The following is a 72,089-nucleotide window of genomic DNA, read 5'->3' as shown; positions in this document are numbered from 1 at the left end:
GGAGTACCTACACCAATGGACGAAGCCCTCTCGTCAGCACAGGTAGTGTCTTCCCAGAATCACGACGGCAGTGCAGCTGCAGCATTTTAAGTGTAGACAAGCCCGTAGTGAGGCCACTGAACAAAAGGTTGGGCTGTGACATTAATTTGCCACAGAAGTATGTCCACACTGCATTTACTCCTCAGCCATTTTCCAGGGACGCACCTAGCTTTGGAATTCCAAACCTCTAGCTAGAATTCGTTGCCTGCCTTCATCCCCTCTCCCCGCCTGCCTCACTAGGACTCATTGGCAGGGTCCATGACTGCCTAGAGCAGGGGTGGCCAACCTGTGGCTCCAGAGCCACGTGCGGCTCTTCAGAAGTTAATATGCGGCTCCTCGTATAGGCACCGACTCTGGGGCTGGAGCTACAGGCGCCAACTTTCCAATGTGCCGGGGGGTGCTCACTGCTCAACGCCTGGCTCTGCCACAGCCCCCACTCCACCCTTTCCCGCCCCCTCCCCTGAGCCTGCAGTGCCCTCGCTCTTCCCCCGCAGAGCCTCCTGCACACCGTGGAACAGCTGATCTGGAGGTGCAGGGAGAGAGGGAGAGGAGGTGCTGATCAGTGGGGCTGCTGGTGGGTGGGAAACGCTGGGAGTGAGTGGGAGAAGCGGATGGGGGGGCTGCTGACGTATGACTGGCTCTTTGGCAATGTAAATCGGTAAATTCTGGCTCCTTCTCAGGCTCAGGTTGGTCACCCCTGGCCTAGAGCATGCGCAAACACATAGCTGTGTGATAAACTGTAAGAAATCCAGAGACTGTAAGTCCGTAACCTAGGTGCCAACCCTTCTTTCCCCAAGTGATAGCGTTAGATGGTACAGCTGCTGTGTTGATATTGATGTTTTATTGCAACTTACTATTGCTCTCTGCATAAGCCTTCATAACATGTGTAAACACCTACTGTTTGACAGACATGCAGAGGTGAAGGCCTGAAATTCTAACTTCTCTCCACCTCTTAAAATGTTCTGTTCGCCATTTGGTTTTCTCCGTCTTCTTTATTGGCCAACAGAAACATGCACCCCTCTGTTATATTCAGCAAATGTTCTTCTCTGTTTTTACTGGAACTAAATATTTTTCTGTATTCTTTCTCTTTTACAGTATTGGCCCTTTCCCCAAATTCCAGGAGCAAGTACTTTATTTTCTATGGTTTTCTGCAGCTCAGCATGGTTATTTAATGTTCTTTCTTAAGCGACTCCTCAAGCTGAAAGAGAGCCCAGGGCTCTTTTTCCAAGACGTTTTTCCATGTCTCTCCTCTCCTCTGCTTTCAGAGATTCAGTTTTATTCTTTCTTCCTCTAGATTCTTCTAGTGGTTCTAATAACTTTTTACATCTGTGTCTATTTTAGTGGCCAGTTTTAGATTCTGGATTTGCACTACTGTTACCTGCTTCATTCATTTTAAAAATGTGTTGATTAGGCTCATTGTCAGTGCTGCTAGCTCTTGCAATTTTACTGGGTGTCTCGTGATATTTACTGTATGTCTTGCAGCCCCAGCTCCAGGAGGCTTCCGAGTAGGTGAGAAATTCAGCTTCCATTTAAAATATAAGTACAAGTCGAGCCCTCGGGGTTGTAGAGGAAAAACTTGAAAATGTGAACTGACTAACCCTCTGAGGCTCAAAACCCAGAAAGCCGATAAGATACTGTCCTCCACCCGCTTTTTGTAAATCTCATGATTTTAAAACTAATCTAATTGTTTCAGGGAGACCAGACTGATGATTTTTAAACTCTTGTGGCAGGAAATACGGGTGTCGATCACTGTATAGCCATGGCCTCATGGCCCTATGGCCATGATGACCTTCTGTAGCCAACCTTAATGGGGGTGCTACTCCTGAGTCCTGCTCCCCTTGTGTGCCAGTTCAAGAACTGCTCCACAGCTCCATGGGCAGGAGGAAGTGTCCTATTTGGTCTAGTGGCAGTTCTTCCTCCCCATGCAGCATATCAGAGCGGAGAGGGACATGGCTGACAGAGGGGCTGCTAAGGCAGCAGAGGAGAGAAGGGAGATGGACAATGGGGGAAGGAAGGAAGGAAGGAAATAGGAATGGGGAAGGACAGGAGAGGAGGAAGGAACACGACATTTCCCAGGGATACCCAGGGTTGTGAGGCCCTTTGCTGTCACCTGCCCTTCACATGAGGGAGCCTTGTCTGTGCCCACTGCGGGTCAGCTTCCCTGACTCCACCAGCTTAACAATAGGCACATTCCAACCCCGAGCATCCCCCCTGGAGTGCCCAGCCCCAGTTCCACGGGAGACTCCCAGTGTTTACCCCTACGCTGTTCCCAAAGCAGCAGGGCTCCCCAGCTACGCCTCAGGACCGCCGCTGTGCCTAACTCAGAGCACTTAGTGAACATAAGTATGAATTTATTTAACAAAGAACAGAGATTTGACTAATAGCCAGTGGTCAGATGTATTAAAAACAATTGGTTGCTTCTAATATAAAATCATAAAATGCCTTCTAGAGCGTAGGCTTAACTAACAAGACACTCCCTTGCGTAGGAGCTGGAGCACCCACCGGGAAAAAAATAGCGAGTGCTCAGTACCCACTGACAGCTCCGCAGAGATCAGCTCCTCCCTCTCACTCCCCCCCCCGAGCCTCCCGCCCACCACAATCAGCTGTTTAGTGGCATGCAGGAGGCTCTGGGAGGGGGAGGAGCTGGGGCAGGAAGAGGCAGGGGAGGGGGTGGAACAGGGGCAGGAAGAGGTAGGGTTGCCAGGCATCTAGTTTTCGACCAGAATGCCTGGTCAAAAAGGGACCCTGGCGGCTCCGGTCACCACTGTTCACTGGGCTGTTAAAAGTCTGGTCGTAGATGCAGCGGGGCTATGGTAGGCTCTCTGCCTGCCCTTGCTCCACGCAGCTCCTGGAAGTAGCCAACATGTCCCTGCGGCCCTTAGGTGCAGGGGCAATCAGGAGGCTCCGCGCATTGCCCCTGCCCCCAGCACTGGCTCCGCAGCTCCCATTGGCTGGGAACCACCAAGGGCTCTCAATAGAGACCTCTCACATGCCACCCTTTGACTAACTATTATGTAGACATCGGTTCCACGGGATCCCTGTAAATCCTAATGCATCCATTCTGCCCTCTATCAGTTGGCATCAGAGGTCCCTGGGTCACAGGGAGTAGGTAGAAGAAATAGACAATGTACGGTTTTGGGGTGGGGGGAAGGAGAGAAAAACAAATAATTCAACAGGAAGAAAACTATAGACGGCAGAGAGAATGGGAGACTTCTTCAGCTGCTCTGCGTTCACACTTGGTGCAGGTCTATGCCACTTTTCTACTTCCCTGATCCTGGAGCAAGAACAGTCCTGGTGCCATTTAGAGCAGCCCAAGAATCAGGTGGAGTCCATGCATTCTGTCCCTCCCTGCCCCGACACTCACATAGAGCTGGCTGACTGAGTGCAGATATTCACTACCTAGGCAGGGCTGCTCTTCCCTGTCCTGGATGGACTTCTCCAGGGTCCTAGAAATGAGGTTATTAGTTTATGGGAAGTAGCGTGGTCCAGGGGATAGGACTCTAGACTAAGGAATTGTCTGCTCTACACAATTAAGTCGACTTTATCTAATTCGACCTCAAGCCTCCGAATTAATGAAGTCTATTGTGCCTGGCTCCTTGGGGAGAATGCTCATTGTCTCGATGGAGTGTGTTCTCACTAGCAGCGCCTGCATCAATAAACAAAGCAGTGCATTGTGGGTAGCTATCCGAAAGTGCAACTTGCTGCAGTTTGCTTTGGGAAGTTTGTGCAATGCCTCATAGGATCAAAACATTGTCGCAGGGGAGAATGGGAACATTGTGTCGGCATCCCTCTCTCATATCAACAGCAAACAACCTAGTGGTTTTTGTGCCTTAAAACTGCTGTACATAGGCATAAACCCAGAAGCATGGAGCCTGCTCAGCTGTGCACTCTTGCAGTGAGCATCTCCAACACCTCGCGCCTTCTCCTGCAGTATTTCCAGAGCTGAAGTAGGGCCTGCCGCACGATTTCCTGCAAGCAGTGCTGCTGCAAGCCAGTGGAAAAAAAACAATTCACAGTTGCTGATGGCAGTCACAGAGCAGCTGCAATCTGTGGAGCACTGCTTCTGGTCCTGTGAAACAAGCACTGACTGGTGGGACCACATCATTTTGCAGGTATGAGGTGACTAACAGTGGCTGCAGAACTTTCAGATGCCGAAGGCCACCTTCCAGGAACTATGTGCAGAGCTTTCTCCTGCCCTGCAGTTCAGCAACACAAAAATGAGAGCTTCTCTGACAGTGGAGAAGTGAGTGGTGATCGCTATTTGGAAGCTTGCAATGCCAGACAGTTACCAGTCAGTGGGGAATCAACCGTGGGAGCTGCTGTGCTCCAAGTGTGCAGGGCCATTAATCGACTTCTGCTACGAAGGATAGTGTGTCTGGGAAATGTGCAGGACACAGTGGATGGTTCTGCCATGATGGGGTTCCCTAATTGCGGTGGGGCAATAGATGGCATGCACATCCCCGTCTTGGCACCAGACCACCTTGCCAAAGAGTACATAAACTGAAAGGGATACTTTTCAAAGGTGTTGGAAACACTGGTGGATCACAGGGGGTGTTTCATCGACATCAACGTAGGATGGTCGGGAAAGGTTCATGACGCGCACATCTTTAGGAACTCGGGTCTGTTTCTAACAAAGCTGCAATCCGGGACTTTCTTTCCAGACCACAAAATTAACATTGATGACGTTGAGATGCCTATAGTTATCCTGGGGGACCCAGCCTACCCCTTGCTCCCATGGCTCATGAAGCCATACACCAGCCATCTAGACAGCAGTAAGGAACAGTTCAACTATAGGCTCAGCAAGTGCAGAATGGTGGTTGAATGTGCCTTTGGTTGTTTGAAAGGGTGCTGGAGAAGTTTACTAACAAGGTTGGACCTTTAGTGAGGAGAACATCCCCATGGTTATAGCTGCATGCTGTGTGCTCCATAATATCTGTGGCAGGAAAAAGTGGGGGAGGATTTTCTGCAGGGGTGGGCAGTCGAGACAGATCGCATGACAGCCATTTTTGAGCAGCCAGACACTAGGGCAATAAGAAGAGCACAGCAAGGGGTGCTGTGTATCTGTGAGGCTTTGAAAAGCTGTTTCAGTAATGAGTCACAGTAATGTGAGCTGCTTGTCTACATTGTGCTTTCCCAAACCTTCACCTGGCTTGTATCACTGTCCCTGTAAAGCCAACCCCCCACCCAAGCCCACTGCTTCTATTCAATAAAGAACATTTATTTCTTGAATCCATTTACTTTATTTAACAAACATAAGGAAAGAGGGAGAACAGAAAGAAAACGTCCTTTGGGGAAAAGGGATTGTAAAGTTGGAATAGGAGAAACATTTTCAGCTGTGTAACATAACACCACATTCCAGACCATCAGAGCTCTGTGAACGGGCACCTTCTGTTCCTTATACCCTCCTACCCCCTCGAAGTAAAGTGAAAGAGATAATGGACTTTTCACCCATGTCTCATGGAACACTTAGGGGAGGGTGATGCTGCGTCAGGCGATGCTGGCGGGCTGTCCACCAGGGTCTGCAGAGGGACTCTACCCTCCTGTTTCTGTTCCTGCAATTCAACCAGACGCCTCAACATGTCTGCTTGGTCCCTCATAATCCAAAGCATCTCATCCTGCGCCAAACACTCTTGCTCATTGGAAGCTTTCCTGCTCTCCATGTCTAACTTCTCGGACAGTGAAATCCTCCATGCTCTCAGCTCTGTGTCAGCTGTCCCGGAGGTGTTCATTATCTCAGTCCTCCTGCGTTCTGTTTCTCCTTCTAATCAGCGAAAGTCTGCTTTCAGGTGTGGCTGACATGTCGAAGGACACATTTCCAGCTGTCAGTCAGGGGAAAAAATAAAAAGAGCCATTGTACATGAATAAAATGTTTCCTTAGGAAGGCCATTTTCATTTAAAAAAAAAAACAAAAAAAAACCCCTTATTCCACTAGGTGCAAGCCATAACATAATCAGAATCCGTAACCATTCACTGTGCCATTTTGCTGCTCCAGCCCTGGTGAGCGTGTCCCTCCGGGTCATGGGTGACTCTTAGTGAAGTTTATGGCAGGCTCATGGCAGAAGCACAGGTAGCTAGTTGAACAATAGCCCTTCCCCATATCACCACAGGAAGCTGTTTAGGAAGGGGGTGGGGGTGAGGGTAAGTTTTCACTCCCAAATTGCGGAATCTCTCATGTGGGGCCCCAGTCCCCTATCAGCCACTTTAAACCACTTGCCGGCTCATGCTGAGCACAGTAGAGGCACATTAATGGCCGCATGGTCTGGCAATCCGGAATGTGGGGTTGGGGTGGGTCTACATGCCCTCTTTCGTGTAAGAGCACTTTTAATGAGAACTTCCCCCGTGCCCCCTAGGCAACCCTATGTGATATCAGTCTCCTAAGGGTAGCAGAGGCGGAAAGGAAGGAGATGCTGCAAGCATTTGGGTATAGACCTGGTCCTTATGCTGTTATGCTGTGTACACAATGATGCCAGCAGAATTAATTCAGGAGTTGCGTGGGAAAGTGTCCTACCATGGTGAAAGATATAAGACTGCCCTGCCCAGAAACCTTCTGTAAAGGATTGCAGAGTGTCTCCATGAAAGGTTCCTAGAGATATCCATGGAGGATTCCTGGGCTATCCCAGGCCACATAAACAGTCTTTTCCGGAGGCCACCCTCTGCATAGCTGGAGCGGCCTCTTGTAAGCAGAAAACCACAGTACCTCACTTTTTCTTCACAGTAAACATGCAATACCACCAAATGTGTGGGCCCACTAAAGTTTAACTGGACTTTCATTGTAACTGCATACTCACCAGAGGTGCCTTCCCCGGTATCACGGTCAGCCACCATGATGCCCTGTGACCCACAGGGGAGAATGGTTCCACCACTCACCTGTCTCCCATTCTCCTCCCCCTCCTCTTCCTCATCCACCATATCATCCACCTCTGAGGTGTCCACATTGCTTGTGGGGGTGCTGGTAGCATCACCCCCGAGAATCGCATGCAGCTCGTTGTAGAACCGGCATGTGTGGGGTTCAGCACCAGAACGACCGTTTGCCTCCCTTGCCTTCTGGTATGCTTGGTGAAGTTCTTTTATTTTCACACAGCACTGTTGTGTGTCCCTCATGTACCCCTTCTCCCCCATTCCACGAGCGATCTGCATAGATGTCAGCATTTCTTCTGCTGGATCGGAGCTCTGCCTGCACAGACTGTTCTCCCCACACAGCGATGAGATCCACCACCTCCTGTGCAGACCACGCTGAAGTAGGAAAACTGAAAACAAAAGCCAGCAGGGAAGAAGTCATATGCCCTTTGGCATTAAAGTGCTTCCCCATTGCATCTCATTTTCTACTGTCTTTCCCACCCCAACGCCCCTCCCCCAACACACACACATTTCAGCTAGGGCTGTCAAGTGATTAAAAAAATAAATCGTGATTAATTGCGTGATTAAAAAATTAATTGTGATTAATTGTGTGATTAAGTGCACTGTTAAACAATAATAGAATACCATTTATTTAAATATTTTTGGATGTTTTCTACGTTTTCAAATATACTGATTTCAGTTACAACACAGAATACAAAGTGCACAGTGCTCACTTTATATTTATTTTTATAATAAATATTTGCACTGTAAAAAAAAATAGTATTTTTCAGTTCACCTCATATAAGTACTGTAGTGTAATCTCTTTATCATGAAAGTTGATCTTATAAATGTAGAATTATGTACAAAAAATAATTGCATTCAAAAATAAAACAATGTAAAGCTTTAGAGCCTAAAAGTCCATTCAGTCCTATTTCTTGTTCAGTCAATCGCTCAGACAAACAAGTTTGTTTACATTGGCAGGAGATAAGGCTGCCCGCTTCTTGTTTACAATGCCACCTGAAAGCGAGAATAGCGTTCACATGGCACTGTTGTATCCGGCGTTGCAAGATATTTACATGCCAGATACGCTAAAGATTCATATGTTCCTTCATGCTTCAACCACCATTCCAGAGGACATGCTTCCATGCTGATGACGGGTTCTGCTCGATAACAATCCAAAGCAGTGCAGATCGACGCATGTTAATTTTCATCATTCTAGTCAGATGCCACCAGCAGAAGGTTGATTTTCTTTTTTGATGGTATGTGTTCTGTACTTTCCGCATCAGAGTGTTGCTCTTTTGACTTCTGAAAGCATGCACCACACCTTGTCCCTTTCAGATTTTGGCAGGCACTTTAGATTCTTAAACCTTGGGTTGAGTGCTGTAGCTATCTTTTAGAAATTTTACATTGGTACCTTCTTTGCGTTTTGTGAAATCTGCAGTGAAAGTGTTCTTAAAACAAGCAACATGTACTGAGTCATCATCCGAGACTGCTATAATATGAAATATATGGCAGAATGCGGGTAAAACAGGAGGAGCCATACTATTCTCCCCCAAGGAGTTCAGTCAAAATTTAATTAACAAATTATTTTTTAATGAGTGTCATCAACATGGATGCGTATCCTCTGGAATGGTGTCCGAAGCATGAAGGGGTATATGAAAGTTTAGCATATCTGGCACGTAAATACCTTGCAACGCCGGCTACAAAAGTGCTATGTGAATGCCCGTTCTCACTTTCAGGTGACATTGTTTCCCTTTACAGGAGATAATGCTGCCGGTGTCTTATTTACAAACTTGTTTCTCTTACCAGTTGGCTGAATAAGAAGTAGAACTGAGTGGAATTGTAGGCTCTAACATTTTTATTTTTTAGTTTTAGAGTGCAGTTATATAACAAAAAATCTACATTTGTAAATTGCACTTTCACGATAAAGAGATGGCATTATGGTACTTGTGTGAGGTGAATTGAAAAATACTATTTCTTTTGTTTGCCATTTTTACAGTGCAAATATTTGTAATAAAAAATAAAATGAGTACTGTACACTTTATATTCTGTGTTGTAATTTAAATCAATATATTTGAAAATGTAGAAAAACAACCAAAAATAGGTAATAAATTTCAGTGGCTATTTTATTGTTTAACAGTTGCGATTAATCGCAATTAATTTTTTTGAGTTAATTGCGTGAGTTAACTGCGATTAACTGACAGTCCTAATTTCAGCACAGCCAGCTTTCCTTGGCACTCCCCGCTTCCCCCATTTCATACAGAACCAGTTGCAATGTCAGCGCTTATTTAGAGCTCCCAGGCATGGCTTTGTCAATGGGGCCCCCCACAGAAGTCCAAGTTCCCCCTCTCCATAGACTCCTTTTTAAAGTATTTCAAAAGGTGGGCCTGGCACAAGTACCCATCCAAAATCACCGCTGCCAAGAGGTTAAGGGGGGGTCTTTGCAAAGGGCTTAATAACCCCCTGGTTGCTCTGGTTGGCAGCTTCAGGCATCCCTCTGACATTCTTTAGTTCAGCTTTCCTTAGCAATGAAAGGGCTTTTAGTGCTCTCTAATAATGGGGTCTTTTCCTGCAGCCCTCAGAAAGCTTTCAGCCTGCTCCAGCTGCTGTCTCTGCTGCCTCTCTTTATCCATCAGAAACAAAGTACAACAGCCATGCTCTGCATTTCTTGTGCCTCTAATACAGTGGCTATTTCACCCTAAAAAGGGGGGCTGGCTTTGCAAGTGCCTACTTTCCTACAGCTCCTTTGCAAGAAACGTGTTGTTCAAGATGGGCTTTTCTGCCTTGCCTGTCAACTGCCTACATTTGCAAGCCTATAACCACTGCATTGTGGACATCTAGGTGCCCAAGGGGAAGCACATTCCTTGAGACCCTGATTCAGGGAAGCATCTAAACATGTACTGAAGTCCTATTGATTTAAGCACATGCTTCACTCCTCTACTGAATAAAGAAGCTTGCCTAAATCAGGATCTAAGAATCCCACAAACCTTACTCTCTTTCCCTCCCTCCCCATCCCTTTCCATACATAGTGACATGAATAATGTTCCTGGACTCCATTCAATAAGTGTTAGTAGCACATCCATGGCACTGTTGTTTCAGCATTTAAATTCTACCAACGGCACTCAGAAGGGATTGTTCTCCCTTATTGCTTTTGGGGTTGATTAAGGGCACACACACAAGTCTCTGTTTGAAAATGTGGGGCCTGATTTCCAGCCTCCTTTCCCCTCCACCCCCTCAGTTCCTCAGGCATAAATCTAAGGTCCTTAGCACGCCTGAGTGAGCAGAGCAAGAACTCTGCAAATTGTGAAAGATGGAGACTCTAGAAATGGAGCTGAAACGTTGAAAAACCAAACACACACACAATTACACACACACAAGTTGTGCAGCACTGAAGCGAAGAGTAACTTGCAGCAATAAAGGGAAAACTCCCCTTCAAGATATACACAGTGTGTCGAATTCTGCTCTTGTTAACACTGATGTAAATCCACTAGCTTCAGTAGAGTTACTCCAGATTGACCCTGGTTAACTGAGAGCAGAATTTGACCCTATATGGAGTATATATAGCTGGAGGTCAGCTTTTGTGTCATTTCACACTGCTCTCTAGCAGTGATAGACCAGTTTCCTTCAATGGGCAATGATAACTGAGCATTGCCGGTCATTTAGGAACAACTCATTTCTGATTACATGTTTTAAAAAGCAAGTCAATGCAGTTACAATTACTGTCATTGCAACTTTCCAAAATGATTGAAAGGTCAGGCCCACTGATAGCCAGTCACCCTTGTTTTCAACAGGAAGTGAGAAAAGTGCTCTGGAGAGAACAACGTTTCTTTCCCACTCACCCTCAGGATTTAGGGAGGTCTCTTCTCCCCGAACACTGCTTTGAACTCAGTCATGTTGAATTCAAGCAGTTCCAGTCGTAATCTCTCAGGGCTCTGGCAGGAGTTGCTTGGTGTTGAAGTGAGGGGATGGGGTCATGACAGTCTGATAAGTAATCTGGAGAAAAGCAGGCTCAACAGAACTACCATTAAGTGGATACATAATCGGTTAAACAACCGCAAACAAAGAGTAATTGTTAATGGAATGATGTCGGATTAGAGGGCGGTCTCAAGTGGGGTTCCACAGGGATCTGTTTTGGGTCCAGTGTTGTTTAACATCTTTATTAATGACCGGGATGTAGGAATAGAGAGCACGCTGATCAAGCTTGCAGATGACACAGAGCTAGGTGGGGCTGCCAATACTTTGGGGGATAGAGCTAAAATTCTGAGGGATCTTGATAAATTGGAGAACTGGGCTATAGATAACAAAATGAAATTCAACAAAGACAAATGTAAGGTGCTACACTTAAAGAAGAAAAATCAAATACACAAATACAAAATGGGGGAAAACTGGCTTGGCAGCTGCACTGCTGAGAAGGATCTGGGAGTTGTGGTGGATTATACCCTCAGCATGAGTCAGGAATGCAGTACTGTTGCAAAAAAAGACAAATGCAATGTCAGGTTGCATTAAGAGAGGCATAGCATGCAAGTCATGGGAGGTGATAGTACTGCTCTGCTAGGTGCTGGTTAGACCTCAGCTGGAGCACTGTGTCCAATTTTGGTCACCAATGTATAGAAAGGATGTAGAGAAACTGGAAAGGATCCAGAGACAAAGATGATCAAAGGGATGGAATAAAAGCCATATGAGCAAAGGCTGAAGGAACTGGGTATGTTTAGTTTGGAAAAAGAGGAGATTAAGGCGGGGGGAGGGGGGGAATGATAGCAGACTTCAGATACTTGAAAGGCTGCCATAAAAAAGATGGAGAAAAGTTGTTCTCTCTTGCCACAGAGGGCAGGACAAGAAGCCATGGGTTCAAACTACAGCACAGCAGATTTGGATCAAATCTCAGGACAAACTTTCTAACTCTAAGAACAGTAGGACAATGGAACAGATGCCTTGGGAGGTTGTGGAAACTTTTTCACTGGAGGTTTTCAAAAGGAGACTGGAGAGTCATCTGTCTTGGACGGTTTAGATACAACAAATCCTGCATCTTGGCAGGGGATTAGACTAGATGACCCCTGTGGTCCCTTCTAACCCTAACATTCTATGGCTTTGCCTCCACTTCAGAACTTCATGCCCCCTTGGGGTGTTGGCATCCCAGGGTGCACGAGCAGAGGGCAGTATCTATGCTTACCAGAGCCTGCAACCATTCCTGGCTACAGTAGAGGGTGGGAGAGGTATGATAGTGGGGAATGCTCCTTTTATCCTTGTATACCCATGTCGGTACCAATCTAAAATTTGGCCCCAATCTAGGCCATACAGTGAAATCCTTAACCAAATAGCATTTACCTGAAATAACAATATGCAATGGTGTGTAATTTAGTCCAGTGGTTCTCAGCCAGGGGTATGCATATTCCTGGGGTACTCAGAGGTCTTCCAGGGGCTACATCAACTCATCTAAGTATTTGCCTAGTTTTATAACAGGCTACCTAAAAAAGCACTAGCAAAGTCAGTACTAACCATAATTTAACAGACAATGACTTGTTTATACTGCTCTATATACTAGACACTGAAATATAAGTACAATATTTATATTCCAATCGATTGATTTTATAATTATATGGAAAAATGAGAAATAAGTAATTTTTCAGTAATGGTGTGCTGTGACATGTCTGTATTTTTATGTCTGATTTTGTAAGCAAGTAGTTTTTAAGTAAGGTGAAACTTAAGGTACATAAGACAAATCAGACTCCTGAAAGGGGTTCTGTAGTCTGGAAAGGTTGCAAACCAGTGCTCTAGTCTGTGTTGTTTCCCTCCTCCCCATCCAGATCTACATACTGGTCATGGGCGGTGGGTACCATACACTGTGCTTCCCCAAATAGCCAGGCGTGGCCCAGCCCACATTCCACCTCCAGTCCCCACTCCTACTTCCCATTCTGCATGTGGCTCCAGTCCCACAGTGTTCACCCCGCCTAGGGCTGGGGCCGGGGCCACACCGCCTGCCCTCCCAGCGCTCCTGGGAGCTGGTGGCTGCAGTGCGGGGGGGTTCTGGGTTCTAAGTCACTTAGGCCTATTTGAATATATTACCCATTGACTTCAACAGCAGCAGGACTGGGCCCATAATCCTGACTGCTATAGCTGTGTGAAGAACGAATAGTGTTTAGTTCATCTTCTTCCCCTTATCACATCAACTGGGGTCAGGTCTTTGTCCAAATGCATCCGCCTTCATTTGTCCAAGGCAGCACTAAGGTCCACCTGCTTACCACCTTCTTTGCAATTCATCCCTCACTTCCTCAGCGTTCCTTAGGGTCTCTTCCCTACTACTCTCTCTTGCCATGCTGCCCTCACCAGGTGCCCTTGGTTTATCCTCTGCGTGTGTCCAAACCTGCCAAGTCGCACTCCCGGGAGTTTGTCAGCAAGTTTACATGGTTTGAAAATGAAAGTGGCAGTTTGTTTACTATGACCTAAACATTGCAGTGGAAAGCGAGGCAGAGTGACATTAGCGCCCATGTGACATTTTGTTGTAATTATCTATTGCCTTCCAATGGTTCATCGGTTTCTTTGACATTGTGCTGCATTCATGTTACACCTGGCTTGCGTGTCAGTGTTTTGACTTTCCCCCATATTTAGCTCTGTTCCTGTGCCAAGGGAAGGCAATGAACAATTGTTTGCCCTTCTTCATCCATGCAAACAGATTTTTGTATCTCCCATTAAAGTGATTCATCCTGCATATAACTTTCATTCCTTAGAAGACAATAAACCGTAAAAACACACACTGGCATTGGGGCAAAGTTTGTCGTGTTTGGACAGAGACTAAGGACAGCAGTTGAGTCTTTATAGTGCTGAGCCACTTTATAAGCCTATACCCGAATGGAGCCAAGGTACCTGTGTTTGCACAAAGAGAGTTACTCCTTAGTACAGAGGGAACCCTGGGCAAGGAAATAAAGGAAGAATCACTTTCTGTACCTCTGCCAAGTGCTGGTGTGTGCCTACCTCTCTGTCTAAGGCAGGGATCAAGGATCTATCTGAAGTGGAGGTATGTGGGATCTTGCTCATTGAGCCAATTATCCATCCCTGCTGCAATAAAGGCTGCTTACCAATCCCTTCTTCACAAATTGATGACACTGGCAGTGAGTCTGCCAAAACAAGGTCAATCATCGGTGATATGCATAGCTTGACTAAGATAAGCAGAAAAAGCCCCCAAGGCAACCCTTACCCCTACACACATGACGTACAAGCTGCCAAAGCTCCATGTCATACATATAGCAATGCATCATAGCACATAATTGCAGCTGGGAAGTGGAACAAAACACACACGGACATGATTAGATGCCTGCATAACCCCAGAGTCCAGCTGTCTCTGTGATCTTCTGTCTAGTGGTCACATTGCTGGACCGATGTCTGGCAAGGGAGAAAGAGAAGTTGGCATGTGTCATTTGCTGATCTTCCACTGTTCCTCCTGCATTGGCTAGTGGCTTCCTACAGCTGAGAGCTGGCCACCTTCTCAAGATGCCTGCATGGCCATTTGATCCACCCGCTCTCAATCCCTCACATGCCCACTGTCTCTTCCACCCCTGGAGCTGGCCACAAGTGCAAGAGGGAGTACTTAAGGGAGTACTACACAGGCCATCATGTGATGTAGGATGGGCTTTGTTCTACAGAATAAGCCTGCAGGTACTACATGTGTGGGTTGCTCCTAGGGATGCACAGTACACACGCCTGCTTTACCACGTACCAGAGTCAGGGATAAAATATGTAAGAATAAATATTGTATTTGCTACTTACATCTACTAAGTCAGTGGTTTTCAACCTTTTTTCATTTGTGGACTCCTAAAAAATTTCCAATAGAGGTGCAGACCCTTTGGAATCTTAGATGTAGTCAGTGGACCCCCAGGGTGTTCACGGATCACAGGTTAAAAAACACTATTCTATGGTAACAACAAACTTCCGCGGACCCTTGGGTTGACCACAAATTGAAAACCATTGTACTAAGTCAACACTAAATAGTTTTAAAACAGTTCATACTATTGTTCTCCATAAGGTGGCTTTTTACTGAATGTTCTATTCATTTTATGCAAATCAGGCTGATACTACACTTTTCCAAGTTATATTTAGCTTGGGTATTAATTTGGATGCCTAGAGCCAGCTCCTTAGCTAGTGTAATTCAACATAACTCTACTGACTGTAATAGAGTGTAACTGACATATGCCAGCTCAGGGTCTGCTTGTTTTTCCTTCTATGATAATGGCCCTCTTCTGTATTTGCTAAAGTGAGTCTAAGTAAAAAAACAAGAATATCAGATGAAGTACAACCTCTAGGAAACTAAATGCAATAGTAACATCCCACCACTGGGAGTGCACATTATCAAACACTCATACAACCGAAGAAGAAATCGACACTCTCCACTTTTGACACACACGCGAGCTCTTCATTCAAACTATTAAAACTCAAATGGTTCCAGCATCATTTGAAGTTGTTCCTCTGTATCTTTCTCTCTCCTCCCCTCTCCATCCAGAGCTTGAAGATGTCCTGCCATGCAGCTTAAGAGAGCTAACTACATTGCCTTTAAGACCAGTTTGTTTTGAAAAGACTAAGCCCGGCACTCGATACCCACCACATGCTGGATACCGCATACCCAGCATTATTGAGAGACTCACATCTCCTATCTCTTACTGTGGTATGTTTCCCTGTTCGGGGGAGACTATACCTCCTGCTTGTTCCTCTTCCTTCCTTCTTCCCTCTGTCCCCTTTCCTTGCCCCCCAAAGAACACTCCTTGAAGACCCCACAGAGGAGGACTCTGTTCCTCGCACTGGCTTTTCTACACAGGGGAACAGTCTTGTCTACTTTGCTTTTCAGTACTCTCCTAAAGCCTGATTCTCATTTACCCTAAGGCCCCTTTGCACCATTCTGGCAGTGTAAAAGGAAATTTAAGCTGCTTTGTGACTGTAATCTACACCCACCTCAAGTCCCCTTTACTGTGCCAATGAGAATCACACCCTTAGAGTTTTTATTGTGTCATTTTCTCCCTGGTAAAACTGCCTGGCTTTTGGGAATAAAGTTAAATATTCACCCTAGATCAACCAGCCCTGTCTGTCAAGTTTATATTTAGTTGGAGTTTGGGCAATCAAGTGATATTTGCAAAGCTACTGTGTGCTTTTGCCATCTGACAATGTGCAGGTGCATACGTGTGTTTAATCAGAATTTTTTCCACTGCGTGTGAGAACATAAAAAGACTGAAAAGAAGGTGGATCGACGTGGACAGGATTACACTGGAGGGTCTTTTTAATTGTTAGTAGTAATTCTTTATGTAATAGGACATTAGCAATATTCCTGGGACCTCATATTAGCAGGGGTTACAGGTCCTTGTTTTCATATAACTTGGAACCACCCTTATTCAAAGAGCCCAGATCACTGTGTGGGGGAGGATATACTCTGCATAGAGTTTACAATGGGACCGGCACTGCAAGGGCTCTGGAAAAATGATTGCAGAGAGGTCCCTTTTGCAACAGTCCCCATTCTATCTAGGGAGATGCCCTTGGTAGGAACAATTCATGGTAGGAAACCATCCAAGTAGTTTGGCACCCTAGGCATAATATTGTCTTTTTGCCCAGGTATAGTCTGCACCTCAAGGAAATGCTCTGTGTCTTCCACAGATCTCGCTAGGTCACTATGCTATGGCTTGGCTGGAGAGTTCAATTTGGAGATAACCCCTTTTTGCATGGTCTGTGGATATTCTCCTCAGAAGAGTGTCACCCTATGGGAGGGCCCTTTCAGGACACTGTTCTCAACCATTCAAACTGTCTTTCAAAAAAAAAAAATTGGAAAGGGGTCAACCTTCCAATAACTTCAGATTCCTAAAGGAATACTGGGGAATGCTGACAGCAAGCTCACGACACAGACAGGCTTGTTCATAATAGAGGATCAGATCCGTAGCTGTGCCTCGGCAGTGCAGAGGGGCCAGAAAGAAGCCAGATCTACACACAGCTGCCAGTGTAGGAAAACTCCCAAATGGCACAATGGCATGGCTGTAGCACTCCTCTCCCCAAGTATGTACAGCTGGCATAAAGCACCTTAGGGAGTTAGACAACCAGCATAGATCAGAGCAGACCCAAGACTGCTCTAACCTATACCAGGGCGGGACAGATCTACCCTGAGAATCAGGGAGTCTGAAACAGCTGCCCGACAGCGCCCCCGTCGCTGAAGTTCAGCATAGCAGAGAATCTCAGGCATCTTTCTTTCAATCTCTGAATTGATCACATCAGAAATAGAATGAGAATGGAAAGGATTTTGATGCAGATCCTTTCCACTCTGCTTTTAATGGACTCCCCTGTCCAGCCATGCTCTAACAGAGCTTAGCAAAGTGCCAGTTTTTGTATCAACAAATTAAAATATGGGAAAATCTAAGTGATTGTGGGGAAATCACTCATGTATCTGTTCACTTTACTGATCTACAGCCAACTCCTGAGAGTTGAGGGTACACCCACTTAGTACCATGCAGGTGTGGATCTATAAACAAGATCTTCCTTTGCCCTCACTGCATGCCTAGGGCTGCATTTGGGAATTGTTATAGGTTGAATTTCCCCCCCAGTTTCTCTTATGCATATAGTCTTGACTACATACAAAACTTGCATTGACTTCTGGAATTGATTTTCAGTATGTTTGGACTCCACATATATAGTGATACTATATATCAATATACTTACACAACTGAACACACACAAGAAAGGAGCATATACCTGATTTATCTATATGTATTCTAGTTCTGATGGGAACGCTTCATCAAAAAGATGCATATTTACAGCCTGCTTTAAAAATGATCCGACGTTGGCTTAGTCTGGTTTCCTCTGGCAGTTTGTTCCACAGTCAAGCTCCCTCACCTAAGACCATTTTATCTGACGCAATATTTCATGCTGAGTTTTGTAAGTTGCATCATCATAGAGAAGACCAACTATCTGGGAGGAGGATCATGATAAAGCATTCCCACCATAACTGGCGTTATAAGAAGCCTCCAAGAAGAACTTTTTAGAATCTAGGGACTTAGAGCAACTGAAGGCTCCATGAAGTCCTCTGTGGCCTTGAAATGTGAATCTTATTTACTTGGTCACATCTTAGATACTACACTAACAGGGTCTATAGAAAACCTTAAAATAAATTACCTCTTTGGGCTATATACATGTGAGAAGGTGACTCCATCACTTCAATATGTCAACACTAATAACAATAGTACTCTGTTCCCTGATACCATTCCTCTTAGGCTCTCAAAGCACATTCCAGACATTAGTTTAACCTTACACCCACCATGTGAAGAAGGGAAGCACAGTGCTACTACTTCCATTTTAAAGATGAAAGGTTGAGAGAGAGTGAGAGATTCTCCCAAGGGTACTCAGGACAGCCATAGATGAGTTGGAAATTAAACCCAGGTCTCTATACCCACATTCCTCTACCTTAACCACAGAACCCTCCTTCTCTAAAACGTGGCAAGTCAGAATGACAATAGAAGCTTGTCTATCACTGTAGCACAATGGCCCTGCTACCAATTTCTCCTCACTTCAGGCCCGTTGACCTCACAGTCCATAAGTAATTACAGCAGCCCCCTCAAGGGCCCAAGGCCAGTTCAATCACTCCCTCAGCCCCCAGCCCTTCTTCCCAGAGCTAAGTCCCAATGCAAGGTGTCTCACAGCTTTACCCAGCTGAAGGTTGGCCCTCTGGTTCTGGCTTTCAGGGTCAAACCCTTCTCTCAGTCAGGGTCTCTAACAATAGCCTCCTGCTTACTGCAGCTCCTCTCTATCACAGCTCCCTTAATGACAGGGTCTTCCCTACCAAAGTCTTTCACACTCCCTGCAGTCTTTCAACCATTTCCTGAGTGACCTCAGCTTCTTGGCAGGCCTCCTGTCTCTAACAGCCTCAACTACTCTCTGCAGCTTCCTCCTGACTTCTATATTAGAATCACCCGAGTCCTCTTAGGTGCGTGTAGCTCAAGGCAAGCCACCCTGGGTATGTCTACACAGGGATAAAAGACCTGTGGCATGGCTGTGGCTGGCCTGGGTCAGCGGACTCAGGCTCATGGGGTCTGGGCTGTGAGGCTAAAAATTGCTGTGTAGACATTCAGGCTCAGGCTGGAGCCCAAGCTCAGAGACCCTCCACCTTCACATGGCCCCAGAGCTTGGGCTCCAGCCCGAGAACTGAACATCTACACAGCAATTTTTTCAGCCTGGAGCCCAAGTCAGCTGACCCAGGCCAGCCACGGGGTTTTTAATCACTGTGTAGATGTACCACCTGTTACATTCACCCTAAGAACTGATGTAATTTGTTTAGAACACATCTGTGGGATCCATTCCATTGGATTTCCATTTCAAATGAGACATTTGTCTGGCATAGAAAGGATATATAAAGCATGTAAGTCATAGAATGGATAACAGCCAGTATTTTCAAAAGTGACTAGTTATTTTAGCAAAAAGAAAAGGAGTACTTGTGGCACCTTAGAGACTAACAAATTTATTTGAGCATAAGCTTTCGTGAGCTACAGCTCACTTCATCAGATGCATTCAGTGGAAAATACAGTGGGGAGATTTATATACATAGAGAACATGAAACAATGGGTGTTACCATACACACTGTAACCAGAGTGATCACTTAAGGTGAGCTATTACCAGCGGGGGGGAACCTTTTTGTGAATACAGACTAACACGGCTGCTACTCTGAAACTAGTTATTTTAGGTGCTTCAGTCCTTGGGTGCCCAACTTGAAACATCTTAAAGGGGCCTAATATTCACATAGCAAGTGCTCAGCACTTTATAAAAATCAGCTGTCTTGGGTCTAGTTGTTTTTGCAAATTTTAGCCAATATATACAATTTTTGCCTTGTCATATATCTTGCCCACAGACCTCCAAGTATATTTTAACTGATAATATTTAATAACGCAACAATTGCTTTCTTTCTAAAAATTAGGTGTCTATTTTTGCTAAACCACAGTGATTTGCCCAGGGTCACACAGGAAGTCTGTGGCACTGCAGGGAATTGCAGCTGGGTTTCCTAACACCTAAGGTAGCACCCAGTCCACTGAACCATCCTTCCTTTCTTTGTCTTTGTATGGTAAGACAACTCCTAGAACAATGGGGCCCTGATCCTGAGTAGGCTCCCTGAGTGATGTTGCAATACAAATAAAAATACTGCAGCAGAACCATTGTTCTAGACACGTTCACCATCATTTTTGTAAAGTCCAGTATAGGAGAACAAACTAAATCGTGGGAAGGATAAACAAATTGTCCTTGATTCACAGGAAAAGATATGCATGCTCAACTTCATTTCCATGAGTTTTAATTTCCATTGGCTGGAGCACTTCTTTCCATCTGTTTCAATGGTCCTTTGGAGCCATTTTCAGTCCGCACAGTGAGGTTAGTGTTGGTAGCCTGGATGGAGATTGTAAATCTGCCTGCTTTGTACTGTTCTACTCCAAGCAGGCTGCCAGCAGTAGGAAATGTCATGCCCATTCGCTGTTGCCTGGAGCCTGGGCCCACAATGATGATGGTTATTGGTTTCTGTCACTGTGTATGTTAAGGTAGAGTTTAGACTAGCATCCCCAGACAGGAGGCGGGTTTCACTGGGCTAATGTGCTGTACAAACACAATCAAACCTGAGCCCTGTCGCTGTCTAGACCCACAGGGGAAGAAGCCTGCCCGGTGCAATGGGCTGTGAGCGGCAGGCTGGCTCTGTGGCGTGATGCGCTGCTGGGAGCATCTCTCCCGGCGGCTGCCTGACCCTTTATGGGAAGAACCGGGAGGCCAAGGGGCGGAGGAGGGCGCTGGCCCTAAATAAACCTCAGCCGGGATTGCGACCCGCCCCCCCCCTTTGGCCCAGTTCCCCCCGGACAACTGGCCCGCCCCCGAGCGCCGCGATTCCCCGCCGGCTTCGAGCCGCTGTGACAGCCCCAGCAGCCGGGGGGGGCAGCGCCGGGGGGAGGGGGCCCCCCGTGCTCTGGGGGGCGGCGGCGGGGGCCGGCGCGAGGGGCAGGGCCAGCCTTGCATCATCCCCGCCGGGCTGCCGCGGCGGCGCGGGCGCCTTGCTTAGCCGGGGCTGCAGCAGCAGCAGCAGCGGCATCGGGCGGCCCGGCCGGCGGCATGGAGAGGCCGAGCGAGAGCTGGAACGGCCACGTGCGGAGCGGCGCGCTGGCCGGGCAGGAGGCGACGGCGGGCCGGGCGCTGCCCGCGGAGCCGGCCCGGCGGCGGGGCGGGGGCTGCGGCCGCTGCCTGAGGAAGCACTGCCTGGTCATCCTGACCGTGGCCGGCGTGCTGCTCGGGGTGGCCCTGGGCGCGGCCGTCCGCGGCGCCCGCCTGAGCCGGGCGCAGGTGGCCGCCCTGGCCTTCCCCGGGGAGCTGCTGCTCCGCATGCTGCGGATGGTCATCCTGCCGCTGGTGGTCTGCAGCCTGGTCTCCGGGGCCGCCAGCCTGGACACCCGGGCCCTGGGCAAGCTGGGGGGCATCGCCGTCGCCTACTTCATGGGCACCACCCTGGTGGCCTCCGCGCTGGCCGTAGCCTTGGCCTTCATCGTCCGACCCGGGGCCGGGGCCCAGGCGCTGAACACCAACGCCCTGGGGCTGGCCGACGCCCTGCCCACCAGCAAAGAGACGGTGGACTCCTTCCTGGACCTCGCCAGGTACCTGCCTGCCCCCTGTACCCGTGCTAAGGCGGGAGCGGGCCCCCCACCTGGGGGGGGGTGTCTGCTGCTGGAGCCGAGGAACCACCTGTTACGGGATCAGCCCCAGCTAGACCCTGGCGCTGACCGTGGCTAGCACTAGACGCTTCAGAGGAAGGATGTGCAGTAACCTGCCCCCAGGGAAAGTTTTCTCCTAAGCCCCTTAATTAGAGGTTGGTTTTATGCCCTGAAGCGGGAGGGTTTCTAGACTTTTTTTTTTTTACTATTATAATACCACCCAGAGAAGTGTCTGATCCCACTTTGAATCCTGCTCAGCTCTTGGCCTCAGTCATATCTTGTAGTAGTGAGTTCCATTGGTTAGTTATGTGTTGTGTGAGAAAGTTATTTCCTTTGAATTTGGCTCCTTTTGGTTTCATTGAAAGCCCCGGGGGTTCTTGGATGAATACAAGGTGTGTAGACCATTCATTATTCTGCATGCTTTTATCATGTCCCCTCTCATTCATAGATCTAAGGTCAGAAGGGGTCATTGTGATCATCTGTCTGGTCTCCTGCATAGCACAGGCAACAATGGGACTTCCCCAAAATAATTCCTAGAGCATATCTTTTAGAAAAACATCCAGTGTTGATTTAAAAATTGTCAGTGAGGGAGAATCTACCAGGTAAATTGTTCCAATGATTACTTACTTTCACCATTAAAAATGTACGCCTTATTTCCAGTCTGAGTTTGTCCTGCTTCCACTTCCAGCCACTGGATCATGCTATATCTTTCTCTGCTAGATTGAACAGCCCATTATTAAATATTTGTTCCCCGTGTAGGTACTTATAGACTGTAATTAAGTGACCCTTTTACCTTTGTTAAATTAACTAGATTAAGCTCTTGGAGTCTGTCACTATAAGGCATGTTTTTTAATTCTTTAATCATTCTTGTGGTTCTTCTTTGAACCATCTCCAATATACCAACATCCTTCTTGAATTGTGGGTGTCAGAACTGGACACAGTATTCCAGCAGCTGTCGCATCAGTGCCAAACACAGAATTAAAATAGTCTCTCTACTCCTACTCAAGATTTCCCTGTCAAAGGCATCCCCTGGTGAAGGCAAATAATCCCAGTCTTTTCAATCTCTCTTCATATGAAAGTTTTTCCTGCTCCCAAATCATTCTTGCTGCATATCTCTGAACTCCCTCTAATTCTGCAGTATTCTTTTTGAGATGGGGTGATGAAAACTGGTCGCAGTATTCCAGTTAAGGCTATCCCATTGACTTATACGGTGGCATGATTGTATTTAATATGTTTTGTATTATCCTCCACCCCACTCCTTTTTCATCCTGACATTTGGTAGGTTCCTTCCACCTATTGCAGAGAAAGGGAGCCAGCTGAAAAAATTACAGCCCCATGAGAACTTCCTTCAAAGGGAAGGCTCCCATTTCTAATTACGTAGCAGTTATTCTTATTTTGTCTTATTGCGTAGTTGGTGTTGTTATTTAATTTTAAATAGGTGCTGGGGCGGGGGTCAGGGTCTGTAGTAACACTTCTACAGTTCACTATTTTTAGTGTGCAGATGCTGGGAAAATCTGAATAAGAGATTTGTTTTTTTAAAAAGACACATTTCAGTGAAACACACAGAGCCAATGTTTTCATCATCAAAGGGAGAGACTCTTAATAATTTCATAATTATTTCAAACTGCAATCTCTTATTCAATGATTAATCTTTGTTCAACACTTTCAAAGTGTAACACACAATATATTAGCAGTATTCAGGACCTGATAGTGTCATCTTACTCATGCTGAGTAATGCTTTACTCTGTGAGTAGTCCCATTGCGGAGGTTAATCAATGGGAAAATTACTACATAATCTGAAAAAAGTGGCAGAATGAATGAGAACCTGCAAGTTGGAGTGCAGTGTCTTCAAATAAAAACATACTGAGGGAAATTGTTATAGTATAATGGGTGTGAATGTATGGAGATAAATTCCCTTTTATAAGAACTGATAGTCTCCTGTTTATATTTTGTCTATTTTTGGGCTGGGGAGAAGAGTTACAATATAAAAGCAAAGTGACCGAGCTCTTATGTTTAACAAACATGTTAGTTCAAAGGTTTAGTTGTTTTTTTTTTTGTTTTTTTTCAATATACATTGTGTTATTGTTGAGGGCTATAGAATGCCCATTGAGATGAATTGGAATTGATGGGGTGGGGAAAACCAATTTGTTTAAAATGTAGAAAGAATCTACCTGTCACTGCTAAACTCTGAGAGTCTAGAAGACCATGATGATGACCCAAGCTGTATGCTGCACATTCATAGGATGCTGGGCATGTGTGTGCTGTATTCTTGATATATCATCCTGGAGTTCTGAGTGTTCTGAATGCATACAGGATGGACGGGGGCCGGGCACTTCCAAGTGTGCTTGGCAGGATTTCTGAAGTTCCACCTAAACTTGGGAGCAGTAGATAGATTCCCCCAGCATCATCTAAATGCAAATGCTGAGTTTAAATGATGTAGATAGAGCTCAGAGTCAGGGGTTTGATAAGATGTATTGTGATGGTTCTTGGGGTTCCCAGGACTATGAGTCATCTTGTTCCCTACCCTCTGCCTCTTGCGAGAGAGAGTCTTCCCTGTGATAGCGGGGTGTTAGATTCCTAACACCACCAGCCTTTTAGCCACTCACCCACTCTCCTCCAGGTTGTGCCAGTATCCTGTCTTTGCTCTGCAGGTAAACAAGAGGTGCACCACAATCCCCTTGAAGTGATCCCCTGTGATATCCAGCCCCTGACATGGGCTACTCACGGAAATCCCAGATCCTCTGCTCCCAATGGAGCAGTGTACCCCACTTTACCAGTTTTACCTTAAACTACTGCTTGCTGTATCACACACAGCACTTATGAGCACTTATAATAAAACAAAATAATGTATTTTTAAGGAAGAATAGAGGTTCCACTAGAAACAAGAGAGTGATGGAAACAAATGGTTACAATACAAAACAAAATCTTAAAACGCGAACTAGAGCCCTCCCTTATTAATAGTTACATTTTTCTATCTCATAAAGTAGGTTTTCCCCCCAAAGGTTTAGAGCTCGCTGGCTTCACAGGAACCAGGATCCAGTCTTTCATGAAATAACCCAACTCCATCAGATATCTCCTCAGTGAATGGATGCAGAGTGTCTTTCTCCACCCTGTGATGTATCCATCTTTTATCTTTAGTCACAGACCGGGTGACCCCCCAGAATGTTCCTTTCTACCCCTAAGTGGTTTTGATTGTTTGCAGTTGTCTTTGATGGTTTTCCATTGACTATTTTGAGATGGGGTAAGGGTAGACAATTGAACCTTACATTACATCACTGGCTGACCAAGGAGGGATAACAACTCTCTACCGCTTGAATGGGCCATCATCAGGCCGTATTATCCTCTGCTGACTAACTTTTACTCCAATCCCATAGGCATAGTTTTCAATATAGTTCTGTTATTCCTTAAATATTATGTGTACAAAGATCTCACAATGATTGAGTATTGATAAGTTACAAGCTTTCAGTAGAGATCTGACATGCTACCTTTTATAGGTAAATACCACGAAAGCAGTGTATTAGGTGTAGTGAGTTTGTCAGGTCTGAGACAGGAGCTGCTTGTAAAGAACAGTGATCCCTTTGCCCAGTGGGTTTCTGTGTCACAGTCATCAATGGAATTTAATCCTTCATGCTAAAAAACAAAACAAAAACAACACTTGCTGGCTCAGTAAACAACACTAGTGTGCACATTGGTGCCATTTCTAGAGAAAAAGCATTGACTGATTTTTTTCCCCCATTTTGGTTTATACAAAGATAACTAAGTGCCTATCTTATATTCAAGGTGCCCATACATAGTTTAATCTAATGAAATATCCTAAGATAATGGACTACTCTTCCCATCCATATGAAGAAATACACACCAACCATAAAAACCTTCCTCAGCAGATAGAAAAATCCCTTCGTACCTCAGCCAACCTGTCCTCAAATGTCCTGGAGAAAAGAAGATCCATGCAGCATGTCCTGATGATTGACAGATCCAGCCTTTGGTGAATGAGGGAAGGGAGCAAATTCCAAAGTCAAGAATCCCTTGAGGAGCATGCTCTGGCAGCAGTGCCCCAACTCTGGCCCTCTGCATTGATTTCAGTTGTGGCAATGTCCCACAGGGAGAGGAGCAGTCGGTCTCTCAAGTAATCAACCCCTAGCAATAAGCACCCCTCTAAAACACACTAGGGGGCCACTACGATAATGGGACAAAATCCAATTTGAAAATATCAGATGAAATGGATTGTTCCAACACACCATCGCCGCCCTCCCCCATGTATCACCTCCAACACACTGGCCCGCTCAACACAGAATCCCACCCTGAAACCTGGAAGCACCATCCCTAGACTGTTGCTCTGTCCCCTCCCCAAGCACCATGTTTTGTTTTTGTTTTTAAAGAGCTTTGCACTGTGTCCAGAAGGTTAACAAATCCAGGCTCTGGCTGACCGGGGCAGAGCAAGTTATGTGAGGGACTTGCATGGAAAACACCCCACTGATTATTTCCCTCTCGCCCTAGTATTGCTTTTTAAAATGTTTCTGCTGATCTCAGCTGTGGTAGAATGCTACAGGAGAGGAGGTCTTTAAGCTGGCAAAGTGTCAAACCATTTAGGGCTTCACAGGTTCAAATCAAGACTGAACTGTGCCTGGAATCGAACTGGCAGCCAGTGCAAATCACTTTCACACTTAAAGCACACAACACTGATGCACTATGATTTTTTTTTTAGTATGAAACACTTCAGTTAAACCCAAGGACACGTGACTTTGATTTTTTTGGCTGTTATCTGTGGTGTCTGGAAACGTCCTTTGAGATTCTGCTACGCAGTTCAGTTCAAATTGGGGCAACAGCAAATGCCAAAATATGTAGACTGGTCAAAAATCAATTAAAACGTTTTCAGTGGTATCAAGACAGTTCATAATTAGCTTGTGAAAAACAGGTGGCAATGACACACCTGAACATCAAGATGGGATAGTCTCTCTGAAAGATACACTCCAGCTCAACCCGAGGTTATGGGCTTGAGGCAGGAGTTAGTGGAACAGTGAAATGGTATAGCCTGTTTTATGCAGGAGTTCAGACTAGAGGATCATAATGGTTCCTTCTGGCCTGACAAGCCATATATCTGTGAATTGGACCGTGAGGTGATTATTAGTGACGTCATAAGTGGCACTCACACTCTTTTTAGGCACAACAAGGCTTGAAACCTAGTGTCAGCCTTCCCCTAGGTGGAAATAGTGAATGGGAACTGGCACCCAGCCTGGAGAGTCAATATTTAACATAGATTCTCTGGAGATTAGAAAAGCTGTCTTTTACCAGGACATGCAGTTCTGGTTTTTTAAAAGTCTATTGCTTGGTGGCCAGAAGTAGTGCTTTGCATTGTTCCATGGGAGGCTGGGGTTTGGCTCTGTTCCCAGGCTTGGCCACTGATCACTCATTCACTAGGCCAGACCTCTGAAGTGGCGACACATATGAAAATGAAATATTTATTGAAGGACAAAACAAAAGAGAATATTTTCCTCCCAGTTGAGGTGAAACCAGATTTCAAAATCTCGGCGCTTTCTGCAGGGTGGAAATTCCAATTTTTGGCTAGCTCTAGTTGTAACACCCTTGGGAGGGAGTGAAAAATTATCATCCCCATGTTATAGATGGAGAAACTGAAACAGACTGGATCGAGACCCCAGGAATCAGTATCAGAGCCAGGCTCAGAATGCAGGAGTACTTTTGCTCTCAGTCCCATTCTCAGTTGAGCTTGCAGAGAATACTCTGCCTTTGGGTTTCAAGAGGGGGAACCTTCAGCCGTAAGGACTGAGATCCCCAGTCACGGACTGGAGTCACCCTGAACATGGACATTGGACTATAACCTCTGGATTATTTCTAAAAGGTGGCCTTAAATCAACAATCTAGTGGCACTACATCTCACAGTCATGGATTAGCCCTGTAAATTGAGGGATGGATAGGCATGGGTTTCGCAGATCCCAGTGGCTAGCCCTAAGCAACTGTGGTGGAGTAATGGGCCTTAGAAACAATCAGCGGACTGTTCTGTGATTAAATGAATCTGTTAAATCAATCTGTTTTTGAAAGAGTTATAAAAATGAGAATGTCAGTAAATGGCAACAGTCTACTCTGAGACCAAAAGGGATAAAAGTCTTGTATTGTAATGACTATGATGTGGGATAGGGAATGATGGATTAGTAGTTACAATTATACAGTTGCTTGAGCTGTGTATTTTCAAGAAATGCCAAACACAGAGTGTCATGTATTGGCAACAGGCTCTGTCCATTTCTGAAACCTCATAATTATTGCATACACTATGAAAAAGGGAATGTTGTAACTTAAACAGGAATTGTAGAGTCTGCACTTGCTTTTTGCCGCATTCTGATTCAGAAACTAACATCCCCTACATTATTGGTGGAACTGATTCTTTGTAATTATTAGGGAATGGAACGGTAGCTGTTTTTACAAGGTTGTGCATTTGTGAACAGGATAAAAGCTTGCAAATGAGTGTATATCTTTAACAGAGAAGACCCCAGTCTAATCTCCTCTAACCGTAGTTATCTCCTTATCTAGGTTCCTTTTAAAATGATTAAATTAAGTCGGGTGACAGTGCTGTCTTGCATCAGGTATAGGGCGGGTATTTTGCAAGCTTCCTCACTGAACTCTGCCAGTGCCCCAGACCCTGAGGCAGTGCTGTCCGTTCATGCTGAATGATGCCCCCTGTGAGTGGTGGCTGTTTTTCTTTTTGCAAAATGTACACTGTGTTGTGACAAGTGGAGAGTTCTCTGCCCAGCTCGCAGCCATCCTCGCTGGCCTGGGCACTGAGGAGAGGCACAGTGGGAAGCATTCCTCCTCTTCAGAGCACAGAAGTGGTCTGCATTTGCTACCACACCCCTGAGGCTAAAGTTGCTCCTATGTGTGAGGCAGTCCCCTTTCCTGGGGAGGGGAGGATCTGTAGCAGATCCTCTGAGTTAAACAGGAAATACATCTCTAACTCAGGCATGTTGACATGCACCGTATAAGTTATGTAACTCTCTTCCTTCCCAGCACTGACAGCATTCAGTTTTACCACCTCGGTAATGGTAGCAAGGACTGTACTATCACTGAACCACATGCTGGCAGGATAACCAGCATACTCGGTATCAGACAACCCCAGTGTTTGCTCAAGGGTGGCTGGTATAGTGATAACACTCATGTGCTTTTGTAAAATGTAACAGGTACTTCAGGGTTTGGGGTCTTTTTAGAGCAAACTAAACTTTTAATGTTACACATTCAAATCACTCATTAATCTAACCCTACTCCCCAAGCTCATCACACCCCTTATCCACAACTACTGTGGACCTTCTGGACCATTCCCCTGTGGTTCCCTTCCTGAGTTTGGATTGGCCCTGTTTCACAGGTTTCTAAGGGCTTGTCTGTCTGCGGAAATTGCTATTCTAGAATAACTTCCTATGTGGACACTCTTAATTCCAGAAAGGAGGGTTGTCAACATTTGAAAATTAATTCAGATTAAGGAAGGGTGAGAATTTAAAGTGCAATAGCTGTTCAGGAGTATCTCCCCGTGTGGACACTCATATTCCAGAATAAGAGTGCCATGTTCCTGTTTAACATAGTCCACTTCTGAAGAACAACTTTCCTATCTAGACAAGCTCTAATTGGAGCAGCATACTGTGGGAAGCTGTCTGTCCTTCATGGCAGAAAATAGGCTAGGAAAAGAGCACTAGATATGGGGGACCAGTAAATGTGTGTGAGAGAGAGTGTGTGTGTGTGTGTGTTTTTGTGGTGATCCTGGCAGTTATTTTTTTGTCTCAGCACCTGAATTACTTCTATCCTCTCTCTCTTCCCCCCCCCCCCCCCCCCCAAAAAAAAAAAAAAAAAGTTATAGGGAAGCAGTGGATCCTAGTGGATAGAGCACTGGTCTGTGACTCAGGAGACCTGGGTTCTGTTGCCGCCACTGGCCTGGGCAGGTGACCTTTGGCAAGTCACTTTCCTTTCACCGTGCCTCACGTTACCCCTCTGTAAAGTGGGGATAATGATACTGATCTCCTTTGTAAAGTGTAAAAGATCTGTGATGCTCTATATAATTATTTATTACTTTGTTTCATAGGAACCCATGTAAATTCCAGGTGTAAAATGGTGTATGGAGAAAAAATGTTGTCCAGTGGCTGTATCTGATTATCATGTGCAATTACACATTCGCCTAAATGCCGTCCTTCCTTTATGGTGGCACACATGAACAGGAAGTATGTTTGTGCTTCTCTGTGTGAATTTTCCATTTTGAATTGGGGACATAATGAACACAGACTCGTACTGACAGAACTGGGGCTGGCTTTCCAAGGTCTCTTAGTTTTGCTTCACTGCGCATGATAAACACTGCCTGGGATGTGAGCACATGATCAGCCCAAACAGCCAGTCAGTTGTGGGGTGACATTTTCCTATGGAACACATTCGATTGAACTATGTACTGTGCTTTATATGGGGGTGTTTGCACAGATTCATCCTCTGATGAAGTTGAAAGCCTGTGCACTTTCATACTGGCCTGTCTGTCATCAAAGGCTGATTTAATTCACATGATGACTTATCTTAATGAATTATGACTCTACTGTGTGTAAAATCGCATCTTAGTGTATAGCTGATTAAACCATTTATTTGATAATAGGCTTTTATGACTTAAAATGTTTTTTCCTAAATAGTAGATTGCACAACAAATAAGAATAACACATTAAATTAGATGCTTCCATGAATCTATAGTCTAAAGTGACTTTATTATTTGAGCAAAACATCCAGTGTAATGGGGTTCTTTTTGATCTTTCTGTGTTAATTAATTTGGTCCATAATTATACCCTTGTGTAACCTAAAATGTTCTTTTCTGTCTTCAAGGTCAAAATCAGGTCAGGTGATTGAGGAAGTACAGTCACGTTTCTGTGCACTGCATTCGCCAATGTTCAGAATGGCCTTGAAGCATTATCTAGCAGTTGGAGCCAAAAATGCCACTTGCTTTGCTGAATTGGGGCTTTCAGCCACACTAAGCCATCTACTAAAACCCAATGGGATTTAAGCACATGCTTAAATTTAAGTATGTGCTTAAGTACTAGGCCTAATGCTCTGATCCTACAAACCGTTACATGTGCACTTAACTTGATGCATGTGAGTTGTTCCATGGAGGTCAATGGCACAACTCACATTCATCAAGTTAATCATGTGCATAACTGTTTGCAGTACTGGAGCCTGCTTGAATTTCTTGTCTTTTCTTTTTCTTTTTCTTTTCTAATAGCTCAGCAAAACATTTATATTGTGAATTTCTATTAAATAAAATCATATTTCTCAGCTACAATGCGATCTGACTCAATAAGCCCCAAATTAGTCCTATCATGCTTTCAATGCTGCTGACAAAAGCAACAGGAAAAAAGGCTGAGTGTTAACAACCAGTTGTGTTGTGAAAGTCTGTGTACTTCGTAGTATCATCAAGGCTGTGGGAAAGTCCATACAGTGTGACTGGATAAAGGAGCTATGAATAGAACACCAAACAGGGTATCAGCTGAGTTGATAGCATATGTTAGGCTATGTCTACAGATGCAGCTGTGCTGCTGTAAGTTCTCCCCTGTAGCTGCTCTGTGCTGACGGCCTGGGCGAGAGCTTGCCCATCAGCATAATTAAACCACCCCCAATGAATGGTGGTAACTATGTTCGTGGGAGAGCATCTCCCAATGACATAGCACTGTCCATGCCCCTGCTTCTATTGGTGAAACCTACATTGGTCAAGGATGTGGTTTTTTTTCACACCTAGACCGACAAAAGTGCTAGTGTAGACCTACCCTTACCTTCAACTAGCTTCTCTTTCCTTTCAAAGACGTAACTTCTCTGCTTACTTTCCCTTCGCCGCTCCCTGGATTTACTACCTTCCATTTCTTCCCTACCCTAAGACCTCAACTACACTTAAAAGTTTTGCTGTAAAGCTATACCTTTATAGTGTAGACTGATCAGGTCTACTGATGTTATAGCCATATCCTCCTAGCATAGATACAGTTATACTGACAAGACTGTGTTTTTGCTGGTATAGCTTATAGTGATTTGGTGAGTGAAATAAACAGTGCTGGCAAAAGCACTTTTTGGGCAATATAACTGGTGACATAGCTATGTAAAAAAAAAAAAAAAAAAAAAAGTCACACCCCTAACTGACATATTATGCCAGCAAAACTTTTAAGTGTAGACTTGGCCTAAGACCTACCTTTTGGCAGTATTTTCACCACAAACTTTATACTCCGATTCCTGTCATGTCCTAAGTGATAGGCCTGACCATTCCCCATCTCACCTCAAGACCCAAGGTAAATAAACAGCATATCAGGCATACTGTGTGGTAGCTGCCTCAGGAACCTCCCTTCAGAAGCATGCCAGCTGGCAGGACGTCTTTAACATATCCAAATAGAGTAGACACTTCTCTTTAAAGCTTTTTCTCTTTCTCAAAAAGGTCATTTACAGATAGGTGGAAGATCAAGCCTACAATTAGAAATGCGGGTAACTCGCTACATATGCTTTTACATATGTAGCGTACAGATGAATATTACACACAGACAGCGGGTACAGGCTTGTTAAGCATCACTTAATACAAAGGTAGGAGATGTAATAGAAACCTTAACATCCTATGTTACAGTTTTAAAAGTACAGGATTGTTAAGTATTAGCTGGGATGGTAACTGGTTAAAAGAGAGGAAACAAAGGGTAGGAATAAATGGTCACAGTGGAGAGAGGTAAATAGCAGGGTCCCTGAAGGAGCTGTAATTAGTCCAGTGCTGTTCAACATATTCATAAATGATCTGGAAAAAGCGGTAAACAGTGAGGTGGCAAAGTTTGCAGATGATACAAAATTATTTGAGATAGTTAAGTCTAAATCTGACTGCAAAGAGTTTACAAAGGGATCTCACAACACTGGGTGACTGGGCAACAAAATGGCAGACGCAATTCAATGTTGATTAGTGCAAACTAAGTACATTGGAATACATAATCCCAACTATACATACGAAATGATGGGGTCTAAATTAGTTGTTGCCACTCAAGAAAGATATTTGAGTCATCGTGGATAGTTCTCTGAAACCATCTGCTCAATGTACAGCGGCAGTCAAAAAAGCTAGCAATGTTAGGAACCATTAGGAAAGGGATAGATAATAAAACAGAAAATATCATAATGCCACTATATAAATCCATGGTACACCCACACTTTGAATGCTGTGTGCAGTTTTGTTCACCTCATTTCAAAAAAGATGTATTCGAATTGGAAAAGGTGCAGAGAAGGGCAACAAAAATGATGAGGGGGGTGGAACGGCTGCCATATGACTTGAGGTTAAAAGAACTGGGACTGTTCATCTTAGAAAAGAGATGACTAAGGGGGGATATGCTAGAGGTCTATAAATCCATGAATGGCCTGGAGAAAGTGAATAGGGAAGTGTTGGCCAAGATGGTCAGGGAGGCAACCCCATGTTCTGGCTATCGCTAAACCTCCAATTGCCAGAAGCTGGGACTCGACGGCAGGGGATGGATTGCTTGATAAATTTTGCCCTCTTCTGTTCATTCCTTCTGAAGCATCTGGCATTGGCCACTGTTAGACACAAGATGCTGGAGTAGATGCCATTGGTCTGACCCAGTATGGCCCTTTTTACATTCTTATGAAAAAATTTCACATGAAGAGAGATTGAAAAGGTTGGGATTGTTTACCTGAGAAAAAGGAAACAAATCAGAAGAAACAAGATAAAAGTATATAAAGTAATGAATGGTCTCAAGAAGGTAGAATACGAGCTTCCATAACACAAGAACAAAGTGGCATTCAGTGAAATTAAAAGGCAGCACATTCCAAAAAAAGAGCTATCGAACAAATGATTGTAAAATGGGTTCATGTTCTGAAACTTGCATAGATCTGACCGTCTATTGGTGTGCAAAACACGTGTAATTTACCTACTGAGAGAACAGAAACGAAGTATAGCAGTAAAAATAACTGATGGGGAGCAAAATAATATAGGGGGTGCGGCTTTATTTTATAACCACCAATTATTTGTTTTTCCTATTAGGCTTGTTTTACACTTTTACACACACACACAGAGAATGCTAAATTTAAATGAGTTATTACTTTGCACTTCATACCCATTTTCAGGACTCTTACGCCTGATGTGCAGTTTACACTGCTATTTTAAACCAACGTTGAATTTAGACTACAGATTTCCATGGGATTGCACCTTCTTAAACCTAGGATTTTTAACCACTTCAGTGCTGCAGGCAGCAGCTGTCTGTGGTATTGTCAGGTTTTATACTGGGTATTTAGGGAAGCAGATTTCCTGGATCTACTCAATGGCCCTTGCAATATTAAAGGGTTAAATGGTCCCCTGAAATTGATTTAGCTGATTATAATGATGCTGTTGCTATGAGAAAAAAAATCACATGAGAATTAGGAGAAAGAATGGGTATTAATTTAACTGTAATTCAATTACATGCTATTCAGTAATGAGGAAAGTAATAGCTTCACTTAAGCATAAAACTGATGGAAGTTAATTAAATATACAGCATTTTAATGCCAAAATATTTGCCCTTGCTATAGGTTTGGTGTTTTTCCAAAGTAAAAAGCCATGATACACTCTTTTTATTCTTTAGACAGGAAATATTTTATTTTGTTTTCTTTTGTTTTTACAGAAATCTGTTTCCTTCCAACCTGGTTGTTGCCGCTTTTCGAACGGTAAGGCCTATGTAAGCTTTCAGAAATGAGCTGCACTGAGCAGGCAGGCCAAAGGAATGCTGGCTTTTCATAAATGACTGCACATGTGGTAAATTGTAAAACAAACAAACAAAAAAACCCCACCACAATAATTCACCGTTTGGGGGCATTTTCAAAAGCACCTGCGGTAACTTGGCACCTAGCTCCCTTTGAAAGCCAGTATGAGTTAGGTGCCTGGCTACATTAGGCTCTCTTGAAAATCTCACACAGTGGTGGTGTATTGATGGGTCTGCAATATGGCTAACATACATCCACTGACCAGCTATTCATATGGCCTATAGACAATGGGGTGGAATTAAGTCTGGAATGAACAAAGCTAAAACGCCAAAGGTCCACTGGAATACAGCAAAGAGCTTTACCTTTTGCTGCCTAATATTATTCATTACATCACTTGTCCCCAGTTCAGTCTCATTTCTCATCTGACATACAGTGCTATGAGCGAAGCATGGTAGTACACTAGCTGGCACCAGAATGTATGAACTCGTTTAAACTAGATGAGCCTGAGCTGTGAAGTTTGAAGAAGATGTTGGTTTGGGCCCATTTCTAATTTTAGATGTATGTAAAAGATACTTATTGCTGAAGATACTCTATTGCTATAAGACAGGGTAATTCTTTCAGATTTTTCTTCAAAGCAAGATCAAACTCCAAAATCAGGTTTCATATAAAACCATAAAATAGTACAGGTCAAAGTCCCACATAAAATAAAAGTGGGAAATATAGCCACAGTATTCCTTGGTGTAGTGGTATTCTGTAATAAGATTTAAGTGGGGAGAATCTGCATTTCTTTACACTGTCATTGACACAATTCACAATTATTCAAATTCTTTGTTTCCCTATTTTAAAAAATATTAATCAAGAGCCTTGCTCCTGGGATGTGTTTAATTTAGGCATCAAAGTAAATTTATGGCCTCGTTTTTGTGTGCGTTAATTAATATTCTTGATATCCCAATCTAACTTACAGGTAAGTTTTAAGGGTGACACTTACATTTGTATAGGTGGCCAAAATACGCACCATATACATTCCACTTAAGCCGACAAAATAGGATGTAGGTGTTGCATAGGCCTTGTGCTTGTCCTCTGCATCAGGGTGAATTTCAGCTGGCTAGAGCTTTTCAGATAGTGACTTCATTTACTTTAATTCTCTGGGCCATTTGCTGTTTGTTTTTCAAAGAATACTAATTGAAGTCAGTATATTTGTCTGAAAAGCTGCCAAAAATATATTTGAGAGACAAGGCTCAAAAGCTCGTCCCTCTCACCAACAGAAGTTGGTCCAATAAAAGCTATTACCTCACCCACCTCGTCTCTCTACTATCCTGGGACCAACACAGCTACAGCAACACTACATACCAAAAATACATGCCAATCCCAAAATACTCTTCGGTTTTGAAAATGTAAATCATGACTTTTAGTTTAAAACTGTTTGTCTATAAATATCTATTTCTGAAATACCAATGTACGGCAGTGGGGAGGTTACAGCTATTGGGCAACTTAAAGGAACACTGTCACTTTAAACCTGTGCAGTGGACGATTGTGCTCTGGTATCTCCACACAGGGAGGGAACTGTATACCTAATTGCTCCCTCCTCTTATGCAAGAAGGGTCAAAGTCAAGTTGGGTTAATGGGCCTGATTCTGATTTCTATTGCACTGGTATAAATTAGGAATAACACCATTTATCCATTACCAGTAGAATTATTTCTGATTCTCACTAGTGTCCCCTCTCTCTCTATGCAAGTTTAGCTTCGTTTGTAGAGATCCTTTTTTATCCTGATCTATAGCCTGGGCCCAGATCAAAACAGTCTGGTGAAATCATACTGGTAACCTTACAGTGATGAAATGTCGTACTAACACAGATAGGGTCACAGTGATAATCTGATGCCCACAGAAAACGTGTTGTTTTTTGTATCCACAGTATGCAACGGATTATAAGATAATAGTAAGAAACATCTCCATTGGAAATGTTACATTTGAGAAGGTAAGGCAGTTTCTCTCTCTCTCTCTCTATCTATCATACTTATATGGCCCGTGTTATTGTAGTATCTGAATGTTTCATAGTCTTTAATGTCTTTACCTCACAACATCCCTGAGAAGTAGGGAAGTGTTATTACTCCCATTTTTATAGATGGGGAGCTGAGGCACAGAGAAGCCAAGTGACTTGCCCAGGGTCACACAGGAAGTCTGTGGAGGAGAAGGGAATTGAAATCACAGCTCCAGAGTCGGAGGTTAGTGCCCTACTTGCTGGAGGACTAATCTGTAGCCCTTAGTTTCTTAGTCCTTATTCTTGATAAACAAGTATAAGAGAAGCGCAGACGTGACTCCTTTCCTCCTTGCATTCTTTAAACCAGTCGGTTGGTTGAGATTGTTTCTAGTTACAGCTTCATTGCATCTTTATTTTATTTAATCACTGATTCAAGGCAGCAACAGTTGGTTCAAGGGGACGAACATGACAAATTAAGCAGAACAGAGGCATATCTGCAAGTAGCCGGAAAACGACATCTGATTTGCAGGTGCTGCAGATGGCTGCTGTCTTTATTTTCAAAAGTATGGCCTGTGGAGACTTTTGGTGTCATTTCCAGAAGTGGTCAGCATTGGCCTACCTCTGCTCCCACTCAGGGGAATCTTGCCCATGGGGTGAGATTTTCAAACATGCCTATTGTTAGTCTTGTAAACTTACTATATTTGACCTGGAAGTTATTTAGAGACCAGCACAGGATTCCAGGATACTATTTTTCATGGTTACTTTCCCAAGCATAACAGGACTTTCAGCCCATTCTGGGGGGGGCTTGTGTATCACACTGAATTTTTTACACAGTTAATGTTTAGCTTGAATTTGGAGTTTAACGGGCCCCTGCATGCATTTCCAGTTCAGGTCTAGACTCTCACAGCCTCCACCAGCAGCAGCACCTCCAGCCTACTTCATAGCCACGGGTACAGGGGGTTGCCCACACTTTCTCTTGCTCACTGCTAGCAATAGGGCCTGGGGAAGGCAGTGGAGGAGAGGAGATAGGAGCTGGATCCTGTCAGTGCTGCAGATACAGAGCCTCGGCCTGCCTCCCCCTCAGGTTTTCAGCACTTTCCTTCTCCCCTGGCTGGTAGCTGTGGCAGCAGCATTCTCTCACAACCTATACTGGCTTGAAGGTGCACTGGCCAGCCTGTTTCTCAACCCACCAGGATAATGAGACTGGGAATCCCCACCGCATTTCTTCTGTGGCTGGATCCATGATTCTAACATGCTCCAGCAGAGCAGCAGCTGTCGCTTGCTCTCTTCTGCTGGTTCTCATCCTGGCTGGCCCCTTAGGTCTGCAGCCTGCTGGAATTTGGGATTCTCAGTCTCTCACTGGGTTCCTGGAGACAAGGAGAAGAGTGCTTCATCCACAGTGGGATCTGTGCATGGCAGCTACAAGCTTGTCAACTGCTTCCCTCATCCCCATTTTCTTGTCGGGCCCCTCCCAGATCCTGCTGCCTCCAGAAGTCACTTTTGTCCCATTGGGTCAAATCCTGAGCAATGCTGACCCCTGAGAGATCAAACCCTTCCCCCCTGCAGTGGAAGACTGCAGTGGAAGTTGCAGGTACTCATTGTGACAGTTCTCAGAGTACCCAGGACCGAGAGTCTTCACCAGCCTAGTAGCCACCCAAGCACTCTCCTCCAAGCTATGCCAGCCCTGACTTTGTCCTGCAGGTTATCAGGAGGTGTACTCCAGTCCGTGTCCCTTTGAAGTGTCCCCTTGTAGTGTTCAGCCTCTTATCCGTGGAACACTCACAGAAATACCCAGTCTGGTGTCCCCAAATGGACAGTGTACACACCAGCTTTTATGATTCAACTCAGGATCAGCACGTTGCTTAAGATCACAGCACTGAAGTATATTTATAGAGAAAATAACAATAAGTTTATTATAAAAGAGTCAAGTGATAGTGAGTAAGGAAACTGGAAACAAAAGGTTATATGGAAAACAAAATTATAACACGCTTCCTAGAGACTAGACTAGACTTAACAAGTTGTTATCTTGCCTAAAGAAGCTTATCTCACCCAAAGTCCTCTGCAGCATTTCACCCAAGGTTTCATCCCATTTCCATGACTGTAAAGACGCTGCCCATTTATTTCCTAGGCGCAGGATCCGGAGGTGTCTTCTTTGCCTTCTGCTTATATCCCCAAAGTTCACGTATGTTTCAGAGACAGCATAACCCCCATGGATTGTTTTCCTATGTGCTGCTGCCCTGTTGGCTTTACCTCTCTTTGATAACTTCTGTGTGAATGCACAACCATAGTGTTCGCTTACAATGCTTAATTAACATCTCAACAGAAACAGGTGAATAGACATCTTTTGTTTGACAGAAAGCCTGTTTCTCCATCTCTGTTGTGATACAGAATATAAGAACACATTTCAATATATAAACATGACTCCTTACCTGATATCTGTGCATACATTTCACAATGATATCAATGACCAGTGTAACCCTGGCTTTCATTTGAGACCTCACGTGACATTCTTTGGTAAACCAGAATGCACATACCAGGATCAGGATTATCCTTGTAATCCCCTTGCCAGTTGTCATTAAGAAGTCCTAGCAATTTACTCCAGGAGTTTGCTCCCACTGAGTAATCTGCAGTATTTAGAGTCTTTCACTACACCTTGAAAAGATGGAGAAATGAAAAACACCACTGATAAACTCTTTGAGGAAGATCCTTTTAATTCCAGTCTCTAAAACTGCCTGACACTGAAAAGCCTTTTCTATTCTAACATTAGAGTGTATCACCCCTAAAAAACTGCCAAGCAAAGCAGCATTATGGACACAAAACAAAAATAGCTTTCATGAGAGCTTTGTTCGCTGGTGTCAGACAGGACACACATCTTGTTGCCTTAATTTAAGTGTTTTGCAGAAACATTATTGATCACTGTTCTGTTCCTCAAAACTCTCTGAAGAGCTTACAGTTTGTTTATTTTTTAGCACACTGAATGAAATCTATATCCCAGAAAGGGTCTGCTAAGATATAGACCATCCAATTTCAATATGTAGTTAACATAAAAAAAGGAATATAACAATTAAAAGATGATTAGTATTATCTATATCACAGGAGCATCTGTGAAGCTCAGTCCAGGGCCCCTTTGTGGTAGGCAATATGTAGACAAGTAATAAAGGTGACAGTCCCTGCCCCAGAAAGTGACAGAGAGGATGCAACAGCAGTACAAAACAGATAGATGGGGTGGAGTTGAGTGGGAGCATGAGATAATAAAATGAACATAACTGAGCAAAAATATAACTCCCCTCTAGCATAATCCACCGATACTACAGGGCCTGATCCAGTAGCCATTCAAATCAATGAGAGGCTTTACAGTGACTTCAGTGGGCTTTGGATCGGGCCTGTAATGTAATTAACATCGGACGCACGAAAAGGAGAAGAAGGAAAAAGATTGCCCCATGTTAAATTGAATACTTTGTATCTTGATGAAGAATACTGCTGTAAGGCACCTAGCACGTTCAGATCTAGTCTGAAGCCCATCTTAATACTAAATGCTATGTATTGTTAAAAAATAAAAAGTCCCTGTCCAAATGTAACTATCATCCATCCATAAGTAACATGGCAGCAGAGTTGAAATGCAGCTGCTGAATGATGCTTTTAGTTTCCTTTTGTCTGACCAGCCTTCGCTAGAGGCACTAGGACCACTCCCGGTGGAATTAAAGAGGCTCCACCATGGCATAATTCCAGTGTTTGGAAAAAAAACTTTTTATACGTGATCGGGAAAAATCTTTACACAACATCACTGGCTATAACAGCCAGATATTAATGTCAGACTACGAATACTTGATGGTGTTCCAGGAAACACAGCACTCCATCAAAAAAGAGCCCTGCAAGGTGTAAAAATTAAAAGAGAAGAGAACAGAAAAGAATGCCACCTTTTAAGCTGCCAAAAGTCACATTCAAATCTTCTGAGAAAAAGAAACAGAAACATGGTTTTCAAAGTGCATCCCAAAGCGTGCTTGGCAGCTAAATCCCAGTCAGATAAGTACAGTGGGCCTGAGTCCATGCAGCTCACCGGGGTGTCAACTCCTGGCAAAATTTGGCCTGGTGCACTGGTAATGAAAATTCTTCTCTCAATTGAACCAGTGTAAATTAGGAGTAACTCCACTGTTTGTGTAAATAAGCATACATAAGTAAATATACTTAAATAAATCCTTTTATGTAGAGGAGAGAAAACATTTCTTGCAAAACGAAAATTTCAAAAATGAAACATTTTGTTCTGATTTTAATGTTTGAAATTTTTATATTATAAGATTTCAAAACAAAAAATCATTTCAAAGTGAATAATCAAAACGTTCTGATAAGGTCATTTTGACCTTATTAAAATGATTTTTTTTTTCAATTTTTTTCCGAAATGAAAATTCATCAAAATGAACACATTCCCATGAAAAGTTTCGAGTTCAACAAAAGGGAATTTTCTGATGGAAAAAATGTTCAGTTAGAAAAAATTTTAGCAGCTCTACTGACACTCCTTTTCCTTACTGCCTGCAAGCAAACGCAGCCTGGAATCTGATTCAGATTGGGTTCTTTCTGACCTGTGCATCACCTATTCCTGAGGGAATTCCACACCGAAACGTTCAAAATTCTGTGCACAATATTTTAAAATTCTGCATATTTTATTTGTCAAAATAACACAATATAATTACACCATTTTCAACTGTTTGCTGACAAGTATTTGGAAATAAATTACCAAAAGAATTGAAAATGGAGTGATTACATTGTTATTGTGTTTCTGTGTTATTTTGACTATTAAAATATGCAGAACTTTGCAGAATTTAAATTTTTTAAACTTTTTGGCGCAGTATTCTCTCAAGAGTATCAGTATTCTGTGTGGTTCAATCTGGGTGCGGGCAGCTCGGTGCGGGGTCTGGGTGCAGGGGGGAATCTGGATGCACAAGGGCTTGGTGCAGGGGGAATGGGACTCTGCAGGGGAGTCCAGGTGAAGGTGGTTAGGGCTCAGTGGGGGGCGTTGGGGGAGTGGGGCTTGGTGCGGGGGGTCAGTGTGCAGCTAGTTCGGGCTCAGTGGGGTGGGGGTCTGGGTGTGGGGGGCGCCTGATACACAGGGTGAGACTCGGCGGAGTGAGGGTTTAGGGAGTTGTTGGTGGGGTTCTAGGTGTGGGGGGCTCCTGATGTGGAGTGGGCTCAGTGGGGGGTGGGTTTTGAGTGCACGGGTTGGGGAAGGGGTCACTGTACAGTGAGCTGCTCCCCCTGTCTGCCCAAACCCTGTGCATCCAGACACCCCTGCACCCAACCCCCGCCACTCTTCAAACAAGGATTCTCTCTCTTAAAATTGCTGGTTTTATTTGAAGTGCGTCAGTGTTCTGAATTTTTGTCAACATTTATTCTACATTTTAAACTTTTATCTGGGAATATATTTATCTTTCTGGTGTTGAGCAGATGTCTACTTCAACTAGCCAGAAGTCTAGTTATTTATTACCTCTCATCTTTTATTGTGCTTAGATGAGCTAATAAAACAACCTGGGCTATTAAGAAGCATGTGTTGTCAATGGGAAAAAATGGTTTGTCAAAACGATTATATTTTTATTAAGCCATGAGAGCACTCAGTCAGATCCTATTTTGCTGTTACGCCAAACAAGTCCACAGTACTTCTAGGGAAGTGAGTTCAAAAGGACTGGCAGAGAGCGCTTGTCAGCACATCGTGAGCTCGTTTATGTGAAAAGCTAGATCAGTTTTATTATCCTCTTACTTGCACCAATTAGCCAAACTATTTCTGAGAACATGAAGCATGTTTTCATTTGTACCGCCTAAGCCTGATGGTGCTGACAGAGAAAGATGGATTAAGAACTTTTCACTATTTCCCACCTTTTTTCTAAATACCACCTGTAGAATGTATCTGTAGCTAACCAATAGCAAACCATGAGTCTAGAATGCAGGAGGTCGTTTGCATAAACGAGTTATTATAGGAGGTGGAATAAGCCTGAATAGGGTTTGGTTCCTCTCACTAACTAATGCTATGTATTATCAGTAGCGATGGGTAATTAGCTATGGCAGATACCTGCTTTACAAAAATATAGGGGTAGCTTTGATACCTGAAATATCTTACAGAATATGCTCCCTCCCAGGGCCATGGAGAAGAGACTTTCTAACCTTTAACTAGTGCCCCAGTTCTGTCCTGACCATGAATGATTTGTCACCATTTTGACCTGTACCAGTCCTTCTGCCCTGATGCCTGGATAACTACTGCTGGAGTCAATGGGGAAGTTTGCATGCACAAGGACTGCAGGATCTGACCTTAACTAGTTCCCATGAATACTGAAACAGAAGCACATTCCCTTTTATTTCCTCTGCAGTGTTGTTGGGTTGCTTTGCATAATGTCCCTTTCCATTCCTTGGGAGGTTCTGCCATGCTGATTTCAGACTTATCAGACAGCAAAATAACGAGGTTCATTTTTATTCAATTCCATATCAGTATGATGCCTAACAAACATGCTGTTTATTTTGATACCACAGATCCCTATTGGCACAGAGATCGAAGGGATGAATATTCTGGGACTGGTTTTGTTTGCTCTGGTTTTGGGAGTAGCTTTGAAAAAGCTTGGCCCAGAAGGAGAAGATCTGATTCGTTTCTTTAACTCATTCAATGAGGCAACTATGGTCTTGGTGTCTTGGATTATGTGGTAAGTGTGGTTGTAAATACGTTACCATGACAGCAGTGCTTCCTGGTTTAGGAATGTCTGTCTTTACCTACCAAGCTGGGTTTTTGTTGCCACATCCATCACCAGAGTAAAGAGTGAGTGGCATGGCATCAGTGGAATGAGTCTGGTACTTTATGGCTGTTTTGCCCACTATATTTTCTCCTGTGTTTATCTGTGTTGCCTCTTGAAAATAAAGAATGTAGCCTCTTTCTTTGCACATGAGCAATATCCAGAAGGTCGCTTGCACTGTAGGCTGTCTCTTGAGAATGACAGGCAGTCCTCCAGGAATCAGCTGCAGGACTCAATTTTGATTACTTTGAAATCAAGCCCTATTTTTTCTAAGCACCAGAAGCCTGGGTGAGTACACAATTACATGCCCAATTTTTATGCAACATTACTGTGACTGCACAAGCAAGTGGGAATTTGTACATGCAAAACCCCAATTTGCATGCACAGTTGTAATAATTGCATGTGCAAACTAGGTGCTTAGTTGTGATCCCATATTTTAGTTCATTCCTCTATGATTATTTGAAATTCAGGCTCTGAATACAAACTAAGATATAGCAATACACTCGGAAAACAGAATATGTTTAACTATAACACAACATTACTCGGGTTCCAAGGAAAGTCTACTTTTGAAGAAGTGCTTGGGTACAGAACACAGAACTGACAAAACACAACTGAAAACCTTGGTCCCTTCATATAAGAAGAGTAGTTTGGAGTTCCCATTAGAGTGACAAAATAGGTGAAAATCTTGGCCCTATTGAAGTCAACAGGAGTTTTGTCATTGACTTCAGCGGAGCCAGGATTTCCCCTTAGATCTTAGGTCTCAATTCATATAGGAAAGACCTCTTTCATATTCCTGGGTGGGAAGGGAATATGGGAGCCAATACTTTCAACATACAGATAGGATTGCCAATTTTAGTTGGACATATTCCTGGAGGTTTCAACACATGACATAATCTTTAACTAAAGATTAATCTTTAATTCCTGGAGACTCCCGGACAATTCTGGAGGGTTGGCAACCCTACCTACAAACCAACATCTCATTAACATTCCTAATCTCCCAGAGAGCCCTTCATAGCCCTCCTCCCACATCTGCTGGATGTCTGTGTATTTTCTAAGGAGGCTGAACCTCTGATGATAGTTTATTTTATCTCCTTCTGCAGAATTGTAATAGCGGGACCTCCCCTTCACCCCCTTCTCTGGAGTCCAGCCATTTCCAGTCAGTGAACACTCAGAGACCAGTCATGCATACATTTCTGTGTGACATTTGCCATGAGAGTTTTAGATTCCTGCTAAAGTATGAGGAGAACTAACTATCCTACTATGCAAAGTATAGAAATGAAAAACCATAAGTACAATTACAGTAAAAGATAGCTGGAACTCATTTGTCCCAACATTTTACAAAAGCTAAGGTCAATCATAAATGTTTCCAAGATTATATATATATTTTAATCCAGTGGTTTTTTTTAATTTCAGTTTTTAAAAAGTAAATATTCCTGTGTGGAGTTGCAACTTGACCCGTGCAACATTAAGACTATAAAGGAAAGTAAAAGTGAATCCACTGATTTGTTTTTCATTGTCTAAGCTGAGAGCAAAACAAGAAGTAAAGAAACAGTTGAAAGAGGAAAGTGGAATTTTAAACACTCATCCAGGTTTACTAATCTAAGGTGTAATTATTGATGGGGTAAGAGAAGGTGTTAATTTTAGATCAGATTTGCCAGCTGAAACACTCAATGTCCATATGGATAGGTTGGTTATGACTCTTCACAGTGAGCAACGTCATACTCAGCAAAGACCTCTGAAAAGTTTCAAAGCATGTTTCTAAAATCACTCTGCTAGAAGAGTAACTCGTTTTACACCAGTTTAAGTGAAATCCCAATCAGAGCCCCAGATGTCATGCCTGCCATTCATTACGTACTGTATACTGAATGGCTGGAGGTTACACCTTATGTAAGAGACCCAAACTGCTAAACTGTCTGTGGGAATATCATTCTGCCAATCCAACAATGCTTAGCCAATAGCATCTTACTCTGGGTGCTGAAACTGCACCCAGAAGAACCACAACCATTCAGGAAGTCTCTCAAATTATGCTCTGTCCTTTTCTAACTCCATGTATATACATCCTGACAGGTGCGGTTTTTTTTCACTTGAACTGCTATTTTTTCCCCAAGAAGTGGAATGGATTCAACAAAATATCTGACCTTATAAATACAGACCTTTCTGTTCATTTCTGTCATTAGGGATTTAAATTTAAAAGTCTCAAAGCAGCTTAAGGCTTTCACTCTGGAGTATAATTCCTAGGCTATCAAAAACTGATAGGGGGTGGTTCTTGTACGCAGCTCATTAATGAAGCTAACTCTCCACATTAATCAGCCATGTGTAATCCTTTTCTTTGTGGATTATTGGAATGCTTCTGAGCCTGACATGGCAATGTACAGTAATTCTCACTTCTCTTTCCTTCTCTAAGGCTATTGGTGTCCTCCTGATATTTATCCAAAATCTCTCACACTTTTCAAGTAACAGTTAGGGATGGGCAAAACTGTTCTTACAAGATAAGTGTCTGGAATCTCCTCCCCTTCTGTGAACCAAACCCAACCATCAAACCTTTAAGGGCTGTTGTCAGCCAGTGGTTAAAGTAAATTGAAATAAGATGAGAAGCCTTCATCATACCAGCCAAGGAAGGGGAGCTGCTGCTCACACAGGCCAGGGCAAGGACTGGGGTACTGTACAAGAGGTGACATTGGTTTTCTCTTGAGGGCAGGGGCAGATTGTGGGATGGAAGAGGAAAGGACATGTCAGTGGATCTACTCATATTCTGATCCACCAGCTATTGCTTTGGGGGCCCAGGGACTAGAGTAAGCCTGGAAACTAGAGTAGCAGCTGCTGTGCTGTGGTGAGAATTTCTTCTCTTTTCATCTCCAGGGAATTCCCCAGCACACAACCAGGCTCCTTGGGCTGGAGATGTTTTTGGGGCCTAAATGCAGCTCCCAAGGAGCTCCCTTTGAGGACTGTAAACTGTTGCTGACAAAGGAAACCACAAACAAATTATTGATGTCTGAAGATTTGGTGTGTCCGTAGATGGGTGTGTGTATAGAGCTGTAGGCCTGAGTGAGACTCCAGACGTGCAGTTGTTGTAGACAAATACTAGAGTTAAATGCCTTCCGTGGGCTGGCCCTGTGCCTTCTGAGCTTCAGGAACTAACCTGGCATCCTCGCTGATGGAATAAAACTCCACAATACACATATTCTCCTGCACTCTCTCCTATGGGCATGCAATCTCCCTGATAGCTTCTGCCAGCATTCCTGTACCATCTCCGCTCCTGGCAGTGCCACTGTACAGCCTTCCTGGATGTTACTTTCAGGCCAAGGGCCAATGACAGCTTATCCAGCCTGACAACGTCCCCTTTAGCAACCAAGAGAGAGCACAGTTCATGGTAAATTTGTTTAGTGTAAGTGTATAGAGTGCATGGCCTCATGTAGTCTGTGGTTCTGGAGGCATGGAATTCACTGCATTTTTCACCCCTTCAGTAGGGGAAGAGTGCTGTACACAAGTTTCCTGGTGGGAAGAATTTGGTCCCTAAAAACGAAAGTGGCATGTGTCTTTTTAAGGCTTGTTCCTCTTGCTTTATATTAATCAAAGACAACCCTTTTTTTTCTTTATATAGGTATGTGCCTATTGGCATTACGTTCCTTGTTGGAAGCAAGATTGTGGAAATGGAAGATATTGTCCTTCTGGTAACCAGCCTGGGAAAATACATCTTTGCCTCAATTCTGGGTCACGTCATCCATGGAGGAATCATTTTGCCGCTTGTGTATTTTGCATTCACACGCAAAAATCCTTTCAGCTTTCTCTTAGGACTTATAACGCCATTGACAACGGCCTTTGCCACTTGTTCAAGGTGTGCTATTGTGCTTGTTTCTGAAATGGAATAATGGTATGCTAAATCCACGTTTTAATTTGAACAAGTTTCAGATGCAAATATTGGCCCTGATTCTGCAAAAGACTGTGGTTAGGCATATGGTATCCCCCTTACGGATTCCCACTGATGTCAGTGGGACACCAGGAGGGTTAACTCTACATCCGGGCATAACCTTTTGCAATATTGATGCCATTATTAGCAATGATGTGCAGCCCATATTTCCACAACTTCAGCGACACGGTGTGTGGGACGGGGGAATCTGTTTGCTTTCCCATTTAAAGAAAATCTCTTTCCTAACCATAACCAAGGAAGAAGGCAATACCACTTTGCAAAGAAGCTGTTGCTTTTGCTGAGAATAGTTATACATTGCTCTTGGCCAAGCTTTTCAAAAGGGACTAGTGATCTGGGGTGCCCAATTTGAGGCATTATAAAGGTCCAGATTTTCAAAAAGTTCTGACCCCACACCTGCCCTTTGAAAATCAGGCCCTTTTAAGACCTCTCATATCAGGCACCCAAAGTCACTAGTCAGTGTTGAAAATCTTGGCCTAGAATTCTATGTAGCAGTACTAGGGAAATACTAAGAATGATAATAAACTGACAGCTTATGCACTGGGTTGGACAGGACTGCACTGCTCCATGGTTGTCTTATTTCCTGTCTGTTTCTAGCTCAGCTACTCTCCCATCCATGATCAAGTGTATTGAAGAAAACAATGGAGTAGACAAGAGGATCAGTAGGTTCATCCTTCCTATTGGGGCCACCGTGAACATGGATGGAGCCGCTATATTCCAGTGCGTGGCAGCTGTGTTTATTGCTCAGCTGAACAATGTTGACCTCAATGCTGGACAGATCTTTACTATTCTGTAAGTTACTTGTAATTCAAACCACATCTCCCTGGCCCCCAAACACCATGTTAAGCCTGGGGTCTTTCTGTTTTTAAACATAAATCATTTTTTAATACCTAGCAGTTCAAATTCCAGACCTACAGTTGCCAGTTTTGGTTGGATGTATTCCTGAAGATTTCATCACATGACATAATCTTTGATTCCTGGAGACTCCAGGACAACCCAAACCAGACCTCTGAACTGCAGTTGTACATTGCTGTGGAACGTATTATCCAACAATACAACAGGAGTCTTTAAAGCTTTATAAACCTCGTTTTGACGTATACTGGAATTTAGGGAGGTTTGATAAATTTGGAGATTAAGGGCTAGATCGGAATCTTAAATGGATACTGAGCATCTCAAAAACGCCATTTGTGCAGAACTCTTCTCTCCAGCTCAAGCTCCCCTTTCCCCATCCCCTGGCCATCAAGCAAGGCAATTCCATGGCCTTTCCTATGCCCTTGCCTGCCATATCCTCCTTAACCCCTTATTCTCCTTTACCTCTCATGTTTGGATGCCTATAAGTCACTTCTTTCTTTACAACCAATCCAAACCCTGTCCTTTCCTTCCCCTCCTCACTGCTAATAGCTGTGTTCCTTCCTGCCTTGATAATTTCCCACCTTGTCTACGGTAACTTCCCTTTCTCTGGCCTTTCCTGTGCCCATGCTGCTGGCCTTTCCTGTGCCCTGTCTATCCAGAACGCTGCCCTCGCGTTCGTCATCCACACGCAGCCCTTTGACCACATTGCTCCCCTCGCGCTTGCTTTGGCAGCTCCACATCACCTTCTGTGTCAGTTTCATATGCCTTACCCTCACGTGCCGTGTGCCTCTGCCCTGGCCTGTGTCCCATCCCTAGCTTTCCATGACTGCCCTGTTCAGAACCGTTACTCCGCCTATCCTTTTGCATGCCCCTTTTTTGCCCTCCTATTTGTCTATCAATACTGCACCCATCCCTGTGTTAATCAAACACCTTCTCCCTCAAGCACCCTCATGCTGGGCTGTCCCTTCCACACCTGAAATAGCCTATATACCATGAGCCGTCCTTTTCCTCCTTCAGATCCCTCCCCAAGACCCTCCAAAATTCCTCAGTGATCCCACAAGTAATTTTTAGCACCCCGAAGACACCAACATTCTGCATCCCGCAGACATCCCTGGGACATATTCTGGGTACTCCCCTTCCTCCCAGCTATCCGCTTCCTTCCCTTGCTCTTTTGCTTGCATGTTGTCCATTTGAATCACCTACACTCCTCTGGGCAGGAACAGGTCTAATTCTGACTGCAAAGCATCCAGCACACTTTGATTGCTGTTATCATTTTTCATGTACATGGCAGAGATAAACTGTGGTGCACGTTGCTCATCTGAAAATACACTGGTAGTATTAGCAGCAGAGTCATTACTTGGATAGCTAGTTTTGATTCTTGCAGAATAACAGCACTCAGTACCCAACAGTATTCATTTCCATTACTGTACATCAGCAGAACGCATGGCCCAATACGGAAGAATCTGTAGACAAAGAAGTTACATTTGCCCCCCTCCTTTTGCTTTGGTTAAAATTGCCCCTGTAGGAAAATATGCACTGTAACCACTGAATGGGTGTGTTACTGAATTTGCACTAACCCGTGTTTGAAAACGTTCTCAGTGTGACTGCCACTGCAGCCAGCGTTGGAGCGGCTGGAGTCCCAGCGGGAGGCGTTCTGACCATTGCTATTATCCTGGAGGCCATTGGACTTCCCACCCACGATCTATCCTTGATATTAGCAGTGGACTGGATTGTGTAAGTACTGTATAATATATATTATCTGCTGCGGCATATGTAATTGGAAGCACAGCACTGGAGGAACAAAAGCAATAGTCTTGAAAATAAAAACTCAACTCACACAGTTGTATATCGAGTTTGCGCACACGCTCTTTCTCTCTCTCTTCACCAGAAAAGGCCGAGAATAACATAATTCTGTTTCAATTAAATAAGAACTGTGGGGCAGATCCTAAAGTACTTATTCAAATTTTACTTAATCTTTGTTGAGATGAAATTCCCATTGACTATAGTTCCCTGAAGAGGAATTATTTAGAGCTGTACAAGAGGGTATTGTAGATAGAAGAATTAGATAGAAGAGAAAGAGAACTGAGGCTGAATAACGGAGAAAAGCTTGCTGAGCATTGGCTTCATTAGGCAGTGTGATGGTCTCCTGGGGAAAGCAGTACACATCCTGTTGCTTCGGACATTTAAAACTAGGTTAGACAAAGGACTGGGGAATATACTGTAGGGAACAATCCTACATTGGCAGAAGTGTGGAGTCAGGGGACAGCCAGTGATCATAAAACAGAGCTAATGCTGCTGCATGAACATGTTATGGGGCAGGTGCAATGTTCATCAGGATTTAGTTAGCTATTTTTGCACCTCTCCTTTCTTTGCTGTTGGAAAGAGCCAGATAAGGCCCAAATTCTGACATTCTTATTCAGTTCTGCTCAGTTCTTACCAAGACAAATCTCCCTTCTGAAATCAGCCTAACAGATCCCAGTGTGAAGAGTCTTATCCTGCTATTCAGACTAACTTTCTTCTCATGACTCCTAGATTTACCCTCTTGTACTGCCCTAAATAACTCCTCTCCCAGGGGGAAAGGTTAAAAGACTCCATGTGTGTAGCTCTGCTTAGTGACATGGGGACCATCTGCGAATACCTGAGGGGCGTAGATAGCTCTCCTGTCACTTTAACTGAGCTATCCAAAATGGGGCTCTTAGACTTTTCGCTCAACCAATCCCTTACGCACTTTAATCATTGCTGTCCGCCTGTGAGCTCCCACCAATTGGTATGTCTAGCTACAGCAGTGTTTCACCCACTGACTCTTAACCCCTCCCTGCCCCGACGGCCAGAAAATTTATCAATCAATCTTAATAACCCAGAAAGCCTAACATTAAAGTACTTTACCACCGACACTGCAGTGCTAGTGAAATAACAGGTTTACAGTGCACTGACCTAGTCTGCAGTCAAGACCATTGGCCGGAGAAGGCTATTGAGGCAAATCCTTGGGCCAGGTTATTGTTGGATGCACAAGGCAAGGGAAAAGGGCAACAATCATTCTTCCTTCCCACCTCGCCCCAACTCATTTCATTCTCATTGTGCAGGGGACTCAAGTTCAGGAATGGATTCAGGGCTCTCTCTTCCTTGTGCTGGTGGAGACAGCTGTGGAGGGAGGGAAGTGGAAGCAGTGGGATAGTGGAGAAAGCACATCTGTCTCAGGGGAGATCACTTGTGTGTGCTCCCCTGTCTAGAGGGGAAGTGTTACACTGGCAGCTGACGAGGAAGCATAGAGATTGAGAACGGCCAACACTAATAGTTGGAGCCACCCATAAAATACTGTACACTTCTATATTAAAACTGTGACGATCCCTATAGAGAACATCTAATGCCACTGTCTATCCACAAGAATTCCTTCTGTCTCCACTGACTTCAGTGGTGTTACACCAGGGATGAATTTGGCCCCATATATGGAATTGTATTGCTTACGTTAAAAGGGTGCCTTTGTGCTTTTGCCATTGACCAGGGATCGAACCACCACTGTTGTGAACGTTGAAGGAGATGCCCTGGGAGCAGGTATCCTTCATTATCTGAATCAAAAAGAAATGAAGACAAAAGAGCAGGAGCTAAATGAAGTCAATGTAGAAGCAATTCCCAACTGCAAATCTGAAGGGGAAACATCACCTCTGGTAACACACAGGAACCAAGTCCCCACCCCAGCCAGCACTGCGGAGCCAGAGTCAAAAGAATCAGTACTGTGAACTTGGGGAAAGCTTGCAAACAGGTGGACTGCTGACTTGTTAACATGCTAGACCATTTGCACTGCTGTTAGGGACTGGCTGTGTGTTCACCTTTTGAGTTTCAGTGGCAATGACTTAAAGCTACAGACTTGTTAGGCATGTGTGTGTGTGTCTGCCTCTCCCTGGAGAGAGCAATCAACTCATAATGATGTTACGATGTTTCCTACAACACAAGTATGCGTGTGGTGTGCGTACATGCATACATGTATATGACAACGGTACCAATAAGGATTCTTTTTTGGGGTTAAAAAGATATTTATTAGTAAAAGTCTGGGGGGACAGGCTAAACAGAGAGCGCATACTGGTTGTAGATGGAATTTGCACCACAAACAGGTCTGAGAGCTAGGGGATCCCGGATGGCAGGGTAATGTTATGCAGATGCCAATCCTTTCTCAGAAACACCTATTTAATAGTATCTAGTGGGAAAAAGAAAGTGCATTTCTAACACACCACTCCCCTTGTCCTTTGTGCACACGTTACCGCAAATAAATGCTGAAGACCAGAAATTTTAAAATCCAAATGAATAGCTCAAGGGAGTCTGATCCTCAGTCCATTGCCATGCAACTTTATCCAAACATCCCCAGGAAGCAGACACTGTGGCAGCATTCGCTCTCTATTCTCCTAGCTTTCAGTGATAGAAATCAACCCCGCAACTTTAAACTCTAAAATAACAAAGATTGGATGCAGACAAAAGATCTGCTTTGCTCTGTATTTAAAACTGACAAACCAATTTTAACCCAGTTTTGGCAAAGTAATTACACTTGGGCTGAGAACTTCTATAGCAAGTTACAGTATAACTGTGTCTACAAGAGAATTGTCTATAACAACACTGAGTGACAAAGAATTAAGCTCTACGCACCTAAACACACACATGAATCTACTGCCACTAGAAACTCTTCATGTTTCTTTAATGGCTCAAGTCAGACATATTGGAACACATCCTTTTCCAAGCAACATTTCTCAGACAAGAAAAGAATATAAAAACTCGAAGTGTTTAAACTGATGAAAAATCCAAAGCATTATCCCCTGGATGTCCAGAGTAGGGACTACTGATGGCATGAGAGGGGGAAGGAGTGTGGAGTCCAGTGATTCCTGGTAATCCTCCTGGCTCTTGGGACGGCTGTGCCTGCCCCTCTTTGTATGCTGCCCTGGTGTCCCTGTCCCTTCAAGAAGCATAGCCAGCTTGGTGGATGTGCTGCTGTTAGGCCCCTTGTCTGCAGCAGTTCACTCTTATCATGTCTGTTCTTACCACAGGAGGTGGAAGAAACCATAGGCCAGGACTTAATGGTGCAAGTTTTAATTCCTACAGGGTATTCTGCCTGAAACTGAGTCAGCTGCTCCCTGACTTCTACACTGCCCCCACAGGGTCAGAGCCACAGCTCATTGAAATCAGTGGGCAGACTGCCACGGAGACAGGGCCTCAGAATGAACACTGTTCAAATGGTGGGGCTTCCCTTTCCCCATAAATCAATGCAAGGCATAACCCTGGCTCCTCTCTGTGTGAGCCTCCCACGTGTGTTTAGCCTGATTATTGCTTGTGGAACAGCGGGGAGCCGTTGGGCTATTGTTGGCTTGTCTCAGCAATGAACGTTTACCCTAGGTAAAAAGCAGCATTTCTCTCCCTTAGTCTTCCTTTACAAACTGATACACAAGGCGTACACAGGGATCACAGCCTGCACCAATGAAACGCAGCCACCTGTGAGGTGAAATGCAGCGCATGCTTAATTGTGCACAGCAATGCTACACACATGCTTAAGATAGAAAGCGACGAATGAATCAGTCAGCTCTGAAACTGCACGTAGAATTTATTCTTTTGATTTAAACCCATGTTCATAAAAAAGAGCACATGACACTCCTTGACTCATTTTAAAAATACAGTGGTATAAAGAGGCTCCTCGCAGGACTCCCCTTTGCCCAGTAATTAACATGTGCTCACCACCCAGCACCTGACAGTAATGTCACAATCTTACAATCCCCCATAAGATTCCTCCCAGTTCCTCTCAGCCTTACCACCTGCCCTGAAGGCCAATACACTAGTGATATTTTGGACCAAGGTGGGGTATGACCCTTAGATTGGAGGGCCCCTGACAGAATACCCTGCCCCCTCCCTCTGGGGTTCCAACCCAGATGTCCCTATCCCACAGTCCCAACTGTGGCAGCATAGCGTGTTCATTAGGTCCCAGGCCATTGAGGGCCTTGTAGGGCAAAACTCATAGTTCAGATTCTATACGGTACCTGAGAGGTTGCCAGTGCTGATCCAAAAGCACGGGTATCATGTGTTCCCCAAAGGGTGTACCTTGTAACAAACGAGCTGCGGAATGCTGCACCAGCTTCAGTTTCTGGATAGATTTTAGATGGAGCCTCATATAAAGTGCATTGCATTAGTTAAAGTTAGGGAGCTAGGCTAATTACTGGAGTTGGAATTTAACCAAGGCTAACGCTCCTGCTTGTGCAAAAATGTGCCAGAGGATTTGTATGGACCACAAGATTGTTCAGGACCATTCTTCTTAATGGTCAAGAAATCTGGAATCTTGCAGGTAGCAAAACTGTATTTTAAGCTTGTCAGCTGAGCCAGTCCTTTCATTATTCTAATGTAGCAAGAGACAACCAAGAGATTCCCTGGAAAATCACTTTCTCAGTGCCAGTCAAACTACATATTTCTTTTGATAATCCTTGTCATAAGTAATATTTCTCATTGTCTGCTCTTACACATGATGTTACTTGCCTTAAACACTGTGCAGTCCTAGATGACGACTTTGTCATTTCTATTTGGGTGTTCCTTTTGTTTGTACTCTTTGAGTTGCATGTACTATGCAAAATTGTAATGGATCCAAGGTTATAGTATCTTTTATGCAAATAACACTGGACATTTTAGCATCTGTCCCTGTTGTAACATGGGGCCTGATCCAAAACCCAATGAAGTTGATGAGAAGCTTTCTGTTTACTTCACTTGGCATTAAATCGGGTCCTTAAAATAACATCATTGCAAAAAATATTATATAAAAGGTTCTGGTATTCGGCTATAGTACTTATGATGCACCAGACCGTATTACACAAAGAACACCATATTTCAGAGCACTTTACAGAATCTGTGGCAAAGGGACTGCATGCCGGCTGGCAAAGCAGCTGTTGTGTGCTCAGCAGCCTGGCCAGTAAAGCCAATCACATCTGTACTGCTGCCAGCACAGATCACCAGGATTTCATTGTAATATTGATACAATCTGTAAACAATTCAAATTACTTTGCATTAACGTGTATAATTGAGTTGTACAATTTCACTAGTCGCTGCCATGATTTGTCTCCAGGCTGGAAACATGTTGAGTCAATTGATTTTCCTTCCATTAATATACCATTTCCCTTGTATGAAATAAGTATTTTTTGGCCTTTGAATCAGAAGGGGTCATTCCTGTCCCTTCTCCCTGGAGCCAGTGTACCCCTGGGGTTGAAAGATAGCCCTCCCCAACAGACTCCAGGATGCCATGGCATCTTCTGAGGTTGTGCCCTCCCTTTCCTGTGGTTGCACTGTCTAAGGTACGGGAGCCAGGGGCCAGGATCATAACAGCATAGTTTAGGTGCTAAGGCCTCACTTAACCCTATTTAGCACTGGTGCAGCTGTGTGGATTTCATTAAGGTTATGACTGATTTATACCAGTGAGAGGGGAGGCAGAGAGGGACCGTAGGTGGGATTAGAGGATCTACCAGGTTATCCACAGATATCTCAGACTCTGGTTTAGTGGTGGGTTTCTCTGGCACAAGACCATTGTTTTCTTGACATCACTCCTGGAAACGTTATTCCACAAAGCGATATTTCAGCGGGATCACCTCATTACGCCAGTCAACCAGCCTATTCCAGCCAGCAACGCTCATGCAAATGCTGATTGCAGAGGTGGCTGGCACTTCTGAGTGTGACATCAGAGAAGAGAGTGCCACATTGTTGTTCAGCGGGTAGAGGGTCTTTGGAGACTTCAAGGAACCTGCCTTTGCTTTGGGTAGGAGGCTAATGGGAGGTATCTAAAGTTCCCTAGTTTGAACAGTCCAAGAAGTTATACAAACAGGAGTATTCTCGTCCTTAGGATAGCAGGGGTCAGCATATCGGGACCTGTTGGTTTCACTCTGGTACTTTGAACATCGCTCAGGCTGTCAGTGTGAGGAGCAATCTTTATATTGCAGTTCCAAAGTGCTGTTGTTTTTATTATGATGTGATGTGACCCTTTTCCCAATTTGTCAGTTTGCTGTGATTCAACGGTGGGGTGTACTATGGGAGGGAATGCTTCCGGTTTGGCGACACGGCCTATGAGAGGCAGTGTGGGCTAGAGATAAGTATGGGATTGGTGGCCAGGAACCCCCTAAGGTCTAGTCCCAGTTCTGCCACTGACTCAAGTCACTTAACTTTTCTGACCCAGATTCTCATTTACACGTAGGGCAGGTTGACACTAGAAGCGCTACATTGGCGCAACTTCACTGACGCAGCTGCTCCACTCTAGTGTGTCTGGTGAAGACGCTCTGTGCCAGTGGGAGAGCGCTCTCCCATCGGCACGATTACTCCACTTCTGTGAGAGGCGGAAGCTATGTTGGAGGGAGAGCGTCAGCGCTTAGGTCGCTCTAATTTGCATCGCTCAGTGTGTGTGTGTGTGTGGGGGTCTTTTTCACACCCCTGAGTGACATAAGTTACATCGACTCAAGCGGTAGTGCAGACCTGCCCTAAGACTCCTTTACAACAGTTTGACACTGGGGCTTCAATGTCTGTTTAAACTGCCAGCATGGTGTAAAGAGGCCTTAGGGTAAAAAAGAGAATCTATCCCTCTCTCCTCATTGCCCTCTGCAGATGGAGACAGCGCAGTACTAAGCCACACCTGTGTGTGTTAGTCACTATTGGTGCATAGTGCCTCGGCAGCATTGCAAAGCGTGAGCCTGAAACGCAATCTCAACGCAGGAAGTGCTCCCGGAGCCGCTGATGCGCAGTCTGACAAGGCTCAGTGCTGTTAGCGTACGGCTCAGTCATCTTCAGTGGCCATTTTTTAGAATGGGGTGTGCCACATAGCCTTCCTGGTTCTGTGAAAAGTAGTTCCTGGAAGAAGACTAGAGGAAAGAGAAGCAACGTGGTTACAAACACTACGCAAGCAAAGTGGTTATAAACACCACACACACACGCACACGCACAATTTGTGTATATGCTCTTTTTAAAAATGTTTCCTGGAGCAAGAGTTTGGCTCCAAGGCTGCTGTGGTATAAATGCTAAAGGTAGAAGGTTGTTGAGTTTCCAATGTAGAGTTTACAGTAGAAAGGGGGTTCCAAGTCTTTCTGTCTGGGTTGTACAGTACCAAACACACTGTGGACCTGGCTCCTAGTCCCTAGAATGTAATAATAATGTAACAGAAGGGGCTGGAGTCCCCAGACTGCTACCAAAATGGCAGCTTGACACCTTCACTTCCCTTGGCAGCTGTCCCTCTTCATGCTCACATTCCCCCTGCACCCCCAAATGCCTCCCACCCATGTATTTATCAGTGGTTAATGCCCAGCTGTGCACAGGTGGATGTTGGTGTGTGAGTGCGGTATAGACAAAGAAAGCCCCACCAGCCAGTCAGCATGGGATTTTGGACAGTCTGTTCCCAGCCATATGCTAATAATACCTACCTACCTCACAGGGGCATTGTGAGGGTTAGTTAGTTACTGTCTGGGCAGCGATTTGAGCAAGTGCTGTGCTTTGGAAATGCTCAGTCGTACCCGTGTTATCCTGAGAAAGGGGACTTTTCCCCCTGCTGGTGTGATGTGGGGTTGCCTAACAAGCTTCTTCTGTTTTAAGCAGAGGAAGTGTCAATATACTTCTCACGGGGTGAAACTTTTGAATAAAGTCGTTTATTGTTAGTAGTTGAGTTGTCGTGGTGCCGTCAGGCTGCATGAAACGCCGTAATTGTGAGTACTTAAGATCCTCCTGGGATGTCCCTCACGGTTGGTGAGAATGGCTACGCCTGCCTGCTAGACACAAGCTTAGACGGAGGATGAACGGTGCTCAATAGTTTTGGACGGAAAGCTTCAGGAAGCAGGGGCTGTCTTTACAGTTGTGCATTGTACAACGCTGTGCACGTTGTTGGCCCTCAAGAAAGAATAAAAACAAAGGCTGCTAGCCATGACCAAATCAACTGATAAAACCAAACCCCTGCCACCTTCTTGCCAGATAATTTGGCTCCTATGGCATGGTTGCTTATCTGGTGAATCCCTTTTTCTTATGAAAACGTATGCGGTATGCCATAGTAAACAAATAAAGGCTGAAGCATTAGGCAGCTATTGAAGAAAGAGCTTCATCTGTCAGGCAGGCCACACACCAAATCCAAAATTATAGAGCACTGGGCTCTGTCCCCTTTCCTTGTGTTACATACCAAACTTCTGAGGTACAGATACATGAGGTACCTTTTGCAGAGAGAGTCAAGTCTGAGAATGCTCTGGGGCTGAATCTCTATTCACAGCATTCCACAAGCACAGCCCCGTTCTGTATGGCACAGCCCACTGACAACGTTCTTGATGTTGAGATCCATCCTTTGCCTCTCAGTCTCGACAGGTGCCACCCTTATAAATAACTCCCCTCGAAGGAGTGAGGAACAAGCACAGGACGGGGAGTCGGGAAACTTAGGGACAGATCCTCAGCTGGTGTAAATTGCCTGAGATCCATTTACTTCAGCAGGGCCCTGCCACTTTACACCTGCTGAAGGTCGGCCCCCTAAATTCTAATCCTGCCACTGATTCGCTGTGTGGAGATGGGCCAATCACTGAAATCCTCCATCACTCAGTTTCTTTATCTGTAAAATAGGAATAACAATACTTACCTGATAGGGGTAGCATGAGGAGCAAGGAGTTAAAATGTCTGAAGTGCTCTGAAGATGCTAAGCCCTAAATATTAATAATAATTAATAAAACATAATAATTAACCAAAGACTAAACATTATCAATCTGTTGTGCAACAATTCAAGTCACTGGTGCAGTGTACAAGGTGCAGCGTGTTCTTTATTGGACAGATAAAGGAATCGACCTCTTACAGGTTAGATTCACTGTGCTAGTTCAGTGGATGCTTGTGGGGCAATTTCAGATTTGCTTGCATGCCAAAAGCGGTGTGCTTTGATCAAACAAGGGAGTGCAATGCCCTGTGAAATCACAGCCCTCCATCCTGATGCTGGATTACACGAAGGCCAAATCAAATGGAATAACTAGTGCTCATTTAGAGCCACAAGGCAGAGTAAGTACTGGGAAAATGTATTTCCCCACATATATCTTGGGTCCTGCTTTGAGCAGAGGGTTGGACTAGATGACCTCCTCAGGTCCCTTCCAACCCTGATAGTCTATGATTCTATTCTATATCTGCTAATATAAGGGTCCCCATGCACATCTTAACACTGGTGAAGGAGAATAGGGATTTAGGGTAGTGGCTGGATGGTTTAAGTTATATAAACACTTTCTGGAAGCTAGGGAAAAATCTAATCCTGCTCTCATGGGTCTCTTCATCATTTTAATTACATATGGATGAGCAGTGACATCATTGGAGGGAAACATTAGATGAAACATTGAGGGAACTTTCTGTGTACTAGGCAATAGCCACCATATCCTAAACAAACTCCTAAGGCCAAAGAGGTGATGAGATGTTAGACGAAGGCAAGAGAAGAAGCTTTACAACTGTGAAGGTAATAAAGGAATCCATTCATCTGAGATATGTGGGAGGGGACACTCTTTGCTTTTGAGGAAGGAGGAGGAGCTGGGGGTGGGAAGAGATTAAGAGGAATGTGGGGGGTTGATAGAGAAGGGAATGGGCTGAGAAGCAAAGGTGGCCATGTTTGCTATGGGCAAATGGACAGGGACTTGTGTGGACTAAAGTGTAAAAGACTGCAGGAATTTGCATATTCCACTCTGGCAAAGATTTGTGGGAGGCCAGGCAGAGTGCAGAGATTTGTCTGGTGTTCAATTATTGAGAAATAAGCATACAGAGTATGCTAATTCAAGGCCTCTGATAAACCGCTACTGGCTATTAGCCATGAACATGGAGAAATAACAGTACAATTCTGGATCACTGACTGTCCCACTTTTCTATATGCTGAATGGCTGAGGCAAAAGCTTCTCAGTATAACGCACATCAGCTTTTATATAAACAGAAAATGGAATTTGTTGAGTGTATTGATGAGAACCACGTTCCGTTGCCACTTCATTCTCATGGAGGAGAGAAGGCAACAAGGGAAATGATTCCAAGACCTTTCCAAACGTTGGACAGTACATTGAAGGAGCTTCCACTCTATCTATTCCACATGATGAAAACAGCTCAGAATTTGTCTAGCTACAATAACTCCATCTTCACTCCTGAAGAAGTTATGCAGCTCATACTGATATTAATTCTTCACGCGTCCATTGTGCCGCCCACACACAGATATCTACAGACATTTGTGATGGGCAAGTACTATTGTCCCATTTTACAGGTGCAGAAATGAATGTACAGCAATGTGAACTAACTTGCCAAAGGTCCCCCAAAAAGTCTGAGACATAGCTAGGAATAGAACTCAACTCTCCTGACTTCCAAGTCCGGTGCATTAGCTAGAAGACTATCCTTCCTCTCAAAATAATGAATATGTAGTGGATGCAGAACATCATTCTGGGGTTAATAAATTGGGCAGGGAATATTGCTGTTTGAGGTTGAGGAAAGATGTCACAGACTCTGGTTTATACTGGGTGGAAAACTACAAGTGAAGAGTTAACATGTAAAGGTTCATCTTTCCTTTGAGATGAAGTTCTCACAAGCTAAGAAACATGAAATGAGGGTCTCATTTATTTGACACCTGCCGACAAGCCTGATTCTGAGGTTCTGAGAATCCTCAAACAACAGGGGGTGTAATTCATATTTTACCGCTGACTTCAGTGAGAACTGATGATCTTCAGCACTTCAGAGGATGAGACCCCATGTGCCTCACTCAACAAAAACGTACAGTAGGCTTTTCCAGGTAGGCAAGTTCCCAAAAGGCCACAGAAGTTGGCTGCAAGGCAGGCTGGCCTACTCATACAAAAGGTCAACCCGCTACAGAAACCTGACAGAGTAAACAACTGCAAAGACAACCCTGTATTAAAGCAACATGAATGTTATGGTTTTAAATCCACAGAGGCCAGGAAATACAGCATGAAGCGTCTCAGGGTAATGTTCGCTCTGTCCTTTTGTGCAACTGCATTATGACAAGGTCTTTCATCACATGGGCCCATAAGGGTGATCAGTGCAACATACAATTTAGCTAATATTTACTTTATGAACAAAGACAAACTATGTGTACATAAAACCTATGCTAACTGAAGTACAAATTGCAGAATTAAATATGAGATCTTTCCAGAATGCTTTGCTCCAAGGAAATTGTATACACATTGCCAAAAACCCCTGGATATTAAACACATTCCCACAGAGAGAACAGTATTCATATTGTATAACCATGAAAATAGCCCAAAATATTAACTAGTACACACTGGAGTTTACATCAGTACTAACAGAAACTTGAATTGCTGGGGCCAGATCCTCATCTGGCATAAGTCACCATAGCTCCATGAATTTTGATGGACCTGACTTCAGTGGTGCTACCTCAATTTACACCAGCTGAGGATCTGTCCCAATATTGTTTTCATTTTAAGAAGCTACTGTTCATGAGAATGCCCATCGTGTAATAAAGAGGAAAGGGGTGCATATTTTCAAAGATTGTGGGACATTCCAAGAAGCATCTTCATCATGGGGCACTCATCATTAGCCAAGTAACCATGTAAACTGGATCCACTCAAAGACAATTAGTTCTGGAGATGAATCAGCCCTGATCCCCAAGCAGGTGGCCCTAATTCCTTGGATTCATTTCCCCACTCTGTATTGTGGCTGCAGAGGCGACTCCTGCCGTAGTAGTTGCTGCCATGGGGAAGAGATCAGAGCGAGGACCAGGGCCCTTTAGTGCATTGTTAGTAAAGTTAACACTGTCTCCCCTGACTTGGCTCGCCAGTGCTGGAGCATCTTATGGCCTGCCGCAGGGAGCTGGAGCCATGGATTCCAACTCTGGGGGAGGGGCTGGGCTGAACAGCTGTCTAGAGATGACGCGACCAGACCTGAATAGTCTTTCACCCTTGGGAGCTAAGCAGGTTTCCATGGTTAATGGTCCCAGTCAAGCCAGCTAAGTTCTGGCCAGCTCCTCACTGTGACTCCGGTAAGCCCTATGTTACCAATACCACCTTCGGACCAGCGCAACTGCTCATGAGTGGAAGAAATGGGCTCACAAGCTGGCCCTATCTCATTACCTATTTCACGTTACTTTCCATCCAACAATTTATTTACACTGTTTAACATCTATCTTGATGGTCTTTGTAACACCTTTGTATGGCTTGTACATACAAACATGAATCATGTCTTAGGGAGAGCCTGACTAGTCGCTGGCACGAGGAACCCAATACTCATCTGTGGTATGTTAATGGAAGGTATTTCTGTTTCTCTGGAGCCCCTCTTGTTTAGGGGAAACTGATCATGACCCACTCATACTTTGGGGGGTTGACCAACAGGCTAAACTCAGAGGCACCAGACACATCTATCCAGTATGAAGAGTCTAATTCTAAACAAGAGCTATGAAACCTGCCTCATTGTGTTTAAGGTGCTTTGGCCTGATTCCCTGTTCACTGTCTGGGTGTTGACTATAACTATGCACCCACAGGTAAGTGATTCAGTTGACAATGGAGATAAAGAGGAGTATGTGATAAGCTGGCATCAAAGTGGAACCTGATTCAAGGAGATGGGAAAAGTGAGTGTCTTTTCTTTACCTTCTCAACTCCTCACCGTTAATGTTTCTGCCTTTGCATGTGTGGGTTTTGTTTTTTTCATAGGCACAAACTGTCCCTCCTAAGGAGGGACAGGTCTTATATTTTTATATGTTAATTAATTTGATTAATTCCTTTAATAAAATAAAACACAAAAAACTCCAACATCCGTACTAGAGCTTTTCAATGGTGACTGAACTAATATCCCTCAGATACAAGTATCTGCCTTGAGACCAAAACTAATGTTGCTTGTACTTATAACTACTCCATTCAATATATATGTATATATCTATAGCTATCGATCTATCTATCTAGTGCTGTTGTGTGCACTTTGTGAAATGTCTGTAAATAATAGTATTTTAAAGATATTCTCTGGTTTGACCCTTGTGACTCCATAAAAGTCTAGTTATTATCCATCTAGCTCAGATTTGTATGAGTGCACACACATGCATAAAGGATCTTATTGTTGTATAGGTAACTCAGTGAATTTTGGGTAGCTATGATTCTGTTTTCTGTGTACTGCGCCTTTAAATGTACAAAAGTCCCCCTACCTGTCTAGTGGGGAAGGTAGCGCTGCAGGTCACAGCAAAATGGTTGTGACAGAGGCAGTGACACTGTGCTCACTCTCTCATTGAACATTATTATTTGTTCTTTCTTTGGTGGTTTCCTTAATCTGAAATAAAAGTAATCTCGACAGTTTGCTCTTTGTATGTAGAAAACATAACACATTACTGGGCCTACGTTCCTAATCTGAGATCTTGATCAGACAAAACTCCCAGAAGGCCTGAGCAGGTGACTGCGGGTTTGAACCCCCAAAGTCCCAGTCCTAAAATCTCTACTCTAGCAAATTGCTATTGACTTTGTTGAGAGTATTCCTAAGGACAGAGTGAAAACTAAGCAGGGATCTTGGGATTTAGCTGCTCTCAGGTCCCAAACCTTTGTCTACATTGCTCAGACATACATCAGTGATGACAGCTGTACATAATTCCGCCCACCGTTGGCCACACGTATCTCTGGGCAGCCCGAAGCTGCATTACATTTCTGCACATCCCACTGTAGCAAGAACCCTTCTTTAAGGGGGCTTCTTGGGACAGCCACTGTTTGACGATGTGGAGAGGACGACAGGCTTCCAGAGACACTCACCAGCGTGGAATCAAAGAGGTGCTTTTGTAAAAATTTTAAAACAAAAAATATCGAAAAGATTTTAATGAAATTTTTGTGATTTTTTTTCTAAATGTGAGTACAAAGGAAAAAAGTTTTGAGAAAATATTTGTAACTTTTTTTTCTATTCTTCCTAACCAGCTCAAGTTGTTGCTCTAAAAAGGCCATATCTGGGTTCGGTAGGGTGATAGACCAGTCTTTTTTCAGCTCAGATCTCTATGAAGCTCCTTGTGTTGGTGGGTTAAATGGTTGCAATAGAGACATGCCATATTTTTTCTTCTATATTTTGCTACCAAGTGAATGGCTGGGTTCTAAAACGGGTTTTGGTATAATTCTGCTGTTAGTTATGGAATCATGAAAGTTACAGACAACAGAAGTTGTTGCTTTTCTACTAAAAATAAAATTCCGCCCCTGCTTTGTATTTTTCTTTTGCTAGCATCTGTGTTTATTTTTCAAGTCTTTTTATTAGGAAAGAGCTCTAGTAGTGGATTTATAATGCTGTCTGGCTTATGTGACAACAGTTTATCCTCCTGAAAGGACAGATGACCTTTGAGAGTTTCCCTTTTTTCCCCCCTTCTTTTTTTTTTTTAAGCACTAGTTCTCCAATACAGAATACAAATGGATGCACTTTATCTTAATGTCCAAGACACTGTGTGTGGCAGAGAGATGGAGAGAATTGGAGCAGAAGGAGGATGGGTGTGACAAGATAAGAAGGATCTCTACCACTGCTTAACATTCCTTTCCTTGGGCAGCAGGTGGGAGTCACATAACCCATTCTTAGGGCCAGATTCTACACAGGTGTAAATCAGTCTAACTCCATAGACTTCAACAGAGCTGCTCTGATTTACATCAACCTATTAAACAACATGGCCTTGGGTATTTTTTCACCAGAAGTCAGATTTTTTTTAAAAAAAGTGCTAATACAGTACTCCCAGATTCTGCAGATGGGATGTGACTCATAGTAAATCATACAACTCTTCATAATATAATTGTCCCCCTTGTTTTGCGTGCTTTGATCTTTAGGAAAATAGTTAACAATGGTTATCATTAAATCACCATTGTTTGACCTAACTCTGAGATGCATGGGAACACCCATTGTTTCAGTCTGGCAGCTGCAGGCACAGGTAGCCATCACTGCCTTGGTTTACATTTGATTCACTCTTTGAATGTTATTGTCATAATTATGCAGTCTAGGCTGCTGCAATTTATGCCAGGGACCAGGCTGATTTTACAAGCTGGCTCCAGAATCCAGGGTCCTCTATGTTGCATTAAGCCCCCACAGCCATAATAGGATTAATGCTTCTCTGGAGAAGGGTGATCAGAAGTGCTGGGTTACTATCATCAGAAGGTCACACAAATACAGTATATACAATCATGAAGCTTTATGCCAGGGACCAGGCTGATTTTACAAGCTGGCTCCAGAATCCAGGGTCCTCTATGTTGCATTAAGCCCCCACAGCCATAATAGGATCAATGCTTTTCTGGAGAAGGGTGATCAGAAGTGCTGGGTTACTATCATCAGAAGGTCACACAAATACAGTATATACAATCATGAAGCATTATATCCATTGCTCTTCTATGGTGTAATGCACTATAATTAGATGAAGGAGACTGGAGGAACCAGATTCAGAGAGAGGCCTATAAAATTTGTACATTGCATATCACAAACTGGTTGATCTAGGTCATGTGTGATGAATTAGCATTGTTTTCCTGCTAGTGCATCTTTAATCAAAATAATTCAGCTGAGTACGCTTCCCGCAGACTCTGGTTTTGTTCTCTTTAGCCTTGTATTTTGTTAGTGAAGCTTTGTTTTTTAGAATACAATTCTTCTTTTTCAGGGCCTCTTCCTTTTCTTCAGCTCTAGCCAAAAAAGCATGTAAGGTCCAAAATCTAATGCAAATGACCTTCCGGACCAATACACATTGTCAAGGTGGTGTCACTAAAAAAAAAACAACCTTGTGGCTTTGCCCATTCAAAAAAATTAAAATGTCACTTATTATCCAAGCCTTTAATTGTAAATACCAATCCCATGTCTATTAACGTTCACATAGATTAAAGCTGCCACTTCCCCGATTTGATCCCCTTCATTTCACAAGAGTGTGTCAATCTCAACCATACTGGTACGTACTGTATCACCTATTCCTGCTCTGTAACTACCAGAGGTCCTCATATGTCAGTGCTGGCCCTGTCTGGATCTGTTTATCAGGGAATTTTAAAACACAACTCAAAAGGGAAGCAGCTAGCAATAACAAAAGGAAAACTCTAAACCAGACATCCAAACTCTGTGTTTAATCTCCTAGGCGACCAAGCAGCCTTTGGAGCAAGGGGTACACCATGTGGCCAGACAGGGGAAGTGAAATCTCTTTATTTATTCCCCTTTTCTTTAGCTCATTCTTGTCCTCTCCCTCCAGCTGAGGAGTTGAATGGGGAAAAACTGGAATTTTCTTGTCACTAATTGTTGGTTCTTTTTATTGGTCTTCTAGTTTCTGTGCTTTTAGGGTGCACTTTGGATGAAAAGCTTGAAAACATAATCACCAGGAAGGCTAGAAACATTTTTTTTTAAAAGGCAAAAAACACAACAAAAAGAGCTGAGATTCCTGCCAATAACTTGACTGTAGGAGCTGGGGATTTAAGAAAGACACCAAATTTTCCTGAGACTCATGATAATCACAAGAACTGGCAACCCTGTCACTGGGTCAATGCCCACCTGCTTGATGTTTACATCCAGCCCATGCAACATATTGGGATTATACAGAATTTAAGATTTCATTTGTAAAAGTTACATTTCTAGATCCTGGGTTGCAAAGATAGACTTATGAATGTGAACTGATGTAGGGCTGTCTTTTTGAATCTGCTGACAGATGAACTAAAACAATGGCTCTGAGGGATCTGTGAACTGCTCCCTTTTGTCTACACAGGGCTGTTAACTCTGAGGCCTATCAATGATAATTCCAATGGTAAATTAATTCCTGATCATTTCAGCAGAAGTATCAGGCTGCTAGCTTTGGTGATGATATGGTGATGGAGAAGCACTCTCTTTCTCACAGCTATTTCTAGGGCTCCCATTACTGATGGATGGTGGTAGATTTTGGGGTCACGATGGCCACCCATCACATCGATTTAGAAAAGTAAGCCGTTGTAGGTGTTGGAAGCCTGAAGTGCTCTTTCCTCTGACCCCTCAGTGTCTAAGCCCACCTGCTGACTGGAACTGTGCCTAAGAGCAGGTGTGAGCAGAGAAGTTAGAGGAGAGGAAGGGAAAAGTGAGACAGCTTTGGGTTTCCTAGATGGGGAGCAGGGAAGGAGGGCAGGGAGATTAAAGGGGGGAGGGATAGCTCAGTGGTTTGAGCATTGGCCTGCTAAACCCAGGGTTGTGAGTTCAATCCTTGAGGGGACCATTTAGGGATCTGGGCCAAAAATTGGGGATTGGTCCTGCTTTGGACTAGATGACCTCCTGAGGTCCCTTCCAACCCTGATATTCTGTGATTCTATGGCTGGTTTGGTTTCCAAATAGCAGCCAGAAGCAGCCTCTTCCCCTCTCACTGCCAGCTGCTTCCAGGCAGAACACGGGGCTAGGGCAGAGAGGGGCTCGGGAGGAAGACGCGCTGCACAGGCAGCAGTGGGGAGAGGAGTCGCCGCCCCCATGATGCTCAGGGGGCTGGGGATTGGAGGAATAAGAAAGGTATGATGCACAGGAGAGTGCTGGTAAGAGACTGCTCTTCATCTCCTGCTGTCTGACACAGCTCAGGCTTGCACAAAATTATACCCCTGTCATGGAGCAAGGGTTGGTATCTTCTGACTCCAGTAACTATGGTTTCCCACGAGCAGGGGCTCTTGGTGGAGAATTACCCTTTGGGGCCTGCAGTGAGGTAAGGGTGAGACCGGGGAGGGGGTGGGAGTGAAGCCCAGATGGGGTAATTGGGAGAAAGGGCACTAAGAGCAGTTTACCATTAAATCCATAATCAAAACCTTACTCCTGTTCAGCCTCAAAAGCTGAACCGCAGACACAAGCATTAATCTAAACAGCATCTGCACGCTGCCTCCCCAGCTCAGCTGCAGTAACCAGCGGCTCCGGACCGTTGTGCCATTGTCCCTAGTGGCAGCTCCTACGCTCATCGCACCAGCCCACAGACGTTAATACAAAATGCAATTTAGCCCGGTCCACCAAATGAGTGCGAGAACCCTGCATTCTGGGCTGCGAAGGGAACAGAGCCCTGCCCGATCAAGGCAGCCAGAGTCAGCAAGCGGCACAGGGGCCAGCAAACAGCTGTAAATAGGAGTTTGGGGAAGGGAGGGTGTGGGGTTCGGCGTTTGTTTTGCTGTTTGTTCGGGGGTTAGTTTTTGTTTTTCCTGGACAGGACTTTAGGCGGGAAGGCTCTGACAGATACAGAGGCAGCAGTGGAAGTGATCCAAGCAGTGGAAGAGACAATGAAGATGTGGAAGCTGCGGGATTTACATTATCCTGGAGTGGGTACCTGAGAAGAGCTTCGTTTGTATGAAGTGCTGCCTGACAGAGCTGATGGAAGAGAAGATCTGAGGCTTGGAGATGCAGGTGGAAACTATGGTTGAGTTTCGAAGGGGGTCAGAGCCGCCCGGGGGAAGGGCAAGCGGGGCAATTTGCCCCAGGCCCCGAGCCCCGCAGGGGCCCCCACGAGAAAGTCTGAGGTCTGAGACAGGGAAGGGGCCTCCTAAACTGCTTTGCCCCAGGCCCCCTGAATCCTCTGGGAGGCCCTGAAGGGGGTTCAAGCAGATGATTGAGGGAGGGCAAGAGGAGGCTGGAGGGAAAAGTCAAGACTTGCTGATGCAAGCTGGATAGAAGAACTCTGAGGGGAGACTGCTGGGTGAGGAAAGTATGCGACTACAAGAACCAAGTAGAGGAAAAGACTGCCTAGTGGAGGAGAAATAGAGCTCAGGAACAAGTTTGCTGAGTCGGAAAATGAAGGAGGGTCACAGCAGGCAGTAACTGAATGTGGGAGGGCAAGGAAGAAGAGAAGAGCAGCTAGTCCTATATGAAAAGGAGAGCCAATGGAGATATCCTGGGGTTCTGAACTCTTGGTGATACAAGATGACTCTCAGAAGATTGCAAGAGAGAATAAAAGACAGGAGGACTTGCAGCCAAAAAGAACAGGAAGAAGGCCAGGGAATCACACCATCATCAGGAAAAGGCAGGTCTACGTGATTGTGGACTCCCTACTAAGGATAACAGACAGGCCTGTCACCAGAGCTGATCTATAAAACAGAAGGGTGTGCTGTCCCGGGAGCTAAAATACGGGATGTGGACCTGAGGCTGGAGAGGATCCTGATAGAATCCACTGATTGTCCTTCATGTGGGAACAAATGACACAGCTAGATTCTTTCTGGAACGTATCACAGGAGACTATGCCAGGCTGGGGAAGATGCTTAAAGATACGGAGGCTCAGGTGATCTTCAGTGGGATTCTGCCTGTTCTTAGAGGAAGAGAATGAAGGCGAGACAAGGTTATGATGACCAACAGATGGCTCAGGCAGTGGTGTTATAAGAAGGGCTTTGGGATGTTTGACCACTAGGAGGCGTTCATGGACAGTGGACTGTTCTCATGGGATGGACTTGAGTAGGGAGGGAAATAAGCTTCTGGGAAGGAGGTTGGCACAACTGATTAAAAGAGCTTTAAAACTAGGAACTCGGGGAGATGCTCATGTAATCTCCACACCTGATTCTAACATTGAGAGGGAGGGAAATCAAGTAAGAAAGGATACAGCAATGGGGAAAGGAACAGTAATGGATAGGAGAATGGACTTTAAGAGGAAAGACAGTGCTGGTACCAGTCAGATAGGTGATACTGGCAGTAGAATGACTGTACCCAATTAGGCAAGGAAAGTGGGTGAAGCCAAGAAGCAACAACTAAGATGTTTGTACACCAATGCAAGGAGCCTGGGTAACAAAATGGAGGAGCTAGAACTACTGGTGTAGGAAGTGAAGCCAGATATTATAGGGATAACTGACATATGGTGGAATAGTTGTCCTGACTGGAGTACAGGTATTGAAGGGTATGTGCTGTTCAGCGAAGACAGAAATAAAGGCAAAAGGTGATGGAGTACCATTGTATATTAGTCTACCTCATCATTAAAGAAATTAAAAGTGATGGAATGGATAAGGCAAAGTCTGTCTGAGTCAAAATCACTTTGGGGAAGAAAGCTATTAGAGGTTCCTCTGGGATAGTACAGACTACTAGGATCCAATTTGGATTTGGATAGAGACCTCTTTAATGTTTTTACGGAAATAAATACTACTGGTGATTACGGGAAACTTTAACTTCCCAGATATATATTGGAGGATGAGTGCTACTAATAGTAGCAGCTCTCAGAGATATTCCTGGATGTGGTAGCTGACAGTTTTCTTCACCAGATATTTGCTGGACCAACAAAAGGTGACGCCATTCTAGATTTAGTGTTGGTGAATAGTAAGGACCTCATAGAAGAACTGGCTGTAGAGGACAACCTTGGTTCAATAAACATGAGCTAATTCAGTTTAAACGAAATAAAAGGATAAACAAAAATAGATCTGCAACTAGGGTCCTTGATTTCAAAAGGGTGAACTTACAAAAAATTAAGGGAATTAGTTAGGGAAGTGGACTGGACCGCAAGGATCTGAATGTGGAAGAGGCTTGAAATTACTTAAGTCAAAGTTGCAGAAAGTATCGGAAGCCTGCACCCCAAGAAGGGGAAAACATTCGTAGGGAAGGGTTGCAGACCATGCTGGATGAGCAAGCATCTCAAACAGGTGATGAAGAGAAAGCAGAAAGCCTACAAGGAATGGAAGATGAGAGGGATCAGCAAGGAAAGCTACTTCTCGGAGGTCAGAAATGGGAGGGGGAAAATGAGAAAAGCCAAAAGCCAAGCAGCGTTGGACCTTGCAAAGGGAATGAAAACCAATAGTAAAAGTTTTTTTCTCATTTATATGGCTACAGAACCAAGGAAAAAAGAAGTGGGACCGCTAAACATTGAGGAGGGGGTGGAGATTAAAGATAATCTAGGTATGGCCCAGCACCTAAACAAATACTTTGCTTCAGTTTTTAATAAGGCTAATGAAGATTTTAGGGGTAGTGGCAGGGTGGCTAATGGGAACAAGGATATGGAGGTAGAAATTACCACATTGGAGGTGGAAGTCAAACTCAAACAGCTTAATGGGACTAAATCGGGGGCCCCAGATAATCTCCAGCCAAGACTAGTAAAGGAACTGGCACATGAAATTGCAAGACCAATAGGAAGGATTTTTAATGAATCTGTAAACTTGTGGGTCATACCCTATGACTTTCTATTTTTAAGAAAGGGGGGGAAGTGATCCAGCAATCTACAGGCCAGTTAGTTTGAGCTTGATTGCATGCAAGGTCTTGGAACAAATTTTGAAAGAGAAAGTAGTTAAGGACATAGAAGTTAATGGTAATAGGGATACAACATGGTTTTACAAAAGGTAGATCATACCAGACCAACCTGATCTTCTTTGAGAAGATAACTGATTTTTTAGACAATGGAAATGCAGTAAATCTAATCTATCTAGATTTCTGTAAAACATTTGATACAATTCCACATGGGAAATTACTAGTTAAATTGAAGAAGATGGGGACTGAGATGAGAACTGAAAGGTGGATAAGGAACTGGTTAAAGGGGAGACAACGATGGGTCTTACTGAAAGGTGAATGAAAGGCTATAGGGTGGTTACTAGTGGAGTTCCTCAGGGATCAATCTTGGGACCAATCTTATTTAACATTTTTATTACTGACCTTAGCACAAAAAGTGGGAGCATGCTAATCAAATTTGCAGATGACACAAAGTTGGGAGGTATTGTCAATATGGAGGAGGACCGGAATATCATACAGGAAGATCTGGACAACCTTGTAAACTGGAGTAATAGAAATGGGATGAAATTTAATAGTCCAAAGTCATGCATTTAGGAACTAACATCAAGAACGTTTACTATAAAGATGGGGATACATCAGCTGGAAGTGACAGAGGAGGAGAAAGACATGGGTGTATTGGTTGATCATAGGAAGACTATGAGCCACCAGTGTAATATGGCTGTGAAAAAGAATAATCCAATCTTAGGATGCATCAGAAGAGGTATTTCCAGTAGAGAGAGGGAAGTGTTAATACTATTACACAAGGCACTGATAAGACCTCATCTGGAATACTATATGCAATTCTGGTCTCCCATGTTTAAGAAAGACTAATTTAAACAGGAACAGGTGCAGAGAAGGGCTACTAAGATTATCTGAGGAATGGAAACCCAATCTTATGAGAAGAGACTCAAAGAGCTTGGCTTGTTTAGCCTAACCAAAAGAAGGCTGAGGGGAGATATGATTGCTCTCTGTAAATACATCAGAGGAATAATTACCAAAGAGGGAGAGGAGTTTAAGTGCCAATGTTGACACAAGAACAAATGAATATAAATTGGCCAGCAACAAGTTTAGGCTTGAAATTAGGCAAAGATTTCTAACCATCAGAGGAGTGAAGTTCTGAAACAGCCTTCCAAGGGGAGTAGTGGTGGCAAAAAACCTAACTGGCTTCAAGACT

General features: G+C 44.1%; 1 protein-coding gene across 4 annotated transcripts; it reads left to right on the top strand.

The window, feature by feature from the left end:
• The first annotated feature begins 20,868 nt into the window (after positions 1 to 20,868).
• Positions 20,869 to 54,331, top strand: SLC1A4 (solute carrier family 1 member 4). Of its 4 annotated transcripts, none has more exons than XM_037896050.2 (9): positions 20,884 to 21,506; positions 34,208 to 34,250; positions 36,200 to 36,262; positions 38,394 to 38,447; positions 42,779 to 42,945; positions 46,634 to 46,867; positions 47,555 to 47,749; positions 49,409 to 49,543; positions 51,312 to 54,331. In XM_037896050.2, the coding sequence occupies exons 1-9, from the start codon at positions 20,971 to 20,973 to the stop codon at positions 51,544 to 51,546; spliced, it is 1,662 nt and encodes a 553-aa protein (XP_037751978.1). In that variant the 5' UTR covers positions 20,884 to 20,970; the 3' UTR covers positions 51,547 to 54,331. The 4 variants fall into 4 exon arrangements, with proteins under 4 accessions (XP_043399894.1, XP_037751978.1, XP_027681112.2 ...); XM_037896051.2 differs by lacking the exon at positions 38,394 to 38,447 and adding an exon at positions 36,410 to 36,509 and having other exon boundaries at positions 21,407 to 21,506; XM_043543959.1 differs by lacking the exons at positions 49,409 to 49,543; positions 51,312 to 54,331 and adding an exon at positions 47,852 to 49,402 and having other exon boundaries at positions 20,869 to 21,506.
• The last annotated feature ends 17,758 nt before the right edge of the window (positions 54,332 to 72,089 follow it).

Source organism: Chelonia mydas, chromosome 3, assembly GCF_015237465.2.
Source record: "Chelonia mydas isolate rCheMyd1 chromosome 3, rCheMyd1.pri.v2, whole genome shotgun sequence".
Classification (NCBI taxonomy): Eukaryota; Metazoa; Chordata; order Testudines; family Cheloniidae; genus Chelonia; species Chelonia mydas.
Note: the sequence above shows the minus strand (reverse complement) of the source record. Positions and strands in the feature narration are given on the sequence as shown.

Excerpts from the sequence above, each read along its gene's own strand:
- SLC1A4 (XM_037896050.2), top strand. The coding sequence starts at position 20,971 with ATGGAGAGGCCGAGCGAGAGCTGGAACGGCCACGTGCGGAGCGGCGCG. Across the intron at positions 36,263-38,393 it reads GAAATGTTACATTTGAGAAG|GCGCAGGATCCGGAGGTGTC; the intron begins GTAAGGCAGTTT and ends TTTATTTCCTAG. Across the intron at positions 46,868-47,554 it reads GCCTTTGCCACTTGTTCAAG|CTCAGCTACTCTCCCATCCA; the intron begins GTGTGCTATTGT and ends GTCTGTTTCTAG.